Source organism: Lissotriton vulgaris, chromosome 4_2 (genome assembly GCF_964263255.1).
Source record: "Lissotriton vulgaris chromosome 4_2, aLisVul1.2, whole genome shotgun sequence".
In the NCBI taxonomy this organism is placed as follows: Eukaryota; Metazoa; Chordata; class Amphibia; order Caudata; family Salamandridae; genus Lissotriton; species Lissotriton vulgaris.
In genome coordinates this window covers 5082263-5154351 of record NC_141692.1, presented here as the reverse complement: position 1 = coordinate 5154351, position 72089 = coordinate 5082263, and the positions used below count along the sequence as shown (strand labels likewise).

General features: G+C 44.1%; 1 protein-coding gene across 1 annotated transcript; it reads left to right on the top strand.

The window, feature by feature from the left end:
* The first annotated feature begins 22833 nt into the window (after nucleotides 1-22833).
* Nucleotides 22834-68988, top strand: LOC147718105 (uncharacterized). The gene is made up of 5 exons (XM_086919189.1): nucleotides 22834-22885; nucleotides 28023-28142; nucleotides 37587-37742; nucleotides 53805-53954; nucleotides 68823-68988. Exons 1-5 carry the CDS (start codon nucleotides 22834-22836, stop codon nucleotides 68954-68956), a joined length of 612 nt encoding a protein of 203 aa, XP_086775315.1. The 3' UTR covers nucleotides 68957-68988.
* The last annotated feature ends 3101 nt before the right edge of the window (nucleotides 68989-72089 follow it).

Here is a 72089-nt window from a genome sequence, read left to right as displayed (position 1 = left end):
CTATTGTTCCTGCACATTACTCTGTACTGTTGTTCATGCAGAGCACATTGTACTGTTCCTCCACAGCACTCTGTATTGTTATAGCACTCTCTACTGTTCCTGCTCAGTAATCGTTATTGCGCATGCTGAGCACTCTGTACTGTTCCTATGCAGCACTCTGTACTGTACATGCAGTCTCTACTGTCCCTGTGCAGCGCTTTGTACTGTTCTTACGCAGCATTCTGTAATGTTCCTGCTCAGAACTGTGTACTGTTCCAGCACTCTGTGTTGTTCCCTCACAGCACTCTGTACTGTTCCTTCGGTCTGTATTGTCCCTGTGCAGCACTTTGTGCTATTCCTGCACATCACTGTTTCTGCAAAGCACTGTTCCTGCACAGGACTCTGTATTGTACCAGCACTCTCTACTGTTCCTGCTCAGTAATCGGTACTGCTCCAGCTGAGCTCTCTGTATTGTTCCTGCACAACACTCTCTACTGTTGATGAACGGCAATCTGTACTGTTTCTGCACAGCACTCTCTACAGCACTCTGTACGTTTCCTGCACAGTACTCTGTAATGTTCCAGCTCTGTGTACTGTTCTGACACGCCATTCTGTACTGTTCCAGCACTCTGTACTGTTCCTGCACAGAAATATGTACTGTTCCTGCACAGTCCTCCGTACTTTTGTTTTATAGCACTATATACTGCTCCCGTGCAGCACTCTCTACCATACTTCCAGAGCACTCTCTACTGTTCCTTCACAGTACTTTGTACTGTGCATCCACAGCCCTTTGCACTGCTCAAGTACAACGCTCTGTACTGTGCCTGCACAGTACTCTACTATTGCAGCACTCTGTACTGTTCTTCTGCAGCACTCTGTGCTGTTACTGTGCTGCATTGTTTCTGCACAGCACTCAATACTGTCTCAGCATTCTGTACTGTCGTGCACAACACTATATACTAATTCAGCAATCTGTACTGTTCCTGCACAGCATTCTACTGTTCCTGCACATGACTCTGTACTGTTCCTGTATGGCACTCTGCCCTGTTCTTGCACAGCACATTGTGCTGTACCTGCAGTCTGTACTTTTCCCTTGCCGCACATTATTGTTCTTATATAGCACTTTGTAATCTTCCTGCACAGAATTCTGTACTGTTCCAGCACTCTGTGTTGGTTACACACAGTGCTCTGTACTGTTAATGCAGTCTTTATTGTTCCTATGTAGCCCTTTGTGCTGTTCATGCACATCACTGTTCCTGCAAAGCACTGTTCCTGCACAGCACTGTTCTGCAAAGCACTCTGTACTGTTTCTACATAGCATTATGTACTGTTCCTGCACAGTACTCTGTACTGTTCCAGATCTGTGTGCTGTTCCTACACACCACTCTGTACTGTTCCAGGACTCTGTACTGATCCTGCACAGAAATCTTTACTTTTCCTGCACTTCCCTCTGTACTGTTCTTGCATAGCACTCTGTACTGCTCCTGTGCAGAACTCTCTATCACACTTCCATAACACCCTCTATTGTTCCTGCACATTTCTTTGTACTGTACCTGCACAGTCCTCTGTAAATTCTGAAATTGTCCCGTCGACCTCCTTTTCTGGCCTTCCAATTTATGCACCCTAGACTGTGCACCAAATATAAGTCCTGATGTCTGAAATTACACTGCCCAGAAATCATTATTGAATTTGAATTTTACTGTGTTAGGGGATTTTAATCTACACATGAATGACCCTAGCTATTCCCAGGAAGCTCAGTTTGTTTCATCCCTTTCTGGGGCCAATCTGATTCAACACATTACCCTTCCCACACACAAGGTGGGCCACACTCTTGACCTCTTGTTTTCCAACATCCTGTCCCTGATCACCGAAGTCCCTAGCCGATTGGCTTGGTCTGATCACTGTTTAGTTCCATTCTTTTTTAGTTTGGATAAACCTGGTCAGAGCAGGGCTAACCAGTATTTTGTTAAAAGAAGTTGGAAAAATTGACAGCTGCATCAGAAGGGTCAGCTCTATAGGCCGGTCAACCACCAGTGTCCAAAGATCCAAATGCAGATACTCTAGCTCTAAATAAGTGGATTGCTGCGGCTGTGGAGTCTATTGCCCCTGCTAGAGTTACAAGATCAATGAGGCATTCTCTCTCAGCCCCTTGGTTTTCTGAGAATCTTAAGGCATTCAAAAGCAGGTGTAAATGCTTGGAAGGGCAGTGGAGAGTGAATTACATTCAGATGGCTAAGGTCTCATATAAGATAGCTTTGAAAGAGTTGCATAAATTGATAAAATAAACTAGGAGGGACTATGTAGCAAGTTGTATTCACAAGGCAGAAAATTCTAGAAAATAAATATTTAACTCCTTTCTCAAACCAAGAGAATTGGAGATTGTTGTGCAACCTTCCCTCTCACTGTGTGAAAGAATTTCCGCTTTTTTTCATAATAAAATTCAAAAGGTCTAGAATTCCTTGGCATTGGAGACAGAGAAAACAGATGGGATGGGGTGTGGCGCCTCTGAGCCTTCCCTTACGAATTTTTTCCTCTCAGCAGGAAGCGCTGACAGAAATCCAGAGATGCAAGTCGGGGGCACCGGAAGAACCTTGCCCGCCTAAACTGTGGAAAGTGATGGCCCACTCTCTTACCCAGGTGTTGACCCACATATGGAATACATCCCTCACATTTGGCATCTTCCCAGACACTTGGAAACATGCCACACTACTTTGCCTGAGAAAAAACCCGAATATGGATCCAGGGGAATTGAGCAACTATAAGTATTGACTGATCTCTCTGCTTCCTGCGCCAGCAAAAATGTTAGAAAGACTGGTGCAGTGACAATCGACTGACTCTATCGAGAGTCAGAGCATTCTACATGATACCCAATCTGGATTCTGGTCTGGTTTCAGCACTGAGACAGCTTTATTAGAGGTGGTGGAGTCTGTAAGAATGTCCGTGGATTCAGGGGCGTCAGCAATGCTGGTGCTCCTCAATCTTTCTGCTGTATTCAATACAGTAGACACACCTTGCTTGCTCAGAGACCCCAGGAGGTGGGCATTGGGGACGTGGACCTTGCCTGGCTGAAGTCATTCCTTAACAATCGCTCACAGAAGATCGTTTTTCAACCCCATTAGTCTGAACCAGAATATCTTTTGTGTGGAGTTCCTCAGGGGTCAGAGTTGAGCCCACTGCTCTTTAATCTGTATCTGGCCCCATTGGTCTCACTGATAGCCAACAGGTGTGTGAAGGCGATATCGTACCCCGACGACACCCAGTTGTTTTTTGCCTCTAAAGAGCAGTTGGAGGTCTCCTTCATGAGTTTCAAGGGCTGTCTGAGAGACATTGCCCTGTGGATGAATAAGAATAAACTCAAGCACAATGCTGAAAAAACGGAAGTGATGTTCTTCGGCAAGGATTTGTCACCAGCACCAGACCTTTGGTGGCCAGTGAAAATGGGATCACCTCCTGCCCCTGCAAACACTATAAAATATCTAGGCATAAACTGGGAGGCTGATCTCTCTTTCTCGGCTCAAATCTGTCAGGTGACAGCCACCAGTTTCAGCAAATTGAGAAATCTACAAAAATTTCTACATTTGCTGCCGGAGGATTGTCAGCGAATCATAGTCCAATCCACAGTGACATCCAGGCTGGACTATGCTAATGGTGTCTAGTTGGGACTGCCAATGTACCTAATCAGAAGACTGCAGATGGTATAAAATGTGGCTGCGAGACTGATTAGACGTGTACCATTCCATCATCATATCTCTCCTCATTTAAAAGAGCTCCACTGGCTTCCGGTGGTCAAAAGAATTGAGTTTAAGGCTCAGACCTTGGTATTTCGAGCAAGGCACGGCATTTGTCCCAGTTATCTGAAACAACGGCTATACAGCTAGAAGCGGAATAGCTCTCTGAGGTCCAATTCGCAAAATCTGCACTTTACCCTTCGCTTTAGGAAAGCTCGCCTAGGCGGCAGATCTTTCACGGTCAGGGCTGTCAAAATATGGTACTCCTTGGCAAATCAACTTTCGCCATATCGAATCAGAGCCACTCTTTAGGAAAGCGGTCAAGACCTGCCTCTTTAGATCAGAGAATGGGGTATTAGGTCCCTGCTGTCGGTCTCCATCTGCGTGCTGCTTGCTGCTTTAGCTTTAGCTTGAGGTAGCTGTTCACGCTTTATAAACTTCGGTATTATTATTATCGTGTTTCCCCGGGTTACAAACCAATGCAAATCAGATCTGCGTTTGTTTGTGAATCGCAGCAGAAGCCTTTACATTCAGTTTCATCAAAAAAGTAGAGTAAACCTAATGCAAACTCTTTGCAACTCTGGGCCGTGAGTAAATCTAAGAATGTAAAACCATTTCTCATTGAGCTTGCCTCTTACCCTAAAGTAATAAATTAAGGACGTTGGGGGGGTTTGTGTTTTTGGTTTAAGGCTATGGGTACTTTCTTGTGCTTAAAAGCTTCAGTTAAGTCGAGATGTAGAAACAAACCATGTGATACAGCCAACTTAAGGAATCCTTCTGGACTGCAAACTAAAATTCTCAAAGTGGCATAAGCAACAAGCACTGGCAAAACAAACATGTCTGGCTATAATGTACTACCACATGAAAACAACAATTCTACATGCCCGTAGGTTTATGTGTCAGCACTGTAAAGTCAAACCTACTGGCTATAGCATTCTTTTTTACATTGGTTTATTCCATGCTTTAGTTTTCTGTGTAAGAGCCTTTGCTGTCCAGTTTTTTCCTGCTTTTATCTTTATGGATTTTTAGCTCATGACTTTCTCAGAACTTAAGCAATTTTTATCTCTGCTCTAAAAATATATTTTCCCAATAGTAAATGATGCAGAGCCATTTAAAGTATTCCTAAAGGAGTATGGATACAGTTTTCTTTTCAAATACACATATTCAATTGCACAGACATTTTCATGTTGCACACGTATACTTGTCAACCTGAATGTACACTTACACAATGGCAACATAACATTGCCATCCTGAGAATAAAGCAAACACCACAGTTATACTTTAAAGAAGGATAGAGCAGCCTGATGGTAGCAGACAACTCACTGATGCAGAACAAGGTCATTTAGGTTCCTAAGACAAACCGGTCAAAAATCTGCAGCAAAGCCAAGCCCTGATGTTTTGAACACCTACCCAGAATTTAGTGCATTAATTGGAGGTTTGTTTACAGACACTTGATGCACCTGCTTTTGATTTTAAAATTGACCAGGCCTACGTCTTGGTATGTATCGTTATTATAGGGTTTGGAATAGTTTGTGCTCTGTTATTGGTTGTTAATGTTTGTGTACGTTCTGGGAGATCATTCAAATAGTCAATTTCTATAATATAAAATCTTGTTTGTATATGCAACCAGAGTTTGGGAATGTATTTTGCTGTTGTCCGGGAGAAATGAGGCATTTGTTACTGAAGGTCAAGTTATTTGCTGTCTGGAGCTCAGGGGCCTGAGGTCAATGTGGTCAAAGAATGTCAGCACCAGCCACCCAGAGGTGGTTGATCCTGCCTGTAGCACGTGTTTGTCTGAAGGACTAAACCATTGTTAGAAATTGGGTTTCTGGTTAGCAGAGGTATGCACGCTGTCTAAGCAGGAACCACAAACCTAGACGGGGTAAATCAGATACACATCATAAACTGACCTATGCTCACCCTATGGTAGACTGTCACAGAGCAGACAGGCATAACTTAAGAGGCAATGTTTAAAGTATGCGTACTATACAAACACACAGTAGCACAATGAAAACCACCACAAAAACACTCCACACAGGTTTAGAAAAGTAGAGAATATTTTATAAGAAAATCAAGACCAAAATAACAAAAATTTCAATAAGCAGAACCAGAGGTATACATTTTTAAAGAATAAACCAAAAAGTAGAGCTTGGAGTCAAATAGTGCTTAACACCTTCGACGCTCATGACGAGCTCAGCTCGTCATGAGGTACAACCCCTTACACTCATGACGAGCTGAGCTCGTCATGAAACAATGGGAAAACCAAAAGCTCAGCACAGGAGGAAAATAACACTAGCATCGATGGTGTTAAGGGTGACTTGAGGTCCTGCTGGACCAGGGTAAATCCAAAGTTCAGGCCGATCACGATGGAGCTCAGGCCAGCTACAGGACCCACACAGGGCCCACTGAAAAAGTACTTTGGATGGAGCAAGCATCACAATCGAGGACTAGATGTGTCGGTTCTGATTCACGCAGTCGGGTAAGTGTCATCGTCGAGCCTCACAATCAGGTCCCACGTCGGACCCCTTATGACGGAGGTGCTGCGTCATCATTCAACCTTGCATTCGGGTCTCATGTTGTCATCACGCCATTCAGAAATGCCCTTGGATATTCACTGTATCTGCGTCAAAGAGCACTGCCATGTTGCCGACTGGCGCAAAGTCATCAAAGCATCGATTTTGAAGAACAACATCTGCAAAACTCACTTCTGAAGCCCAAAACTTTATTGGCATCTCAGGCAGGGAACAGTAGGGTTGCAGGACATCTGTGATGGTCCTGAGGCTTCAGAGCAGGGGGCAATCCATCAAGTCCTTGGATTCTCTCTTGGTTCAAGTGAGATGGGTCCAGTCCTTGTCCTCTGCCTAGATGAGATCAGCAGGCAGCAGTGCCACTTGGCAAAAGAGAGAACCAGTTCCTTCAGAACAGTCAATTAAGCGGAGTAGTGATCCTTGTAGCACAGCAGCCTCCTTCACAGGTTCAGAATTGTAATGTCTTGGTAGGGTCATAGCTCCAGTACTTATACCCAAACGTGCCTTTGAAGTGGAGATGACTTCAAAGCAAGTCCTTGAAGTGCACATGTCCCCTTTCCTCCCAGCCCTGGCTCCAGACTATGAGTATGACGTAATAAGTCATTTTTTGTGGGAAGAGGACACTGCCTATTCAGATGTAAATGTCACCTCCCTCTCCCTTTCCTTCATCCTCTTCCTGCCCAGGAAGAGCATCAGAATGAATATGAGTGCTCAGACACACCTAACCTTCCAGTGTTTATGGCTGTCTAGAGGGAATGCACAACAAACATTTAATGGAGATAGGCTGCAAGACACACAGAGCAATAAGTAAAGAAAATCTCCACTTTACAAAAGTGGGATTTCTAAAAGAGTAATCTTAAATTCAATGTTACGACTAAAGAGGATTCATCATTTCCAGTTGGATTTAAAATTACTAATTTAGAAATGCCACTATTGGAATGTGGACATTTCTCTGCTCTTACATATCTGTGTGCCTGCAGCCTCTCTCCAATACATGTCTGGGGTGGGCGACAGAAACACTTTGTGCCTGTCCATGTAGACAGCCACAAGTATAGAAAGGTTATGTGTGTCTGAGCACTCATCTTCATTCTCTTGGCTCTTCCTGTACAGGAAGATAGGGAGGGGCTGACACGTACACCTGAATAGGCAGTGCCCTGTTTCTACACAAAGAGATGGTTGCCTACTACTGATAATCTGGAGCCAGGGCTGGGAAGTCCCTCTTACTTCAAATGCACAACTGGGTATAAGTAGTTGGTCTATGACCCTAACAAAATCAGACTTCTGGACCTACAACTGAACTCTGTCATAAGAACTGCAGTGCTGCATCAAGGACTGACACTCTGCTGGAATGCTGATCTGGAAGGCATGTTTTTCTGCAGTGCTGCCCTGCTGTCTGCTGCTCTCTGACTCCAGGGAGAGCTGGACTTTTGCTTTGCGACTGAAGTGATCTCCAAGGGCGTGTTGGCTTGCCTCCTGTTGCTTAAGACTCATGGCCATCAATGTAACTCCCCCTGCTCCTGTGCCTGGTTCACTGAAAGTGGACCCTGATACTTGCACCAGAGAAAGAAATGCATCTCCAGTCTTCGTGTAGAAGAACCAGTACATCAACGCTGCTGCTGAAGTGGAGTCTGGTGCATCGCATTCTGAACTGCAGCATTGCGTCCTGAAACAACGCGTCACTGCCACTGTGTGGAGAATATCAATGCATTGTCTTTTCAGAGTGGAATAACCCAACACATTTTCGTCAGAAACGCCGCACTCGGAACCGCCACTTCGCTCAACTGACCCAACACATCGCTGCCACTGCATGAAGACAATCGACCTATCACCTTGACATCGGGGTCGACATCGACGCATTACTCGTCTGCAACCCGAATCTCACTTTTGCGACAAGGATCAAGGTACTCTGTTCACCTGGCCTGCATGGCTCTTGTCTCTGGAATGAGCACCATTGCAGTCAGGCTGAACTCTTGACTTCGCTCCGGTCCAGCATGACCAGAAAACTCCTTTAGGCACTTATTGCTTCTAAGCACTAGAATTCTTTTTATTCTTTAAAAATTCATAACTTAAATTTTACTTATTGGATTTCTACCGTTTTGGTCTTGATTTGTTCATACAATTTTTTTCTTTTTCTCTAAACCTGTGTGGAGTCTTTTTGCGGTATTTTCATTGTGGTACTGTGTGTATGTTACACACATGTTTTACATATTTCCTCTTTAGATAAGCCTGGCTCTGTGCCAAGTTACCAGATGGTGAGCAGGGGCTAACTTTTAGTGTGCATCTGATTTACCCTGACTAGAGTTGTGGTTCCTACTTAGACAGGGTGCATATATCTGCCAACTAGAGACACCATTTTTAACATTAGTGATCAGCGGTGAGGATAAGACTTGTGCTTGTGAAATACCACATTGTAACTCATTTTTCACTACAACTCTATACTATGACCAATTCCAGCCTTTTTCATTTCTTCACAAATGGCCTTTTTGATTTCACTGCTAAAGCATGTCTCAATCCAGAGAAGCAGCAGCACCTGCACCTTCACCAGCAATTGAAGTCATTAAGTTTGATCTGGCCTATTTAGAGTTTTATACCATTGTCCAGTTAAAGAGCTGTTGCAAGGAGTTTCAGGTTTCCTTGAGATGCTTCACCCGCAAGCTGGGGTTGCAGAAGGCTTTGAGAGCCTGGGCAGAGGCCCGTTATGCAGGGGCTGAGGCTCCAGAGAAAGAGGAGATCGAACTTGAGGAGACGGATGAGGAGCTGATCCTGAGATTTGCGATGGACTTAGAACTGCCTGTTGAAGAAGCCATCAAATTGCCAAGAGCAGTAGTGGTTCCCAGGACAGGGAACAGCACCTCTTGAATAAACCTGTCCCCAGAGGAGCTGGAAGACAGGAGAGAGGAGAGAAAGCTCATGCTGGAGTTTGCTAAATTAGAGCAGGAGCAGAAACTAGCCCAACTCGAGAAAGAGAAGGCTCTGGCTGAAAAGAAACAAGCTTTGGAACTAGAGAGGCCTGCCAAGGAGGAAGAGCCCTACAAGTGGAGTCCTGCAATAGCAATGGTGGCAGCATACCTACAGTGTGCACTAAAGGTTTAAGGACAGGATACCGTAGGATTTGGTGCCCAGTTTTGGAGTGAAGTGATGGCATAGAAAAGTGGTTTGCAGCCTATGAAGTGGCTTTGAGAGTTCACAAGGTCTCGGAGAAGTTCTGGGGTGGTATTTTATCGTGGTATGTGTCCACAGTAGGGAATGGCATCTTAGTCAGAAAGTTTGGGCTGACCCCTGAGAAGTATAGGCAATGGTTCAGGGCCAGCCAAAAAAACTCTCCACACAGACCTGGGTGGATTTCTGGATTATGCTACTAAGATACTCAGGTGCTGCGTGATGGGCAACAAGGAAAATGATTATTCTGGGCTGTACAACTTGTTTTTAAAGGAACACAAACTTGTTACTTGTGTTCCAGAGCTGTGCCAACATCTGGTTGATAGCAAGCTTACTGATCCCATGAAACCTGCTGAGAGGGCAGACATCTGGAGTTTCCAAGAAGGAATCTGGGTGACTCTCAAAAAGGTAGTCAGGGTTACCAGCAGAAGAGGGGGGTATAAAAAGAAGGAGTTCTCATCAGGCCTCCAAAACAGGACACTCTCAGCCCTTTCTGGGCTCCTAGCTCATGCCACTTTCTGCATTCTCTGGCCTCTCAGCTCATGACAATCTCTGGCCTCTCATTGCATGACAATCTCTGGCCTCTCAGCACATGACTCTCTCTGGCCTCTCAGCTCATGACACTCTCCGGACACTCAGTCTGTGACACTCTCTGGACTGTCTGCTCATGACCATCTCTGGCGTCTCAGCTCAAGACACTCTCTGGCCTTCCTGCTCATAACTCTCTCTGGCCTTTCAGATCATGACCCACTATCTCATCTCAGCTAATGACACTCTGGCCTCTCTGTCCTCTCACCTCCTTACACTCTTTGACTGCTCAGTTCATGACACTCTTTGTTCTCTCAGCTCATGACACTCTCAGCACTCTCCGGCGTCTCAGCTCATGATGCTCTCTGGCCTGTCAGTTCATGATACCCCATACCCTCTCTGGCCTCTCAGCTGAGGACACTCTCTGACCTCCAAGATCATGACACTCTCTGTCCCCTCAGCTCATGCTGCTCGCTGGCCTCTCAGCTCATGATGTGCTCTGGTCCATCAGCTCATCATACTCTCTATCCTCTCTGGTCTCTCAGCTCATGACTCTCTTGGCTCTCTCTAGCCTTTCAGATCATGACATTATCTGGCATCTCTGTACTCTCAGCTTATGACACTTTCTGGCCTCTCAGCTAATGGCACCATAGGGCCTCTCAGCTTATAACACTCTATGGCCTCTCAACCCATGAAACTCTCTGCCCTCTCGCATCATAATGCTCACTCGCCTCAAAGCTCTTGCCAATCTCTGGCCTCATAACACACGACCCTCTCTTGCCTCTCTGCTCCAATACTCTCTTTCCTCTCAGCTCATGACACTCTTTGGCCTCTCAGACCATGACACTCTCTGGCTGCTCAGCTCATGACACTTTCAGCGCTTTCTAGACCCTCAGCTCAAGATATGCTCTGCTCTCTCAGCTCGTTAACATTCTCTATCCTCTCTGGTCTCCCAGCTCATGACTGTCTCAGGCCTCTCAGCTCATGACCTCAACTAGACTCTCAGCTTGTGAAGCTTTCAACACTTTCTATCCTCTCAACACATTGGCGTATCTGGCCTCTCAGCGTATTACCCACTCTGGCTTCTCAGCTCATGACACTCTCTGGACTCTCAGCTCACCAACTCTCTGTCGTCTAAGCTCATGAGACTCTCAGGCCTCTCAGCCCATAGTACTCTCTGGCCTCTCAGCCCATGAAAATCTTTGGTTTCTTAACTCATGACACTCACTGTCCTCTCAGCTCATGACCCTCTCTGGCCTCTCTGCTCATGACGCTCTCTGGTATGTCTGTCCTCTCTGTTCATGACACTCTCAAGCCTCTCAGCCCATGACACTCTCTGGCCTCTCAGCTCATACTGCTTGTCAGCTCATGACTCTCCCAGGCCTCTCAGCTCATGACCCCAACTAGACTCTCAGCTTGTGAAGCTTTCAACACTTTCTATCCTCTCAACACATTGGCGTATCTGGCCTCTCAGAGTATTACCCACTCTGGCTTCTCAGCTCATGACACTCTCTGGCCTCTCAGCTCACTAACTCTCTGTCTTCTAAGCTCATGAGACTCTCAGGCCTCCCAGCCCATAGTACTCTCTGGCCTCTCAGCCCATGAAAATCTCTGGTTTCCTAACTCATGACACTCACTGTCCTCTCAGCTCATGACCCTCTCTGGCCTCTCTGCTCATGACGCTCTCTGGTATGTCTGTCCTCTCTGTTCATGACACTCTCAAGCCTCTCAGCCCATGACACTCTCTGGCCTCTCAGCTCATACTGCTTGTCAGCTCATGACTCTCTCAGCACTTTCTATTCTCTCAGCCACATGCTCTGCTCTCTCAGCTCATTACACTCTCTATCCTCTCCTGCCTCTCAGCTCATGATGTTGTGTAGTTCCTATAGAAAATATACCGGATCTGCGTGTTTAGACAACATACACAGTAGGATTGGTGTCAGAAGAACTCTGATCACTCCCACCGGGTATGTAAGCCTTTCAGTATCAGCTTGCTCACAGTACCACTATAATCTCCTCTTACCAGGAAGACAATACATTCTGGCAACCTCAGAACATGACAGCCGTGATCCCTCAGGACCGTGGAAACAATGTACTACCTTTCGCTCAGTCTCTCGTGCTTACTTAGTTTCCCTCAGAGAGATCCAACTAATAAAACAAGCTGGGAGTTTGCAATAATCATTTATTGAAGTTTTATTCTAATGTAGAATAGATGTGCTGCAACAATCATTAGACAGTATAGGATGTCAATTATTAACTGTACTATGAAAGTAAAAGGATGGTATAGTTCTGCCTTCTTAATAAAATCATTACTACGTTCAACTACATAAAACATATGATATAAAAGTGTGTACTCCTACGATGGCTCCCTATCTTGATCTACCTCGGTATACCTAGCATGGGTGTAGGTGTTAAGCCAAGTATCCCTCTAGGATCTATTCAACCCCATTACCTTAAGTGAGATTGTGGGACCCTGTCCTGGTCTTGAGCTGGACACCCCTCGAGGGTTGTTTAGATCACTGCAATCTAGAGTGTCTGCATGCAGGAACCTCAGTATCTCTGGTGAGTGTGCCAGCCAGAAAGTCTCGGTCTCCTCTAGATATCTTAGCAAGATGTGATGTACATATACACATAGGTCTCCCGAGGGGTCCTACCTTGCTGTGTTACTGTGTCGGCCTAAGGATGACATCAGGCCTGAACTTTGTACATAGGTTTTATTCAGCAGATGGTAGTCCTGCTTTGCTTCCAAGAACCCTCATGCATAATGTATGAGATTCCAAACTAAGGAAACCCGCATTCTTAATGCAGTGTAATATCTAGGTTAAAGGGCAGTCCCTGTAAACTGTGACAAATGTAATGTATTGAGAGATATAGGTGAAGGTTAACGAGTATACCGAGGCCTATATTATAGTACTGATATGGAATATATAACACCTACTCCTCTTACAAATGGACAACATCCTTTTAAATACTACACATACTATTAGGTGTTCTAGATATGGTTACATAAATAAACAAAACCTTAGTTTGTTATTGTGTTAAAAAAATTGTTTAAAAACATTTTCCTAAAAATCTAAAAAGTTTTGTTAGAAAAAAGGAAACTTTTAAAAATTGACAGATCGGCCATTGCTCTAAAATGTCCGTAGGTATAGTCCGAACTACTATAAACTATGAAAGCCATACATGTATGAAAGGAATGTCAATTTTCTCTTTTGCTTTTATAAAGCAAATTTCTTCAAAGCACACAATGGCTCAAATGAGTCAAATGTTTATGTGATGTAGTAATGCTAGTATCATCCTCTAGGGCATTGAAGAGTGTGAGACAGAAGGAATCTGTGAATTCTCCCAGTCAAGCTAGGGTTCTTGGTTCTTCAGGCCTCTCTGCACTGTCTGATCCTATTGGCCCAGAACCGGATAGATCAAGATTCTTTGAGATAGTTACATAGCCTACATGAAGTTACCTCTGTGTTCCAATGCAAAGCTGGGTTGAAGTCAGAGTTTGTCACAGTAATGAGCCTCATGTAGTGGATGTTTCTGTGTGCCTGGTCTGAAAGTGTGTGTTGAAAGTAGGGCTGGGCCTTCCCCAGGCTGTAGGATGCATAAAATGACTTGTGGTGGTGCTGCAGAATGGAATTTCAATTTCCTGTTTGAAGGAAGTTTGCATGACTTGCCTTTTCATGGCTCTTTCACAGACTGAGTATTTTTTCTTGGGGTGTGCAGGTTTATAGTTATGATTTTCAAACTGACGATTGCTAGCGCTAACTGGGTTTGCCATGAGTTGCCCTCTCCTTCAAAGATTGATTTGACATGATGTTTGAGGATTGAAGGTTGGGGGCCTGCAGGACCCTGAAGCAGTATTTTATTAGGTGCCCCTGGCACATAAAGTGAGGGCTCCTGAACCTTTACTCCAGACTCAGCCTTCTTCTGACCTGCAGGGGAGGGAGCAGGACTTTAATGTATGACATTCTTGTACACAGTGATCTGGTAATTTTAAGAAGCATGTTGAGGGCTCTGGTGTGGGCTAGGTGGCCGTAGTTAAGAGCTGGGATCAGATTTGTCCTTAGGACTGTCATCTTTGGATCAGCAGTTGAGCTTTGTCAGTGGTTGCTTCGGCGTTTCAGACTGTGACTAACTTGTGTCTGAGGTTCCTTAGGATATCTTCCTGTTTGCCCCCTTCCGCGAGCCAGACACCAAGGTAAATCTAAATGAATTGACATAATTTGTAGGTCTACGAGCTGCCAGCAAATTAGTTTTTTGTACATAAATTTAGCAAAGACCGCAACCTTGGATTTTATTCTAATGGTTGTAACTGTGACCAGCATTAAGGGCTCTCTGGTGTTGTTCATGATAGCAGTGTCATTTGCCTACTGCAAGATGGGAAGGCAAACACCACCCAGTATCTCTGGCACCTTCCAGGGCACTGCCAGAGAGTAGTCAGGGGCTTTTGTGGTCTTCTTACCCATTCCTCATGGTCGTGAGATTCTTAAGGATTTGAGCCAAACTGACTCAGTTTGAGAAGACATACCTTTCCTGTATGGTGTTTACGCACATTTATTTGTGCCCCTTAAGTTCACAGGACAAGAGCTCAAACCTTTGAATAAGTGTCAAAGCTCCCAGCTCCCTACATTTCAATCAACAGTCACTCAAAACTAAACACAAGGAAAGGGGCTTTACAGAGTTTAAAATGTGTCTCTTAAATAATGCGGTTCACAAAATTGGGTCCCCGTCTAAAAGTCGTTTGCAAGTTCACGCAGGAAACAGAGAGGTGCACAGAGGCATCACACATCTCTGCAGTCGTAAGGCAGTCCCCAAACCTCCTCCGAGCCCATTGAGAGGTTCCCAGATATATCCATGAGCCGCCTGTTGGACAAAGATTGACCGCTCGTTGTCTAGAACCAACATCAATAGGTTCAACAACAAGAGCCATAACGGTCCTATGTTACTCTTCTATGGGGTTACACTTAGGGCCTGATTCCGATCCTGGATTTTTTTTTCCATACAAATAGGATTTGTAGTTTTTTTCCATACAAATTGTACAAGTCTCTTCCAAACCGTGTAGTACGATTCGTACGGGAAAAGTACATACAGATCGGCCCACTCCTTACAAATCGGATCGGGAAAAGCTGTACGACACGGACTTGTAAAAAAGACCATACAAATTGTAAAAAGGCTGTCCAACCCATCAAGTACGATTCGTAACAGTTTGTCAGCATACGATTTGTATGGAAAATGGCCTATATATGGGGAATGACTCGTACCGGGCAACGAAGCGAACCCCTATACGCCTCATACCCTGGTATGATTCGTTCTGGGGGTACGACTCATACCGGGGTACGGGTTGTATAGAGGTATGAGGCGTACAGGGGTCCCCCCACATGCGAGGCATGTGTATGGTGCGTACACCAAAATCGCCCGTGTAAGCACTGTACCCCAAAATCACCTATGTACGCACCATACCCCAAAACCGCCCATGTACGTACCATACCCCAAAATCGCCCGTGTACGCACTGTACCCCAAAATCACGTATGTACGCACCGTACCCCAAAATCGCCCATGTACGCACCGTACCCCAAAATCGCCCATGTACGCACCGTACCCCAAAATCGCGTATGTGCGCACCGTACCCCAAAATCGCGTATGTATGCACCGTACCCCAAAATCGCCCATGTATGTACCATACCCCAAAATCGCCTATGTACACATCGTACCCCAAAATCACCTGTGTACGCACTGTACCCCAACATCGCGCATTTACACACCGTACATACGTGATTTTGGGGTACGGTGCGTACACGGGCAATTTTGGGGTACGGTGCGTACATACACGATTTTGGGGTACGGTTCGTACACAGCCGATTTTGGGGTACGGTGCGTACATACGCGATTTTGGGGTACGGTGCGTACACGGCCGATTTTTGGGTACGGTGCGTACATACGAGATTTTGGGGTATGGTTCGTACACAGGTGATTTGGGGTATGGTGCTTTTACGGTGCGTACACGACCAGTACCCCTTGATCACGTATGTACGCACCGTACCCCACTTTCCGCATCATCCGTACGCACTGTGCATACGCACCGTACCCCTGTATTCATGGGGTGTACGACGCGTACATGGGGGGGTCTGTCTCGTACTGTTTTAGGGGCGTTCAAGGCTTTTCCCGCACTTTTTGGCTCTTGTAAAAAAAGAGCCGTACCGCATGCTGTTTGTACGAATCGTACTTGCCGAGTTGTAAACTGCTGCCGGGAATACATGGGAACGTCGCGTACAGAGCAATCCGAATCGGAATCGCTTGTATATACGAGTTGAATGGTCTTTTTTACAATTTGTATGGAGTGCGTCTATTTGTACGGATCGTACTTCCTAGGTTGTAGGGGCCTCCTTACAAGTACGAGTTGTATGGAGAAAACGCTCCATACCACGGTTTGTACAGCGTTTTTCCAGGATCGGAATCAGCCCCTTAGTGCCTCAAACACTTTAGAGCTTTTTGGGTGAAAGGATGCCACAGAAGACTCATGTGCAGATTCATCCTCCAAGAGACTTGGAGAGTGTGATCTCATTACTTCATGACCCACATCTTCATAATTGCCTAATGCTAATAGCCAATAATTATACAATTCCATTGCTTCTTGTCCTACATCTTCACCATTGTCTAATGCAGGCAGCCACTCATAAGAGAGTCCACCACTTCATGACCTACATCTTCACCATTGCATAACGCTGTCAGCCAATAATTATATGAGTCTACCACTTTATGTCGTACTTCTTCATAATTGTCCAATGCAGGCAGCAGCTCTCAGAGAGTCCACTTCTTCATGTCCTACATCTTCACCATTGCCTAATGCTGGCATCCAATGATCAGGAGAGTCCCCCACTTCATTTCCTACTTGTTTACTGTTGCCGAATGCTGGCAGACAATAATCAGACGAGTCCATCACTTCTTGTCCTACATCTTCACTATTGTCAATTGCTAGCAGCCAATAATTAGGAAAGTCCTAATAATACATCTCCACCATTGGCTAACGCTGTCAAGGAATAATCAGCTTGCCTAATGCTGACAGGCAATAATCAGGAGAGTTCATATGTTTTGTTCACAAACATGAATAAAATGTCATGACATTATTCAAATGTATACTTTTAGGCCTCATTATTACTTTGATGGAACCTCTTCTGGCAAATACATTTTTTTTTTAAGTTTGAGTTTATTGAAACATCAGAGAAAATACAAAAAGAGAACTGGAACTGGAGGGAAGAAGAAACAATCAAAAAGATAAAACATCAAAAATATACAGTAGCAAGGGAGAGGATGGTAAAAATTACATAACCATATCAAGAGATAAACGTACAATTACATCAGAAATGTAGCATTCAAAATAAACAAAGCAAGCATAATAAGTTAAGAGAAGCAATGGACTACAACATTGAAATGAAGGTGGTTTGCGTACCTTAAGAGAGTGAACATCGTGAGTGACGGATGAAGGGGCAGAGAGGGAAAGATAATTCACTAAAGAGAGCCATAGTAGGTCACGTTTGATTGCTAAGGAGACAGGGGAAACAAAATTAGTGTCTAACCTATGATTGAAACAGATAGCATTCCACCAGGAGCGGAAGGAGACATAATTGGCTTGTTTCCAATGAGAGGTAATATGATGGAAAGCAATAGCGATGAAAAGGACAAGAAGGAGATAGTGTCGATGTGACTGGGGGAGTGTAGAGGAGAGGGAGCCCAAGAAGATGTTAGTAGGGGAAAATGGAGTACGAAATTGGAAAATTTTCTGGAGTTGTAACCAGACCAAGTTCTAAAACAGTGGGATGGGAGGACATTCAAAGAGCATATGTTTCAGATCTGTAGAAAGACAGGGATAGGACCAGCATGTAGAGAGGGCATCCAGGGAGAAAGAGGACAAAACGGAGGGGGTCAGTAGAGAGCAGTTATAGATAAAATATAGGGTCTGAGTTGTATTGGCAGCCCTAGAGGTTTTATGGAGTTTAGATCAAATCTTTTCCCAGAAAGTAATTGACCAGTCTACAGCGAAGTCTCTCTCCGAGGCTAATTCGACTTTCGATTTGGGTCTAGCATCAGAGAAGTGAGCCGAATTATAAAGAGAGGAAGCAGAGGGAGAGGAATTCAACGCTAAAGCTATAGAACGATAAGCAGGAGGGACGGGGTTAGAGCTTGGCAAAGAAGTGGGATAAGACTGAAGAACAGGAAGTAATGCGTCATAAAGTTTTCCAAAAGAAAGTACGGTTTCAAATTAAAAGGTGCTTGTTATGCCAGATGGGCTGTTCATGAGTCGAGGAAATGGAGGGGTAGGAGGAAGATAAGTGGGGAGAGAGAAGTTTGCGGGAGTGAGAAATATTAGGAATACGGAGACGGGTCAGAGGGGAGGTGAAGAATAAAAGTTCACAAAAATCAAAGGGAGAAATAAAGGAAGATTCAATTGTTAATCATAGGGGCGGATAAAAAGGAAGATCCGAAGAAAGCCAGCGAGCCGATTGTTTAAGCAAAAAAAGCACGATGATAAGCTTTGAAATCCGGGAATCGAACTCCCGATTGGGATTTATCCTTCCGCACAGAAGTAAGTGCAATACGGGGTTTTTTACCCTTCCACAGAAATTTTAACAAAATAGAGTCTATTTTCTTAAAATAATTATCAGGAACATGGATTGGTATCATGGAAATAGTGTATAAAAGAAGAGGTGAAAGCATCATCTTGATCGGATTTAGACGGCCCCACCAGGACAAGAAAAGTGGATTCCAACGGGAGATGGAAGATTCAAATTTTTGGGAAATATAGTCAAAATTAAATTTCAAAGTGTCCGACATGAGGGGGGCAAACCGAATACCTAAGTATTTAATTTTAATTGGTTGCCACGAGAAACCAGAGGTATCAAAAAGATGCTTCTGACAAGAAGAATTAAAAAGAAGAATTTTGCACTTATCTACATTGAGACGGTAACCTGAAACGGCTGAGAAGGAGGAGACCAGTTGTAAGAACGAGGGAAGAGAAGCTATTGGATCCGAACAATAGAAAAGAATATCATCCGCATATACCGAGAGCTTAACTTCCTGAGAAGCAAAGTGAAAACTAGAAACAGACTCCTCCTGGCGAATTTTGGTAAGAAAGGGTTCTAAGGCCAAAACAAACAATAAGGGAGAAAGGGGACCGCCCTGTCTACCTCCTCTTCGGAGATTAAAATAATCAGAAGCTGTACCACTAACAAAGACCAACGCTTGGGGACAAAAATAAAGTAAAGAAATAAGAGAAATGAATTTGGGGGGAATGCCCATCCAAGAGATAGCCTGAAACATAAAATCCCAAACAATTTGATCGAAAGCTTTCTCCGCATCGAGCGAGATAGCTGCCAATGGAGTGTCTAAGGAAGAAGCTTTACTCAGGATATTGAAAAAGACCCTAGAATTATCCGAAGATAAACGACCTTTTACGAAACCGGATTGTTCAGGGCCAATTAAAGCGGGCAAAATGGGGACCAGGGGAAGAACCAAAATTTTAGCCAAGATCTTATAGTCTGTATTTACCAAAGAGATGGGGCGATAATTTTTACATAAAGAGTGATCCTTATCTTTTTTAGGTATTAAGGAAATTAAGGCTTGTTGAAAAGACCCACTTGAAAGACCAGAATTCTGGAAAGATTGAAATAGAAGTAAGAGTTTAGACAAGAGAAGAGAAGCGAAATGACTGTAAAATTTAATGGTAAACCCGTCCGGGTCAGGTGCTTTACCATGACGCAATTTGGAGATAGCGTGAGAAATTTCAGAAAGTGAAATATCAGCTTCCAAAGGTTTGAAGTCTACATGAGTTGAGGGGGGAGGGGAGATAGAGTGAAAATAAGAGAGAACATCCTCCGAGGAAGGAACAACCTCTGGAGTATATAGGTTTTTATAAAAAAGCAAGAATTCATTAAGAATGTCTTTATCTTTAAATAAGGAATCCTCAGTGGATGACTTAATTAGCTCAATCCTCTTTCGTTCCTTACAACTTTTTAAATAATTGGCAAGTAATTTCCCCATTTTTTTCTGACCACCATAATATCGTACAATGCATTTATAAGTTCGAAGCGGCATCTGTGGTAAATTTATTGAAAGAGATTTTAGCCTCAATCAGTTCCTTAAGGGAGGATTCGGTGTTCGAGGAATGGTAGGCAAGTTCAAGTTTTTTAATTTTAGCAAGGAAGAGAGAACAGTAGGGTAAATGTTGAATAGCGTAGGGGTAACAATTACTATTCCCACTCCAGAGAGTGCAACAGTAGGGAAAGTGTTGGATAGCGTAGAGGTAAAAATAACATACTTATAAATAAAATAAAAAAAAAATAATAAAAAATGTAACTATTAAATAAATATAAACCATTTACAAATACCAATACATAATTATTAAAAACATGATTATCAATAAATATTTAACTATTTTTTATAATAAAAAATACTATTTTATAATATTTAATTACCAATTAATTAATAATTAACAATTATTTAATTATCAACATAAATAATTAAAAATCATTATTACTTAATTACATTTAAATTACTTCCCACCCTATTCTCCTATAAACCCACAACCCGTTACAGAACATATTTATCAATTAATAAAAATTAATTACCAATTATTAAAAATTAATTACCAAGTAATTAAAATTATTTTATATTTCCTAATAATTAATAATTATTTAGTATCATTAAATTACTTCCCACCCTATTCCCCTATAAACCCACAACCCGCTATAGAACATAATTATCAATTAATCAATTAATAAAAATGAATTACCATTAATTAAAATTAATTACCAACTAATTAAAATCAATGTATAATTCCTAATAAATACTAATTAATTTAGTATAAATACATTACTTCCCACCCTATTCCCCGATTAACCCACATCCCGCTACAGAACATAATTATCAATTAATGAATTCATAAAAATTAAACACCAATTAATTAAAACGAATTACCAAACGAATTACCAAATAATTAAAATTAATTTATAATTCCTAATAATTAATATAATATAATTACATTACTTCCCACCCTATTCCCTTAAAAACCCACCACCTGCTACAGTACTAAAATAAAACATCTAATTAAATTATATTAAAAAAAATTAAAAACATAATAAACACATAATAATGTACAAAACAATAATATAAAAATCGATATTATTAACATGAAAATTATTAACATCGATATTACTAAAATCGAATTTTAAACCATCAATATTACTAATATCGATATTAAAATCTATCGATATAACTTACCTTCTATATTATGTCCCTTCAATATTTAAACATCGATAAAATTGTAGATCGATATTTAAATTTCAATATTTTGTCTGCATACCCAGAATAGCATGGTACCAGTGCTGCATTTCCACGCAGTAACATTGATTTCACATGCATATTTACCACTGAGCCAGTACCATGCATCTTGTATTCAATCCCTAAAAAGTAATAAGTACATGACCCACATATGTGTCAGATGTATCTCAAGAGAAATCGGCAAAACAGCTGTAGGATGTTGGGCTGTTCTGTGGAAACAAATTACTAATGCAAATAATACCAGTTGCACATTAGAAAGGAAATTATATGGGACAGGAGGCTAGCAGCCAATGTACATGAAGAAAGGGCAGAGAGGACACAGCTTGGCATGCACTGAAGTTTCTTAGCTGCAAAGGAATCTTTATGAGTATTGTTGAAGAGAGAAGTAATCATGAACTGTGATGAAGCTAGTGTGTCTCCAGGTGTAGCCCCTATTGTAAGAGAAAGGAGACATAGGGGTGGAGGAGGATTATGCAGTATCATTAACAGACAAGAGGTTCCAGGGATGACCTGGAGTACTAGGAGAAGGCTCCATGAGGAAAAGAAGGAAACATGATGGAAAAGAAATTGCACAACCACAATGTACCCAGATTGACCAGGAGAGCATAGACAAGCAGGTTTAAGAGTGAAACAGCACTACTGAGAGGAGTGATGGAATGGTCATGATGAAGGATCTAACAAATATTAAAACAACCGAAACGTTAAAAGCAAAGTATTCTCAGGTGAGAGTGAATTGAACTTTGATTTAGGACTGGTGTATGTGCTGGACCAAACTCCTCTTATAACAACAGTCTACTTGCCACACAAGCAATTACGATGGTGCATTCACATTGTAGGTTTACCCTACTACAACAGAACAAATAACAGTGCTGTAGTACTCAAATAGGACAGGAGCGACATCAGCAAAGAGGGCAGAGATGCAGATCAATCACCAAGCATATTGGAAAAAGCACAAACAAGACTTTAATTACTTCTAACAAAATTGATTATATAAAGAAAACCTATATTGTCATCTAAACATGTCTAAGGAGGGTCATCAGATAGCAACTTTAGATGTAAAAACAGTAATTGGTGACATTTTTTTTTTTAAAAAGAAGAAAAGACACAAATCTATCTCCCTAACAAATACTTTTAATGAAACACATTTTGTTCCTGCTTAGTAACCAGAAAGAAACGCTCTCTAGGTATTTTAGCAGTCTGCTTCTTGGGTGGAAATGTCTTAGTTTTTTTTTTATGGTTTACCTATGAAATATATCAGGGCATTAATGAGGTAACTTATAACAACAATAAAAGGTCACAATGCTGCTAGAAGCCCTCAGCTGAGAAGAGCTTTTAGGATGTATTTACTCAAGATGTGTGCATTACATAAGTTCACAAACTCTGTTTTGCAGAAGGGCTGTCTCAGGAGCACACCAATCACAGTAAGGGTCATCAATTTTTTTACCTTGTGGGCGGCTCAGGTAGCCTTGACCCCACCCCTTCTGCAGTATAAAAATCCATGCCCTCAGCAGTGGATGTGTAGAAGACAAGCTCAGCTGCTCCAGCCCACACTCTGCCACCCAACCTACTCCAGTGCACCATGAGGACTCTCCTCACAGCCGCGATCCTGCTCTGTGCACTCATTGCTGGAGGTAAGAGGGGTCATTCATCCATTCATTCATGTCCCCCACAGTCGTCCAGGAGCTCCACAGGGATAACGTGATGATTCAGTGATGTCTGAGAAGCTCTTGAGACAGCCAGACAGGTTAGTGCTTTCCTTTCACCGCCTTAGGGAAACTTTCAACATGTACCTCTCTATACCCCACTTCAAGGTAATGGTGAGTCATACCTTTGGCATCCAAAAGGCTCTTTTCAAATTTAAAGCCCCATCCTTTATTCAGGGGTCTCCAAACCAGTCCTGGAGGGCCGGATCCATGCCAGATTTTTTGGATATCCCCATTGAGATACATGTAGTGATTTTAAAAATCTGGCATGGATCCGGCCCTCCAGGACCAGTTTGGAGACCCCTGCTTATATTATGTGAGGGAGAGTCTTTACTCTTGATATGTGCTCTGGCTGAGCTCCCACAGAGTCAAATTAATCTTGCTCCAAGCGGTGAACTGGCGTCAGTGAGGAGCCCAAGCTTACTCTTGGTACTCTGGCTTTATAAAGCCCCTTAGGATCACACACATTGACCATGCATGGCTTGATAAATCACATTTCAGGGGGTATGTTGCTTTTGTACCATGCAAAGTAAATATGTGCCCTGACTCTTAATGCCAGGAGACCGTCGCTGGAGACCCCCCAGCACTGCATAGACTTGCATGTCCCTTCCTTGTCCACCAGGAAGGGTTCTTCCTGGATGGCACCTGATACTGTTCTGAGCCAGGGTCAGTGGTGTCTAGTAAACATTAAGTTTCCCGCTTGGAGTAGTTCCCCCTTCATGTGTGCGCCTCAGAGTTTGCCTGATTTGCAGGTGTTGCCGTTTGTCTTGTTGATGATTTGTGGTTGGTGGGAGCTTAGATCACCTATTAAAAGTTAATTGTCAACATATCTCAGTGTAGGATCTATTAGGACTCTCTGTCTTATGCTAGGTGACTGGTCATGTATATTGTTCGATACCCATGGATAGCATTTGTAGACTGCTGACCAGTTATTCACCCCCCACCCTCTTTTCTCTGCCACTCAGACACAATATTTCCCACCGGCCTCTATGCTATATCTTCCATGCTGCCCAACTCTATTCTCACCTGTGAGGCTGGGTTGGTAGAATCAATATTTAAAGTGCAAACATCTGCACGGCTTGAAATATTTTCAGACTTCTCTTCCCCATACATATTTGGGCAGGCCTAACCTGCCAGAATCTATCTGGGGAAATAGTGGGGGTGCAGTAATTATCTCCCAACTCGTAATTCAAATATAAAATGTACAACCCTGTTTGTAATTAGTGCCACAGGCAGCGTGCTATTTATCACTCCTTAAATAATTCAAGGCTCCAAAGGTCTAATCTAGAGCACTTTCAAAAATCTGTTTAAAAAATGCAGAATAATGCATCATGCACCTAAATCCCTATATCCGGTGTTTCTCATTAATTTTCCACCTGTCATATTTCGGCAGGTTTGAGGTGCTGGATTACAGTGGAGTGGGTGGGCTTTGAAAGTCAGGGCCAGCTCTAGGACGGTGCGACTGATGCCACCGCACCTGTCGCTGATTTCAGGTAGAGGCACTGTGGGCAACATTTACTAATTATTGGCATAGCGCAGCGCCGCAAGCCTTCCTGCACCACTCCCCTATGTCTAAAGAAAAGGGCAGGAATGCACTGCATCAATGAGAAATGGTCCATTTGTGTTCACTTTTACTCCGCGGGTGCAGAAATGGCTGTTGAGCAGCAATGCAGGCCCCCTTGCAGAATAGTGCATGGGTGTCTGCTATGGAATCAGGTTGATTTTGGGCAGAAAGGGACACCTTCCTTCACAAAGACAACTGTTGTGCTACCCCTGGAGAGGCATAGGCTTTTAATGCAGTCCCAGGTTTACAGCATGCTATGAATCTGGGAATATGTCAAAAGCCATGGGTGCTATGTGGAAGCACCCCTGAAAACTTCCATGACATCACTCCCTATCGCTGTGTGAGGTAATGCAGCAACTTACGCCGGGTTCCCTCACACAATATCTATGAGGCCTTGAAAGGCCATGCAGTGTGGTTTTCGGTGGCTTCGTAGATATGGCTCTGCATGTGCGCTGCCGTAATGTCATTGAAATTGACGTTCCAGTGGCACGCGGGGCTCGTAAACAAGCCCCCGTGTCTTTCAATATCCTAATGTTGGGAAAAGGGTTCATTTGGGTAGACATCATTTCTTTTTATAATAGGGAACCCCCAACCATGACGTTGATTTTTAAAATCTGAGTCTGTGCTTCTCCAGACCAAGCACTCTTAAACTTTACTGTCTGCTTTGTAGTCCTCTGAATCATGTAACATTTCCTATAGACTGAGTGAAACACAATGGATTCATTGTCTGTGTGTAGTGTGTGTGTGTGAGATGTATAGTGCTCTGAAACCCTTCACTGGTATGAACCTTCACTATAATACTAACACAATTAATCTGAGAGTGATTATGGAGACTTGAGGGGCTCTGTTAAAGGGTGGTAGTGAGTGAATCTGTGGCAGTGGTGGTTACTGGGGGGCGTCAACAAACATTGGCACACTGGGGGCCACTGGCGCTAAAGCCCAACTTGTTGAAAGTCTGGGACTGGTAACTTTACTACACCTGTTGTACTTGTGTACCCATTTTCTTAATTTATCTTGGCATCCGCTAAGCCAAGAAGGGCATATGACTATCTTTCTTTACCTAGGGAGAGATGAGGACTGGCTCTACCAAGTATAAGACTCGCTTATTGGGCCATTTTACTTCTATACAATTTAGTTCTAATACAAGAGAAGGAGGGGTGGATGGAATTCGCCTAATCTCGTTCCACAAATCTCCGCGAAATGGTAAACAATCTCACCGAACATGCAGAAATTCTGCTAACACGCGGAATTGCATGTTCCCAATGTTTTTTTATTGTTCGCAACTGCTGTTTGCGTCCTCAAGGGGAAATGTTTCGCAAACACACATTTGAGAACACAAACAAGCAAAAAAGTTTGCGAAGTCGCGGAACGTACACTTTTGGGCAATTTACCCAAATTCCGCAAATTCCACGAATGGAACAAAATTTACTGCCCAGGCCTAAAGAGAAGCCAAAAGTTAGCGAGTTTGAAGAATTACCGACCCCCTTATGATAATAATAATCCACATTTGTAAAGCGAAACAATCACCCGTAACAGTCTCTAGGCGCTGGGGGCGGTCGGGAAGATTAAGCAACCTATTGCCCAGACTCACATGCTGGGCTAATCTGCCACCGGGGATCGAACCGTGATCCCCAGATTCCAGCGTCAGTTGGCCTGGCCGCGGTGCCACACCTCCCCCCTTGAATTTATAATGGGGTGGAAGCGTGGGGCTGGGCTTGGAGATTCCTAAATGACAGCCACTATAAGAAAGTTAGCTGTAAAACTCTAAAAGGGGACTTAGAATCTGGAAGTCAGTTGGAAATCTAATCAGTGGGGGTTGGCTCAATTACTATACACCACTCTGCAATTATCCCAATTTACCAGACATTTTTAAAGGCCCATTCAAAGATGGTGCGACGCATGGCGGACCAAGCTTGGAGCTTTTTTCTCTCCAATAGGTCTGGCCTCTTTCGATAATCCCAAAGACTGGTTTGAGCTGGATCGGAGGGATTTTTACAAATACCTCCAAATTGGAGATTTTTTATATAAGAAAGGTGGGGGCCAATAGGATTTGCTAATAATTATATAATTGATAAATTGAGAAGGAATGGAGACCTATCTATACAAGTAGTTTATAATCTTTTTAACTCACGAATGAAAGATGATATGGGTGAGTTAAAACTGAAGTCTCAGAAAACCAAGGGGCATATTAACAAGGGTTTTATCTCAGCTTTTTTGGCTTTAAAAGCCAAAGAAGGGGAGATTAAAATATCGCCCTATCAACAACAGGGTGCTAACATGCAAAATTGCATGTTAGCACTCTTTTTCACTACGCTTCCCTTTGCATCTCTAATGAGATAAAAAGTGGGCGTTCCAGAGCTATCCTAGAGTTATCAAGCTTCACGCTAACCCTGTTAGAGACAAAAAAAGCAGTGCAACCACGGTTAACGCTGCTTTTTACGTCTGCTAATTTTCAGACTTAGCCATGTAATCCAAAGGGAGGTGGATGACATGGCTGAGTCCACCATGGGCTATCAACTAGGATATCCCCATCCTTGTAGTTTTATCGCTGCATTACCAGCAATAACCTCCCAAAATGCCGCTATTGCTGGACTTTTTTATCGCCTAGGCGGTTAGCGTTGTTAATAAAGCGGTAACCAGGCGATATTATCCAGCAATAGTGGGTGCTAAAAAAATTAACGCTAAGCGCCCTTAGCATTATTTTTCCCTGTTCCTTGTTAATATTCCCCCTATTTTTTCGCTCAACCGAATTAGCACGGAATATTTTAATCCCGGCCGGACTCCAGGCTCTATACTACAAAACATGCTTCTTGCTTACATAAACTTCTAAAAGAATTGCCAAATGGCGGACGGGGAGAGGAACCTTTTGCCCCTGGTGTGCCTTATTTCAGGCAGCTCTGATTCACATCTTTGCCCCCTGCGATGCCCTTAGTAAACTCAAATTAGAGATTACCAACTTCTTTAAGGAGTCGACTGGGTCCTCTCTCCAACCTTGATATGACTTGGGGTAGCCCAGAACACTCAGGGGAAGCTTGGACAAAAACTAGTGTTCATCGGCTTGGCAATCCTCCATTTATGTCTTGCATACCAAGCAATGTCTCTATCTCTTTTATTACCAAACTATAATCAGGAAAAAGCCAAGAAGGGGACTATGCTCCCGAACAAAGGGACTAAACATCTGGGCACCATTGACAAGATTGATTGAGAAGAATGGGCCAATTATTAAGCAGAAAACAAGCAAGAATCCAAACTAACGATAACAGATCAAGGCCAACTCCCTCAGGGGTGGGTAGGGTCGGGGTTGGGTGGGTGGGTTTTTGTGAGGCAAGACTCAACCAGGAAGGGTTAAAAAGGGGGAGTAATGCATTATTGTGATTTTCCTTGTTCTTTTTCTTTTCGCCTTCCCTCTGACTATGAATCTTAATTGTTCTGTATATTATCATTTACATTTCATTCTTAAGAAAAAAAAATCTAGATAATGAGGACTATATTTTATTTCAGTGAATTGCCTACTTTGTGAGAAGTGTTTCTCTGTGGGAACCTCCACCTGCTCCGGCATTTACAGTCTTTGCCCCGCTGACGTCACTCACTGCGTTCAAGGTCTTGAGAACTTTACAATAGGTAAGTGCCAAGAGCCAAAGAGTGGGTTTGTGAAATCTAGATGCTGGTGCACCCGTAATGCCGTGCACGGCTCTGCCACAAGCTCCTGTTTGATCTTCAGCATGCTCTGCTGCTTATCCGTGTCACCCCTGATGGATTATTGGTTAATATGCACTCTGTTGCTGAAATCTATCCTTTACTGCCCACAGTTCTCGCATTACCTCAGAGTGAGGTATTTACCGCAAATGGTAAATCCCTCCTATGTCGAGTTTTCAACAAGAAAATGAGTCATACCATCAGTAGTCCTCAATAAGCCACCATCTCTGTGATGGCCGCCATTCCTAAGGGGTCTTGAATTGTGACCTACCTCATTAATATTCATGCAAAAGGTCTCTTTGTGACCCATTAGGTATCGCTAAATATAAAATACATGGTTCATACATTAGGAAACGCGATTACCCAATATCCATTTGGGAAAAAATACCATTTGGAAAATATTGTTTTTAATGTTCCTACATTTGGCCCTTAAGAGTCTTTCCTTGCTGCTGTTCCACTAGTCCACTACTAGGCCGCACACAGCTCTGTTCATGCATCACATCCCTTCCCTACAGCTGCAGCTCTGCTGCTCCACCACCGGGACACATGCAGCTCTGCCAATGCATCTCATCCCTTCCTTACAGCACCTGCTCTGTTCCACCACTGGGACACACACAGCTCTTTCAATGCATCTCATCCCTTCTCTACAGCTGCAGCCCTGCTACTCCTCCACCAGGACACACACAGCTCTGCCAATGCATCTCATCCCTTCCTTACAGCGCCTGCTCTGTTCCACCACTGGGACACACACAGCTCTGCCAATGCATCTCATCCCATCCTTACAGCGCCTGCTCTGTTCCACCACTGGGAAACATACAGCTCTGTCAACGCATCTCATCCCTTGCCTACAGCAGCAGCTCTGCTGCTCCACCACTGGGACACACGTAGCAACATCCATGCATCTCATTCCTTCCTTACAGCACCTGCGCTATTCCACCAATGGGACACATGCAGCTCTGCCAATGCATCTCATCCCTTCCCAAAAGCTGCATCTCTGCTGCTCCACCACTGGGACACAGAGAACTCTGTCCATGACCCTCATCCCTTCCTTACAGCACCTGCACTATTCCACAACTGGGACACACGCAGCTCTGTCAATGCTTCTCATCCCTTCCTTACAACACCTGCGCTATTCCACCAATGGGACACATGCACCTCTGTCCATGCATCTCATCCCTTCCCCACAGCATCTCATCCAACCCCAAAATCTGTAGCTCTTCTGCTTCACCACTGAAACACAGACAGCTCTGTCCATGCATCTCATCCCTTCCCTGCAGCAGTAGCTCTGCTACTCCTCCACCACCAGGACACGCACAGCTCCGCCCATGCATCTCATCCCTGCCATGCAACTGCAGCTCTGCTACTCCACCACCAGGACACATACAGCTCTGTCCATGCATCCCATCCCTGCCTTGAAGCTGCAACTCTGCTGCTCCACCAGGACACATACAGCTCTGTCCATGCATCTCATCCCTGCCATGCAACTACAGCTCTGCGACTCCACCACCAGGACACATACAGCTCTGTCCATGCATCCCATCCCTGCCTTGAAGCTGCAGCTCTGCTGCTCCACCAGGACACATACAGCTCTGCTGCTCCACCACTGGGACACACACAGCTCTGTCCATGCATCTCATCCCTGCCTTGCAGCTGAAACTCTGCTGCTACACCACCAGGACACACACAGCTCTGTCCATCCATCTCATCCCTTCCCTACAGCTGCAGCTCTGCTCCTCCACCACCAGGACACGCACAGCTCCGCCCATGTATCTCATCCCTGCCATGCAACTACAGCTCTGCTACTCCACCACCAGGACACACACAGCTCTGTCCATGCATCTCATCCTTTCCTAGCAGCAGCTCTACTACTCCTCCAACGGGACACACGCAGCTCTGTCCATGCATCTCAACCCTGCCTTGCATCTGCAGCTCTGCTGCTCCTCCACCAGGACACCCACAGCTCTGTCCATACATCTCAGCCCTGCTTTGCACCTGCACATCTGTTACTCCACCACCAGGACGCATACAGCTCTGCCCATGCATCTCATCCCTGCCTTGAAGCTGCAACTCTGCTGCTCCACCACCGGGACACACGCAGCTCTGTCCATGCATCTCAACCCTGCCTTGCATCTGCAGCTCTGCTGCTCCTCCACCAGGACACACACAGCTCTGTCCATGCATCTCAGCCCTGCCTTGCACCTGCACATCTGTTATTCCACCACCAGGACACATACAGCTCTGCCCATGCATCTCATCCCTGCCTTACAGCTGCAGCTTTGCTACTCCACCACCAGGACACATACAGCTCTGTCCATGCATCTCATCCCTGCCTTGCAGCTGCAGCTCTGCTGCTCCACCACCAGGACACACACAGCTCTGTCCACACATCTCATCCCTGCCTTGCAGCTGCAACTCTGCTTCTCCACCACCAGGACACACATAGCTCTGCCAATACATCTCATCCCTGCCTTGCAGCTGCAGCTCTGCTCCTCCACCACTGGGACATACGCAGCTCTGTCAATGCATCTCATCAATTCCCCACAGCTGCAGCTCTGCTACTACTCCACCCGGACACACACAGCTCTATCCATGCATCTCATCCCTTACCTGCTGCAGCAGCTGTGCTACTCGTACACGGAGACACCTGCAGCTCTGCCAATGCATCTCTTCTCTGCCATGCAGCTCTTCCAATCCACCACTGGGAAACACACAGCTCTCTCTATGCATCTCTTCCCTGCCTTGCAGCTGCAGCTCTGCTGCTCCACCACCAGGACACATACAGCTCTGTCCATGCATCTCTTCCCTGCCTTGCAGCTGCAGCTCTGCTGCTCCATCACTAGGACACATGCAGCTCTGCTGATGCATATCAATGCAGTGCCCCAACTGGAACACACTCTCCTTGTACCCAATGACAACAGAATCCTAACTTGCACTGTCCCTATTATTCCAAGGATTGGAAACATGCAGGTCCCCTCTTACAGAGCATCTGTCCCCTGTGCTGCCTGGAACCCCTCCTATCCCAGTAGTGGGGCATGTGAACACACTGAGCTGTTGGTGCACATATTGGGCACTATTTCAGGAAAGACTCAAATGTTCTGTATGCTAGCCCCCATATTAACAAAGGAATAGGCAGATTAGGTTGTCGGGTACACAGTGGTCCTGAGTCCTCAAGATGGGTCAGGGCAAGAACTGATGCTGCAGTGTAACCTAAATCCATTTCAAAGAGTCCGTTTAAAGCATTGCAATATAATGTTTATGAGGGTCGTTTGATTCATTTTGAAATTGAAATTTGTCCAAACATTGAGAGGTGGTTTGTCATGAGTGTAGTTACTCCTCATCTCTCTCTTCCTCTCCTAGTCATAACCTCATGAGGCAGCTGTGACTCCTGACAGAGAGATGTTTCTCCTTTAAGGTGTTTTGTGTGAATCCTGCACAGGTTTGCAGTGGGTTAGCAGCCTCTGTGCTGGGCTGGGGCAGGGATAGTTATCACATGGATCTAGGGCTGCATGTCTGTGTCAGCATCTGGGATTGGTCCCAATGTGCATCGGTGGATATATGGAGCAGGGGACAGCTGGGTAAATGTTGTGTCCGAGATCCCATGTGTAGCGAGGTCAAGTCTCTTAGCAGCATTTATAAGCAGGAAAAATGCTGCTTTAGTGCTTCTGCTAGCTGAGTTTCTACTGTGGACTGTCCTAGGGCCACAGAGAAGCAGCATCATCAGTCTGAGCTGTGGAAAGTGAAGAAAGTGAGGAGCTCCTGCACATCTCAAGGCCTGATTGACAAATCCTGGCCTAGGAGGCTGTAGACTCTGTGTTGTCAGAGACTAGACACAAGTGCCTGAAAGAGGCAGAGGATGAACCTGAGAAAGTTCAAAGGGGAAAATATGTCCAGGGGTCACAGTTCATGACCATATCATAGACTGCCTTGGTTTTGTGCACAAAACCCAGCAAAAAGAGGGACTGTGTTCCCAATATTGTTTTTTAAATGGAGACGAGTTTCCCCACCATCCTATTATCAAGGGTATATTAAAGAAAGAATGGGAGTCCAGATTCATCAACCATTCCCCATTTTCCCAACAAGAGATGCCTCTTCCCAGAATTTGATTTGAAATTTCCTTCTACTCCAAAGTTTAATACCATCCTACCTTCTGTGACATCTACCTCAAACCTTGCATTTGAAGAGGCAATACTTTATGGATGTAGCAGATGTGTCTCAATTGTGAAAATGGGACACATCAGAAAATAAGAAAATGCATGTGCTGCTTATGCCACGCTAGTCTTTCTGAAGTATTTCCAACTCTGGTGATTGTAATCAAAATGGTGGCAAATATGGAATTTTGTCTAAATTCCTTTCAGATGTATCTTTTGATAGTCTCTGGGTTTCAAAAGGTTCAGCAGGAGCTGCATTTTCAAGGACATCCACTCCTGTAGTTTCATTTCCTCATTTATCTGGTGTTTCTCTGTTGCCTTATCTTGGTGACTGGTTGTTGCCTGCTTCCTTTTTCAGTAAGGCTCGGGAGGATGTTCATCTGTTTTTGAAGGTCCTTCAAGAACAAGACTTATTGGTGAATTCCCAAAAGACCAAGCTTCAGCAATCAAAAGAGAACAACTTAATCAGAGTCTTCTTCAATACCCAATGTGCTTGTGCTTTTTTACCTCCATAGACGATTGTTGATCCTCAGGACTTACTCAAGAATCTCTTTGCTCAGCCGATGTTTTCAGCAAGAACATAGCTCAGAGTGCACACAGTGCAAGGACTGATGGCGGCTCTAATGGCAGTGGTTCTTTGGGCATGTTTCCACCTCAAGCTGGTGATGAATCATGTCCACAATTGTTGATTGTCTGGAAATTGGATGCATATGTGGTTGTGCATAAACCTAGACGTGTACCCCTCACTAAGAGAGAAAAAGTGAGACAGGAGTAGCATTCTTTTTGTGAATAGAGTATTATCGAGCCCATTGAGGGTTCGGAATGGCTATTGCCAGTGATGTTAACTAGGAAAAGCAATGAGATTCTGAGGATGTGTATAGATGTAAGGGGTCTAAATGAGTGAATATGGGTGGATAGACAATCCCTTCCCAATATCACTGAGATGTTGAGTTCCTTGAATGGAGCTAAGATTTTTTAGTTAAATTTGTCTTCGGCATATCACCAGAATACATAGTGAGAGTGGCCATTCGACATCTTTTGTTAACCGTGGGGGAGCAGATAGATTTAAACATTTGGTTTGGCATCTGCAATTTTCCAGAGAGCTTAGAGCTGATGGTCAAGAGTGTTTCCCATATAAAGTGTTTTTAGGACTATATTTTGGTCTATTGGAGAGTTGAAGAGTTGCATGTCAAAACGTTGGGAGTAGTTTTGACAATTTTGAAACAGAGAGGGGTTACTCTGAGAGCTAGTAAGTGTAGGTAACCAAAGTAATCAGTGAATTATCTCAGGTATAAGCTGTCGACCCAAGGTATGGAATCAAAGGAGAATCTTGTTATAGCAATCAATTGCATTCGTTATTTAGAATTCTATATTTCTATGCATATTTCATCCCCAATTGTAGTGAGAAAAAATATCTTATAAGGTCTTGTTGAGTGGCAACTTGAGTTTGGAATTTGATTCCATCAAAAAGGAGTTGGTGAATGCGATTTCCCTGAAACAGTTTAAAACACATGAACTGTCAGGTGTGTTGACCAATACCAGTTAGCATGGTTTGGAGGTTGCTTTGTTGCAGGTAAGGAAAGAAAGAGAACAGGGGATAGCTTTTGCTTTGCATGCCATCTGAGGTTATGAGTTAACATAGTCTGTAGTAGAAGGTGAGGCATTGGCTAGCTGGTGGGGATTTGAACATTTTTGAAAGTACTTGTAAGGAACAGATTTTACCTTTATCATGGTTCATAATCTGTTGCTTAGCTAGTTTACATTTAAGGGGGCCAGCAAAGCAACTTCCTGCATTGCCAAATGGCATTATAGTTCCATTTGGAGTACATACCAGGTGTGAAGAATATTTCCACAGGTTGTCAATTGAGGGGGATGGGAAGGTGAAGGATATGCTGCCCCTTAACCCGTTACACATACAGGGGTCGCAGAGAGCAATGATATTGAAGAAATTTCCTCAAAACATTTTTTTATCCATATGCATGGATTTGCAGATCCACTGCGGCGCTCATCACAGCCCCCTTGGGATTCAGCAATGGATTTTATATCCTGCCTTAATGAAAAAAAACACCCAGTCACACTCCCACTCACAGACCCACACAGACTTCGCCAACACACTACCAATGTATTGCCAGTGGACTATATCCTGCGCCTGGACTGACCTTTCCTCCACCTGACAGTACACTGCCAAGGATATCCTGGGCCTGGACCCCGGACATTGAAACAGTTGTATCTCCTCCTCCCCATGATTAACCAAAGGACCATTCAACTGCCGATACTGCAACTTCTCCTGTGACAAATAGCCCTCCGGCCCACAAGATCAACACCACCCTGTAACCGCTCCACTGTATCCTGCTAAACTCTTGCTCACTTTGCAAACACTCCACAGAAATCTGGAACACTATCATCACTCTCTCCATGGTTGTTGCCTTCATCACTGAAACACGGCTCAACCCCTCCTCGAAACCTGACATCACCACTGCCACTTCCGAAGGCTACAGGATGATACACGATGACTGCACCAACAAAAGAGGCGGAGTCATCTTCACGTTCAGCAACAGAATTGAATTAAGCCACACCACGGAACTCACCTGAAATGACCGCACCTTCGTACACTTCAACCACTCCGATGCCTAATCACCTGTAAACCTGACACCTCAACAGACTTTGACCTGGTTGTGCAGAACATTGTCGCCTGGCTCATCGACTGCATCGGCAGAGTCACCCTGCTGAAACCTACAAAAACCAATAAGAGCTCCAAACATGACAGCAGGTTCACTTTAAAACCCAGGACCTCGCTGACAGAGCTGCTCACTAAACAACCCCCAGCAACTATCACTGGCATATCAATAAAGCCAAGAAAACAGCCATCACCACCCACATCAACTCTGCTTACAACCATACAAAGTAACTCTTCAAAATAGCCAAATAATTCTCCAACCTGACAGCCATGGAAAACTCCATCCACCCTTCCCAAGAACTCTGTGACACCCTCTCAGACTACTTCCACAGCAAGATCACCAACATTTACAACAATTTCAACATCCAACCGACCATCATCAACCCAGATGAGCTCATCCAACCAGCAAAGATCAGCCAAACCATCACCAACTGGTCACCGCTCACCGCACTGACCACTTCCGCCATCATGTTTTTCCAGCCACTCCAGGATGCCCACCAACCCCTGCACCCACCACCTCTACAGCCCCACAACGAACCCAATCAACACAAAACTCAACAGCATCCTCAACACCTCCATCTCCACAGCAACCACCCTGGTCAGACGGAAGCATGCAGACGTCAGATGCCTCTGAAAGAAAGCCTCCAGTGACCCCAACGATCTCAAAAATGATCTTCTGATCTCCCTGATTCCCTTTCAGGCCAAAGTTTTTGAGAAAGCCATCAACCAGCATCTCACAAAATTCCTGGATCAAAACCACCTACTAGATGAGTCCAAATCAGGATATAGTGATAACCACAGCACTAAGAATGAACTGATTGCTGCCTCAGACGACAGCAGAACATTTCTCAGCGGTAGAGCAATGGTGGACCTGACCCTCATTGACCTCTTCGCTGCATTCAACATAGACTCTCCCAGAATCATCAACAACAAATTCTAAAACATAGGCATACACCAAGACTCCCTCAAGTGGATCACCTCCTTCCTCCCAGGTCGCACACTGAGTATCAGAGTGCCTCCCTTAACGTCCGCACTCAAAAACATCATATGTGGCATACCACAAGGATCATCCCACAGCCCCACCCTGTTGAACATCTACAGGACCACCTTGCCGATGTCGTCAGATCCGACTGACCCAATATAATCTCCTAAGCAGACAACACTCAACTGAACCTCTCGCCCACAGAGGATGCCATCAACACCAAAACCAACTCACGCAAAACGCCAAGACCAACAAAGCCTAATGGATGAGAGCCAAGTGCCTCCAACTTAACTCCCACAAAACTGAAGTTCTGATCTTCGAGAAGGACTCTTCTACATTTGACCACAGCCAGTGGAGTACAGAACTTGGACCCACACCGATGACTACGCATGCAACCTATGCATCATCCACGACAGCCAACTGACTATGAAATGACAAGTTAGCGCAGTTGGCTCCTCCTGCTACCACCCTCTTAGCATGCTCTGCAAAAGCTCCAGATGGAACCCAACCAACACCAAAAAGACTGTCACTCATGCCTTGTCATCAGCCATAACGGCTACGGCAATGCCCTCTACACCAGCATCTCTAACAAACTCCTCAGAAAACGTCAGACCACACAGGCCACTGTGACTAGAGTTATCCAGGACCTCCCCAAATTAGCCCACATTGTCCCCCAATTGAGAGACATGCACTGGCTCCCCACCCAGAAAATTTAATAGTTTAAGATCCACATGCACACCTACAAAGCCCTCCACGTCCTTGGACCAGCCATCGATTAAACTTTCAGCAACCCACCAGACACCTACGCTTCTCTTCACTCACCCTCACAGTCAAACAACCTCTCCATCTGCCACATCCACAGTGATGGCTTTTTCTTCTCCTACATCACAGCCAAGACCTGGAACAACCTTCCCCTCCAGATCCGTATGCTCCCCTTTGTTGACAGACTTCCGAAAAAGACTCCAGAACCTGGTTCTTCGACTGAGGTACAGAGCCCAGATACCCCGGGGGTGACAGTGTTGCGCTTTATAAATGCTGACTGATTGAATGATTGATTTATTTTGATTCTATGTGTTGCATAATGTTTGTGTGCCTTAAAATGCTTTTGAAAATATAACTTTAAACATAAAAAACAATGAGTAGATAAATATTTAGTTTTATTCTGTGTATTATTGGGTTTTGAGTTTCCGACCCATGTTACCTTCTAGAACGAGCCTTGGACTGTTCTCAGAGTGAGGAAGGGCAGTGCTTGCTTTTTTATTTGGGGCAAGAATAGCACAAGGAACTCTCCAAGGACCTCTTGAAGCCACTGGTTTAATATCCTAAGGCCAAAGAGATACTCCCATAACATTCTGAGAGAATAAACAAATGTTTTACCCACAAAATTAGATAAATTTAAAATATTAATAATGTGCATCAGTGTTTGTACTTTGAAAATAAGCATATAAGAGACTTACATGAAACTCTAAAATACTGGTAACATCAGATCATCCATGCATGTCCAGATCACATCCGGCAGATTAAATCTTTTTGCTAATTGAAAAATATATGTTTTCTAACAGGGAGCAAGAACACTCTAACTGCATTTAAGGATTGCGGTACTCCAGCCAGCAAAACTGCATGTGGTAAAACCCTCTCCTTCAGGTCATCCATGACTGTGGTTCGGATAAGTAGAACATGCTGCAACACTGACTACTGCAATGGTGGAGATATACAAGGTACGTACAGGCTGAGGTTTCGACTACCATAACACTGCAGATATACAGGGTACGTACAGCTTGAGACTCCGACTACCATAACACTGTGGGCATACAGGGTATGTACAGGCTGAGACTCCGACTACCATAACACTACAAACATACAGGGTACGTATAGGCCGAGACTCCAACTATCACAATGCTGCATATATACAGGGTACGTACAGGCTGAGACCCCAACTACAATAACACTGTGGACATACATGGTACATACAGGCTGAGACTCCGACTAACATAACACTACAAACATACAGGGTATGTTCCTGGAGAATCTTTGAGACTGTGTGACTGTGTGCAAACCCTGGGCTTCACCTGCTATCGACTTTTGTGTCCACACTGCCCCCGAAGCTCGCCTCCCGCCGCGCCACATTATACCATCCAGTTGCGGCTGCTGAGCGGAGTGCGGGCCTGCGGGACTACATTTCCCAGCAGTCCAAGCACCCGGAAACCGCGCCAGGAGGCGCACAAATAGCAGCGCCTTCCCCCGCGACACAGGACCGCGCGCGGGATGAGCCGGACGAAGCCCGGGCAAAGGGTGGGCCCTCTGTGGGCCTCAGAGGCAGGAAGAGACTGGACTGGGCCATTCCCCCAAAGCCTGTCTATACGTATTCTGGTAAGAAGTCAGTGAGACAAACTGAACGTCTGTCACTGTGTGTCTTGTATACCGGACCCCCTTGGGCCTAAAGTAGAATGGCCCAAAAAAAAGGAAGGGGAAAACAATTGACTCTATGGCACCCAGTGGTAACACTACATGGCCTTTGGATAGATTTTTTACCAAAGCTGCCGTAATATGGAGAAGGAAATTGCACGCGCTGAAAAACGGCTGTCCCTGGACTTTGCTGGTGCTAAAAGGTCATCCCTAGGTAAAATAAGAAATGCTGTTACGCCTGAACATGCTGATAGAGAAAGCCACCCTGAAATTAACTTAATATCCCCGGGTGAAGATCCAGATTTAGATGTGACTGATTCTACCACTGTTGATAGCTTGTCATCATGTGATAGTATTTTGTCTGAGGAATTTCGTCTGATCAAATTAAAGTGTAAAACAGTGCCAAATGAGATTAGCAGTTTGCCCCAAACAAACGGGAAAAAGTAGGAGGGGAGGGAGGCGGCAAGTGGGCAGGAAGCCGAAGATTCCTAGAACTTCCAACAAACTGGTAAAAACTCTCCTGAAGAAAGCGTTGGAAAAACCTTACACACCCCCTACGCTTACATCTTCGCCTGTAATTCCTAAATTTCCGGTCAAGACTGCTCACCAACCATCAAAAACGGCGGTAAGCGGCGGGGCTGGCACAATAATTCATTTAGAGCATTTGTTACGATCATTTACACTGCCTATCATTGAGAGGTTGAAGGCCTTAAATGAAAGGTAGATAATCTTGTCAAGGTAGTCGCTGATAATAAATATGGGGCAGTGAATGTAGCTTCTAAAAATCAAAGAGGGGGTTTGGCTATACACCTTAGTAAGCAGGGGACAACCAGTAAACCTCCCTCATGTCCGACACCAATTTGTATAGTGAAGGAACCAAGACCGAATAAAACAAAGTGTGAGCCAGCTAAAGAAGAGGGTATAGAACAGAGTAATAATACCACAGAACAGAGCAATCCTAGGACAAATCCCTCAAATCTACCGGTGGAGGGGGTAAATCCTGCTGATAAGCCTGACAGCTCCCGGACTAAACTACGGACACTCAATTTACCACCACAATCAGCATCCCTGGTCCTAGTTTTAGGATATGTACCACCTCTTAAGGAGGGAGTGACAGAGGACTACAGTGAGCTAAAAAATAAAATCATGCACTGGCTGTCTAGCAACACCTTAGAAGGGAGGTTGGCAGGGCAACATATCATAATGGCCCGACGGTTGTTCTGGGTAGGTAGATCAAGGAAGCCAAACAAGGGGGAATGCATCGTGATTAATTTTAACAGTAAAGTGCCAGTTGATAGGATTATGAGGGAATTCGGGATCAGGGGGGGTCCCAGGGGACTAGGCATTGAGATCCTACCACTTGCCTTCTTCTATAGCCCCACGAATCAAGTAAGAACAGATAACTGGAATACATGGCAGCAAGCAAGGAATGCACCCAATAATCAGGCTAGACATTGGGAAGGGAGCGGAGAAAAACAGATATGGGGATGGCAGGGGAATACCATGCCAACAGGGCAAAACAGATTCGCAGTACTGTCCGGTCTAAATGACTGTGACTGGCGGTCTGGGATGAGTAAGGTTGATAGGAAGTATAGGGAAAACGCACGGTGTATCCCAAAGCATGGTACGGGACAAAAAGTAATACCCCCTAGAATGGAAGAGATAGGGAACGCACCAATGGGAATAGTGAACGCATTAGATCTAGTAGGGGTAACCGAGATAAAAGGAGTGACTAGATATAAAAAATGTGTGACCATGACCTGACTTACATGAATAGTGTTCAGGCAATAACTAGTACTACTGACAATAACCCTATGAGGAATAAAGGGGGTGTAGTGACAATAGACACATTGGAAGCACCGATGCCACCAAACGATAATGTTAAATCTCCGTCAATAAAGGTAGGAAATCCACGAGGACTGGTAAGGGTAATGTTCTGGAACATAAATGGTCTAAAGGACAAGATCTCCAACACTGAGCGGTCGGAGTTTATACATGACTTTGATATCCTCTGTATACAGGAAACATGGTTAATTGGGGAAACACACATAGATGGATATAAGACCTTCAACATCCCAGCAGTGCTCTCTATGCATGGCCGACATAAAGGGGGTATCTGTGTCTATGTTCCCAACTTGATGAATGTACGGGGGATAAAAATGATGAAATATACATCCTATTATCAAATAGTCTCTATCCAGCTATTGGCGGGCTGGACGATGGTGGTGGTAAACTTCTATAATAACACCAGTAAAGGTAACTTTATGGAGGTAATGAGCAATCTTACTGAAGACCTAATCCATGCAATCTTTGTCAATAGCAGAGATGTAATTGTGGAATGGGGAAGGGATTTTAACATTAGTATTGAGAAAGGAGAGAAAATGAACGACATCATGGCTACCCTGGACTTTGGGTTTGCAAACTTGATGTGCTCCCCAATGGTGGAGTTTAGTTCAACTTTTTTATCAAATTCAATTCAAATTCAAATGATCTTTATTCGGATTTAGTACATCCATAAAAGTACATACAGAAAGTTTTAAAAACATTTTAAAAACTAGTTTAAAAACAAATTATCCAATTAGATTAAGCAGCATACATGGCATAGAGTGCATAAAGTATACAGTGCAAAAAAGCATACCACATAATACGAGAGGAACATTAGTCCTTTAGTGTCCTTAAATTCCAGATATACTTGTGTTCTCCCACGAGAATTGGTTCAAAACAAACACATATACAGTGGAGTCACTATTCGGTAGCTAGTATAATAATAAAGTGCACAGATACATAGGATGGCATAATACTATAGTCCATTAGCCATGTTCCATGCTAGCCCTTGATTTTACGCAGGCTTTTATGAAACAACTGACAGAGTAAATGACATCGTCTTTATGTAACATTTGTAAAAATTGCAGAGCAGGAATAGAGTCTCGTAAATTATACTTGCGGAGGATTGGTTTTAAATATTGGCAAGTGTACAATTTATAATGGCCACAAAAAAAGAAATAATGTAATAAATTTTGTTTTCCACCGTGTAAACAGGGACAATCCAACTCTTCAAGTTTTTTGTTGTAGCCAATAGGGAAGCTAAGCAAATAGACTATGCTTCCCTCCCGAAACCTAAATAAGAGACTCCGATTCCATCTTCCTATAGGCATTGACAAATATCTTATGGGATTATGTGAGTTGTCAACACCTAAGTCAATGTTACATAGATATCTACTGACCACTGGTTTAATAGATTCTGAACTCATCCTTTCCTCAGTATATAAATCCATTAATGCCCGTTTAATAATATTCTTGTGGGCGGGTATAATGGAATCAGGGGAGCTAAATAAAATTCCTTGTCCCACACGCTGCAAACTGTTTTTAACAGCATTAAGCCAGGGTATGTAATGTGATCTATCACTAGACAAGCAGTCAGTTATAATACTGCGCGTTAGTGTTGCCGCTGAGTTTAGCCATATTTTAATCCAAAAAATGGCAGGCCTCGACTTAATAAAATCAGCAATATATGGCAACCTTAATTCATTGTGACAGATCAGAGTGGGAGCACAATGGACTCCCCCTAACACCCTCCTACAAAATCTGTTTTCCTCCACCTGGAGGGCCGAGCTGTTACAATACCCCCATACTTCAGCTCCATAAGTCCCAGTTGGTCGACATTGGGTACTATAGATAGTAAGAAGGGGGGTAACGACGTCAGCCAATTTTGGTTGGCGAAGGGATAGGATCGAGTTAATTGATTTGCCAATTTTATTACTCGCGAGGGCAGCGTGTTGATGCCATAAACCTGAGTTGGAGAATAACAACCCTAAATAGGGGAAAGTGCTAGTGCATTTTAACATATCGTTGCCGGATTTAATTGATGTGATGTTATACTTCTTTGGTCCGCAATTCATTATAAAAGATTTTTTAAAATTGGTGTTTAGACCAAGATCGGACATGAAGGTAACAAACCCAGAAATTAAAGTGCGTAAAGCTTTCGGTGTACGCCCCAACTTTTTTATCAAGGGGTTTCCAGTCGGTGATTGATTTTATACTAGTTCCTAATAAACATGCCAATAGGGTAGAGAAGTATGAGATGCATATGAATGGCCTTAGTGACCATTTGCCAATTAGCCTATATTTATCCTTACCGGAATGGAATAAATCTACGACTATCGCGTCGTTGGCATGGACACAAAGTATATCATTGGCATGCAACAATGGGTTTGCATTGAAGTGGAGCACATTAGATCCTGTAAAAACAAATGAGGGAATAATTTCTAAGGCATTGCCTTATATCCAGGTCTGCCTGGATGAAGATTCCACACACAAAGAAATTCTGGATGCCTATGGAAATATTACCACGGTAATACAGGAATCTCTCACTAAAACTAATAATAATATTTGTGATAAGACCACTGGATGGTTTGATACCCACTGCACAAAGGCTCATAACAAGCTTAAAACTGCTCTTAGCATTAAACCCAGAGATAACGAATTAATAAGAGACTGCCGAAGGGCATACAATCATGTGAGGTCCCGTAGAAAAAAGGAAGTTAAAGAATTGGCATGGCATAACCGAGTAAAAGCGTCGGAAAGTAAAAATCCCAATCTGTTTTGGCAAGCAGTGAAAGCCCCATACTTTAAAAAGGAAGACATCGCACGAATAGAGATTGCCATTGATGAATCCACTTGGATTGATTTCTTTTCTAGTGTATATAAAAAGGAGGGGGAAATGATAGCCCCGCTAAAGTGATACCTGAGGTAGATGTACCTATAATGGAACAAGCACCAATAGATATAGAAATTCAACATACTAAAGTCGTGATGGCAATAAATAAGAGCAAAGGAAGTAAGGCCCCGGGCACAGACGGAATACCAAATGATATGTTTAAATTGACTACCGATCTGTGGGCTCCGATTTGTATGCGTGTCCTGCAGGCTTGTTGTGCAATGGGTTTCATCAAAACCTGGTCCGAATCGGTAATAATACCGATCTACAAAAAGGGAGACAGAGAAAGTCCGGTAAATTATAGACCAATCTCCCTACTAGACTCCCTTATGAAGATTGCAGGGAGGGTGATCTTAGAGAAACTTCAAATATGGACAAGTGACAAAAATATTTTAAGTCCTGTCCAATATGGTTTTAGAGAGGGGATGGGAACGGTGGAGCAGGTTCCCAATTTTTTAATCATTCAACGGAAATATACCCAAGCTAAGAAAGAATCCTTATATGCCATTTTCGTTGATCTCACAGCCGCGTTTGACTGTGTGGACCATGCGAAGTTATGGCAAACCCTGGAAGAAAAAGGAGTGGAACCGGCCATAATACAATTCCTACGCCAGCTGTATACCGGGGCTATGGCTAGCGTAAGACACGGAAAAAAGGGAGAATGCACAGGGCCCTTTCACATTGAGAAGGGGGTGAGACAGGGCTGCGTGCTGGCCCCTTTCCTATTCTCCATCTATACGAACGCTTTGGAGGGGGAGTTGGCGGCCAGCACAATTGATTCTCCCAGATATGGTAAGAAGCAGGCCATCTCACTCCTTTATGCGGATGACGCAGTGCTTATGGCCCGCACGTTGATAGGCACAAGGAGGGCATTAGCAATATACAATCAATTTATGGGAAAAAGAGGGTTAAAAGTCCATGCCAAAAAGTCTTTCATGAGGAAATGCGGGAAAGATCGTGCCAAATGTAAGACAATCCAGACGGATGGCCTCTCAATTGAGTGTACCTAAACCGTCTCCTACCTGGGGGTGTTACTCGATCGTTCAGGTTCATGGGTCGCAGCCATAAAATCTAGGACTTTATTATTCAAACGATCTATAGCGGCCCTAATGAATTTTGCAAAACAATTAGGAAAAAGACCACCCGAAATCCTGCTAAAAATATATACGGCCAAATGTAGGAGCATAGCCCTATATGGGGCCGGAATCTGGGGAATCCGGGACGCATCCTCCATTCAAATAACCGAAAATGGGTTTTTAAGATATTTGTTATCGCTTCCCCAGGGTGCGCCTGTATTTAACTGTGATACAGAATTAGGGATGGAACATATTTCCGACCTAATAAAATTACAGCCAATTCTACTTTGGCACAGGGCATGGACTGTGGAAGCCCTGGGTCTCAACAGGGACATTATAAAGGACTCGATGGCCCTGGACAAAGCTAAAAGTATCCCGTGGTTAGCTTATGTCAAGAATACATTTACTGACCTGCAAAGACCCGAATTGTATAGTAACCCTGAATCAAATAGCGGAATTTCAAGGAAGGGCTTAAAAAGATTATGCATGACCCATTTAATACGTTGAGAGTAACAAGTGAACTTACAAAAAGCACAGTAATCCCGCATCAAATGACATTGATTAGCCAGACAATTCAACCTTATTTATCAATCTGTGCTGTGGGCTTTGACCGCTTTATATTGACCAGGTTCAGATTTGAACTATTTTTCCGCTTAGTAACTTTTCCAGAAAGAAATGACTGGTCAAGAACCCTGGTACCATGCCCATGTGATAACCAGTCTATACAATCCACCTTCCATTTGATTTTATTCTGTAAATATTATGATTATGAACGTAGAAGGTGGATTAAACAATATCTGAGACAGGGTTACTGGCGACAATGTAGACCAGCGTATTTAAGTCTATTACAATTAGGAAACGATAAATGTATTATGGTCATGGCTTGTTTTTGTTAAAAAGCATCCTGAGGAAGCGGAGATTATTCGAAACTGTTTAATTAATTAATTCTGATGTTGTAATGCTTTATTCTGACAAATACACTAATTTAATGACTTTTTTAATGGTTTTTAATGGATGATGGCTATGTATCTTTGTCTTTAAAGAAATTATGATGTGTATATATATATGTAGCTTTTATGATTTTATATTTTACAAAAATCGAATAAAGCTTTACTGAACTGAACTGAACAGGGTACTTACAGGCTGAGACTCCGATTATCAATATGGTGCAGACATACAGGGTATGTACAGGCTGAGGCTCCGATTACTATAACATTGCAAATATACAGGGTACGTACAGACTGAGACTCCGACTACCATAACACTGTAGATATACAGAGTACATACAGGCTGAGACTCCTACTATCATAATGCTGCAGACATATAGGGTACCTGCAGTCTGAGACTCTACCTACCATAATGCTGCTGACATCATGGTATGTACAGGCTGAGACTCCAACTACCATAACACTGCAGATATACAGGGTACGTACAGGCTGAGACTCCAACTATCACAATGCTGCATAAATACAGGGTACATACAGGCTGAGACTCTGACTACCACAGCATTGCATATATACAGGGTATTTAAAGCCTGAGACTCCAACTACCATAAAACTGCAGACATACAGGGTAGTTACTGGATAAAAAGCATATAATAGGAGTAAAACCAAGGAAACAGATAGTTTTTACAGATCTAATTTTTAAACTTCAATTAAGTGTAAAATGAACTATTGTATTTTGGACTTTTAAATGAAATTGAATATTGGAAATCAGTTTTTCTATATGTACTTTTATGAACGATTTGAATTTGATCGAATAAAGGATTTTGACTATGACTATGACTACAGGGTATGTGCAGGCTGAGGCTCCTACTACAATAACATTGCAGATATACAGGGTAGGTACAGACTGATACTCCGACTACCATAAAACTGCAGGTATACAGGGTGAGAATAGGCAGAGATTGTAGCTATCACAACGCTGCAGATATACAGGGTACGTAGAGGCTGAGACTCTCACTATCATAACACTGCAGATATACAGGGTACGTAGAGGCTGAGACTCTCACTATTATAACACTGCAGATATACAGGGGACGTAGAAGCTGAGACTCTGACAATCATAATGCTGCAGACATCATAGTATGCACATTTGAGACTCCAAATATCATAATGCTGCAGACAACATCATATGTACAGGCTGAGACTCCGACTACCATAAAATTGTGGACATACAGGGTATGTACAGGCTGAGGGGCTGACTGGTTTGGATCAGTAGCACATGCTTTGACTACTGCAATGGTGGAGATATACAGGATATGTACAGGCTGAGGCTCTGACTACCATAACACTCCAGATATACAGGGTGAGTATAGGCAGAGACTCTAGCTATCACAACGCTGCAGACATACATGGTATGTACAGGCTGAGGCTCCGACTATCATAATGCTGCAGATATACAGGGTATGTACAGGCTGAGGCTCCACTACTTTAACATTGCAGATATACAGGGTATGTACAGGCAGATACTCCAACTACCATAACACTGCAGATAAACAGGGTACATACAAGCTGAGACTCCACCTATCATAACGCTGCAGATATACAGGGTATGTACAGGCTGAGGCTCCACTACTATAACATTCAAGATATACAGGGTACGTACACACTAAGACTCCAACTACCACAACACTGCAGACATACAGGGTATGTACAGGTTGAGGCTCCTACTGCTATGAAATTGCATATATACAGGGAATGTATAGACTGAGACTCCGACTACCATACTACTGCAGATATACAGGGTGAGTATAGGCAAAGACTCTAGCTATCACAACGCTGGAGACATACAAGTTACGTAGAGGCTGAGGCTCCAACTATCATAACACTGCAGATATACAAGGGACGTCGAGGCTGAGACTCTGATTATCATAACACTGCAGATATACAGGGTACGTACAGGCTGAGACTCCGACTACGATAACACTGCAGATATACAGGGTACGTACAGGCTGAGACTCTGACTATCACAAGGCTGCAGATATACAGGGTACGTACAGGTTGAGACTCTAGCTATCACAACGCTGCAGACAACATCATATGTACAGGCTGAGACACTGACTGGTTTGGATCAGTAGCACATGCTGCAACTTTTACTACTGCCATGTTGGAGATATACAGGAAATGTACAGGCTGAGGCTCCGACTACCATAATGCTGCGGAAATACAGGGTATGTATAGGTAAAGATTCCAACTATCACAACGCTGCATATATACAGGGTGCATAGAGGCTTAGAATCTGACTACCATAACGCAGCAGTCACAACATCATGGACATTCAGAATATGTGAAAGAAAAGACTCCAACTCCTATAACGCTGCGGATATACAGGGTATGTACAGTCTCAGACTCCGACCACCATAAAGCTGCAGACATGACATACAGGGTTCATGCAGGCTGAAACTCCAACTACCAGAATGCAGCTGATATACAGGTAATGTACAGACTGAGAGTCTGACTGCCACAACACTGTGAATATACAGTGTGCTTTCAGAATGAGACTCTGACTACTACAATGCCGCAGACATGCAAGATATGTACGGACTGAGGATCGGACTACCTTAATTCTGAAGACATACAGGGTATGTACAGGCTGGGACACCGACTACCATAATGTTGCGGACATACAGGGTATGTGCGGGATGAGAATCTGACTGTCACAACGCTGTGGACATACAGGGTACGTACTGGCTGAGACTCCGACTACCCTAAAACTGCATATATATAGGGTATGTACTGCCTGAGGCTCTGAATACCATAATGCTGCAGACTTACAGGGTATGCACAGGCTGAGACGCCGACTAACATAACACTGCAGATGTACATGGTACGTACAGGCTGAGACTCCGACTACCATAACACTGCAGATATACCGGGTACGCATAGGCCGAGACTCTGACTAACATAATGCTGCGGACATACAGGGTATGTACAGGCTGATACGCCGACTACCATGAAGCTGCAGACATGACATACAGGGTTGGTACAGGCTGAGATTCTGACTACCATAATCTGCGGACATACAGGGTATATACGGGGATGAGAATCTGACTGTCAAAATGCTGCGGACATACAGGGTATGCACCGCCTGGGACTCCAACCTCCATAACACTCAACTTTACTGGGTGCATACAGACTGAGACACTGTCTAGCATAACACTGCAACTTTACAGGGTGCGTACAGGCTGAGACTCTGACTACAAAAACACTGCAGACTAGAGGATATGTACAGGCTGCGACTATAATTACCACAACACTGCAGACATACAGGGTAGGGGCAAGCTGAGACTCTGACTACCACAACATCATAGACCTGCAGGGTACTTACAGGGTAATGTAGTGATAATACATGGTGCGTACTGTCTGCAACTTTGACTGCTACTACTTTAATGTAAGAATGATACATGGTTCATACAGTCTACAACTTTGACTACTACTAATTTAATGTAGGGATTATACAAGGTACGTTCAGCCTACCACTCTGATTACCACTACTTTAACGTCAGGACAATACATGTTACGTGCAGTCCTCGACTCTGACTACAAGTACTTTAATGTAGGGATAATACATGGTACGTACAGCCTGTAACATTGACTACAACAACATTAATGCTTGGATTATACATGTTATGTGCAGTTTATGACTGACTACTACTACATTAATGTACAGATTATTCATGGTACCTACAGTCTACAACTCTGACAACTACTACACTAATGCACTGATGATACATGATGCATACAGTCTATGACTGACTACTACTACATTAATGTAGGGATGAACATGGTACGTACAGTCTACAACTCTGTATGTTACTACTTTTAATGTAGGGATGATACATGGTACATACAGTTTACAACTCTGACTACTATTACAATAATGTAGTGATGAAACATGGTACGAACAGTCTACGACTCAGACTACTACCTTAATGTAGGGATGACACAAGGTACGTACATTCTTCGACTCTGACTACTAGTACATTAATGAAGGAATGATACATGGCACGTACAGTCTGCAACTGATTACTGTAATGGCGGGGATGCAGCAAATGATTACTTTGTAATAGTGGGTTGCACAGGGTATTTATAGTCTGTGCGTGAGACTAGTCTCAAGAAGGGGGTGCACAAGTGATGTTTGTAGTTATCGAGTAGCAGACAGTAGATGCAGTCGACGTCTCTGACTATCGCAGCAGTGAGATTATGCAGTGTTCGTACTATATGCGACTCTAGCTGCTGTACTGGATGCACTGTGCAAGATACCTTTAGTATGCATCTGATGTTTGTAATTGTGGTTTTAAGTAGGATCTACAGTATGCGACTCTAACTACTGTGACAGCGGAGTTAGGCAGGGTAGGTACTGTCTGTGACTCCGTCTTAGAAGACGGAGATCTCACTGCGATGTCAGTTGTTACTTCATAGGTCATTACATTGGGAACCATTTCATTGCAGTTGTTACATCAGCAGTATTTGTACACTGCATAATTTATGGTGGAAAGGATTTGAAAGGTTTCCAAACTTTCTTCTACTGCCCAAACACCAGAGGAGTACACTTCTGAGCCCCTAGGACCTCAGAGGAGTCCCCTAGAGACTCTCAAGGTCTCAGACAGGCGGCCATCTCCATGGTCCTTTCTGGGTCCAGTTGCTACAGATCTTCAGGAAAATTGTCTCTACTGCTTGTAGTGTCTCAGTAGCAACAAAGGAGGCCATCCAGCTAACGCTGCCAGCCTACTGCCTTGCCAAAGGTACAAGTGGGGGTCCCCACCCTGGTCCCAAACAACAGACACAGTCTTTCTTCTGTCCTGTTATTCTGTTGGCACTAGCTAGTGGAGTGGGTGAGGTGATTCTTGCGTCCACCCTAACCAATGGGATAAAAGTTCCCAAGGACAAACCCACCAGCTTTTGCCTTACTGCAACTAGGCCCAAAGAGGCATGTGCCAAGGCAACTCCAAGATGGGCAAAGTCATCAACCGCACTAAACTTGGACTCTGGGAGCTAGCGGTGCATGTGTAAGGACTCTATGGAAATCACCAATGTCCTCCGACACTGATATTTTAAAGTAGGCCCTGGACCCACAACAAAACATAAGACAAATGTCTGATAGGACAAAAGCATAGCTCTTCAGCAATCAGGCAGGGGACCCACAAGAGTTGTTTTCTGGTCCTGTTTGTTGCCTTTCAAGGGCGCAGACATTTTACTTGTGTCTCAGATAAAGCTGTCAGGCAGAATTTGATACTGGTGTGCCAAGTGGAAGGGCAGTACTGACCACCCTGAAGGGCCATCTGCTGTCAGTGGAGTCATCCCTGCACATTCAGATCAACCTGTCAATCAAAGTGATCTATTGTGTAGATCCTGGGAGCAATATCACAACTCATTAAGGTAATTAAGGTCAAGCCTTTGATTGACAGCTGCTGGAGGGTTCAGTCTGGGAAAAGGTAACATTCTAAAAGTTCATAAATATGTTGCTAAGATCCAACTTCATCATTGAATTGGGTGTTTAATAATTGTTTATAAAGAGGTATGTTATGTTAATATTACTTGTTATAGCTCACGTTTCACCTGGTGGCATCTCGGCTCTGTTGCAGATCCTGACAAGAAATGTGTACCAGGAAGATTAGAATGGGTAGGCTTTTAGTAATTTCCTAAATTTACAGTATGTAGGAGTCTCTCACAGAGTTAAAGGGAGTTTGTTCCACTATCCTGGGGCGAGATAGGAGAAGGCCTTTCCCCCAGTGCGTATTGACGGATTCAGGGCACAAAGAGTAGGGCTTGGCTGCTGCACCTGAGATTTTGGCTGGGGACTGAAGCTGTTAGCTTATTTGGAGATACAGCAGCCTTTGCCTTGTAAGGCATCGTACGTGAGGCAACAGATTTTGAAGCAGGGGCACTTCCTCACTGGTACCCAGTGCAGTACTTTCACCAAAGGTGCTGAGGGAGTTCCTGCAGGACGGTTCATTAAAAGTCCGGCCGCAGTCTTCTGGACCACCTTGATCTTGGAGAGCAGTATTTCACTAGCTTCTGCCAAGAGAGCATTTCCATAATCCAGGCTACTTAACACCAAGGCCTGTACCAGTGTTTTACGGACATTCGTGGCGAGAATTGGGACAATTTTGAGCAGAAGATGCAGATTGTAGTAGCATGCGCTCGTAGTTGCTGCAATCCGATCTTTCATCATTAAGGCTTGATCTAACTTTAATCCCAGATTGCTTACAGTTTGTTTGGGCACGGGGGTGGCACCCACTCTGTGGGGCCACCAATCATCTGACCAGATGGCTGGGGCTTTTCCAAGCAGCAAAATCTCCATCTTTTCTGGGTTTAACTAGAGACAGTTCTCCATCATCCAGTTGGAGATTGCTAACATTCCAGAAGCAAAACCTTTTTTTTCTATTCCAGGTCTTGGCCTATAGCAAACATCAGCTGGGTGTCATCAGCGTATAATATGATCCCAAAGCCAAAGTGCTCCGCGATCTTTGCTAACAGGGCCAAATAAATATTGAACAAGGTGGGACTCAAGCATGAGCCCTGTGGTACACCCTTGTCCAAGCGCATTTTGCATGAAGAATATGGGCCCAGGATGACCGTCTATATGACAGGAAATGCTGAAGCCAGTTTAGTGCCATCCCCTGCACACTGATTGCCTGCAGCCTTTTCAAGAGCCTTGAATGAGAGATGGTATCAAAGGCTGCCAACAGATCTCATAGTGTCAGTGCCACAGGGCTTCCTGCATCCACCACCTGTCTCAGCGAATCTGTCACCGCCAGGAGTGCAGTCTCTGTACTGTACCCAGGAGGGAAAACCGATTGTGAGGGATCAAGCATGTGATTGAGTTCAAGGTAGGATCCCAACTGCTTATTTATTAGGCCTTTCGTTGTTTACCCAGAAGTGGTAGCAGGGATATTGGGTGGAAGTTGCTGAGAGATTGTTGGTCTAGAGTGTTTTTTTTATTATGGGCCGTACGCATGCTTCCTTCCATTCTATCGAGATCATGCTTGTTTTTGTTGAGCAGTTAAAGATCTCTTGAATCACAGGGGCACAACATGTGGCCAGAAGAGATAATATCTTGGGTGGACAAAGATGCAGCCAGTGAGTTGTGTATTTCCTCTAACGTGAAAGGCAGGAAGCTGTCTAGTGTGCAGGGAATTACTTTTTTTGCTGCTCTTCTGTTAAGATGGTGGTCTCTATGTCCTGCAGAGGAGCAGCAGGAAGTTTTGAGTAGATGTGCGATATCTTTTCCTGAAATAAATTAGCCAGAGAGTCACAGAGCTCCTTGGATTCCACAGGAGATCGGATGCATGCTTGAGGGGAGATAAAATCATGTACTGTATTGAAAAAGGCTTTTGGGTAAATGTCAGTTTGTCCGATTTGGTTGATGATAAAACTCCACCTGGCAGATTTAATATTGTGATGGTATCGGGGCAGAGCTTGTTTGTACAGTTCTTTATAATGGGGCTCTTTCCTTTTCTGCCAGAGTCTCTCTAGTTCTGGCGTGAACCATAGGGCTGAAGGTCGTCGATATGTGCAGCGTTGATTTTTAAAGGGAATTGTTGCTTCCAGGAGAAATATTTCTCCAGCTGGTCCCAAACTCAAGTTAAAAGAATAAGCGGCATATTAACAAGCCCCGATCGTGGCTAGAACGTCAGTTTTTTTGACGTTGTGATGGCGATTCTGACTTTGCTGTGTTTATTTGTGCTGCATTGTGCAACACACATAATAACAGCAAAACACCAATGATTGTTTATGTGCAGGTAGCTACCTGATGTCCTGTGCTTCCTGCTGTCCCTGTGGTACCTGCTGTCCCTGCTCTAGCCAGTACAGGTTCCTGCCGGGCACCCGGGACCACTAGAACCACCGACCAGGGCCACTAATGGAGGCCGCTACATGAACATGCAGTGGATGCTCACAGAGAGCGTGCCGCCAATGCACCACTGGTCAGACAACACCCAGTGCCGGGACCCCTGGCCCACCCGCCACCTGATGGTACACCACCAAGGAACACTGAGACCCCAGATGCTGAAACAACAGCTGCATCTCCCCCTCCCCACGATCCACCCAAAAACCCTACAGCTGCTGAAACTTCCACTTATCCTGCAACACAACTTATGAAAGATCCCGCACCACTCCTGCCCACAAGACAAATACCCTGCAACTGCTCAACTCCTGTTCACTCTGCAAACACACCACACATACAAAGCCCTCCACAACATATTACCGGTCTACCTCAACCATCGCCTGAACTTCCACCAACCCTCTAGACACCGGTGCTCCTCTTCGCTTGCCTTCGCTAGCCTTCTGTATCCATCGCAGCAACAGCTACATTGCTTCCAAGACTTGGAACGATCTTAACCCCCCTCCCCACCCTAGCTCTATACAGTCCCCTCACTGGCGGACTTCAGAAAGAGGCTCAAGATCTGGCACTTCAACAGAGACACAGAGCCCAGATAACACTAAGGGTGACAGTGATGCGCTTTACAAATGAAGTTTAGCTGATTGATTGTTTGACTGATTGCTTTTATTGATTTTTCTGAGGTATGAAGTGCACAGTGTTTGTCTTCTCATTTGTTCCACTCTCTGTTGTTTTAGCACCCGCTGTCGACGAAAGCCCCAATGGATATAAATGTAGAGACTGCTCCAATGACAAGTCCGCAGATGCCTGCACAACCAAAAAGGAGATTCTGTGCACCGGGCAGGAGAAAGCATGTGCCTTCCAATCTGGAAAAGGGACCATTCCAGGTGACTTATACAGTTTTTTGTAATTTTGAGTTTTCAAAGCCACTAAACGTCCAAACCAAGTAGCATTTTGTAAAATTGAAAGGCTTGTCCAGTTTTCATAAATATGGATAATAGCTGGTTTTCAAGAAAAATCCATTCCTTCTGGAAGACTGGATAGCTAGGTTTTCATTCTCATGAATACTGGTTGAACATTGCAAAATAGGTAAGGATGGCCCCAACTGGCGTAGTTCAATGTAGCGTAATCATGCAGAAAATACGAGAGAATTATACAAGATTAATAATTACTGGTGAGAAGTGTAATTCTACGATTATCACTATTTCTTAGCACAAATATGCTCCCTTATGGCCAAACTTGGTGTGAGATTGGTGTGAGATTTTGGTGTAAGAGATAGTGTGTAATGTAACAGAATACAAATAGCGAGTGCAATCTGCGGCTCATGCTCACTAAATGTGCTCTTGCGGTAGGATGGCTCTTTAGCTTAATTCTGGATTTTACAGTAATCTTCTTAGTCAATATGTCCCACTAGCATTGAAAAAGAGGATGCATTTTGGGCTAAGAAATGGCACTAAATGTGCTCTTGTGGTTGGATTTCCCCAACTTACTCCGGCCATTTGGCTCTCTTTGCTTAGTGCTAAATGCACCCTGTTGGACTTGGCCCTTTTTGGCGGGTTCTCCCCTGAACTTTTTGCCTTCAGTTCTGACATGGTGGTAGTGGTTTTAGGCCTTTGGGCACTTTAGCACTGTGGCCCAGTCTAAAGTGCGTGCGCTCTCTGAGTGCCTGCGGTGAGGCCAGGGTCTGTGGTGTGCGCTCAGGCCAGGGTCTGTGGTTCTTTAGCGCCGGGACGCCTCATTGCTGGGGCAGCTGTTTTGCGCTCTACCATAACTATAGAATAGAATAAAATAGAATAGAGATTGGCCTGCCCTCCTATAGGAATGCATGGGAAATATGTGTGTCCATGTTAATTCCTGGTGTGAGAGGAGTGCAGGGTCGAGTTTAGTATGTGCGCAGATTTATGGTGACAGGTGGAGAAATGGCACTTTTAGAAGTTGGCATTTCTGTGTGCTTTGTGTCTGACTGCCTGATGTGAATTGCATGACTTGTGTTTGACACGACCTGAGAGTTGTGGGTGGCTCCAGGAGGGGCAGTATGAGTCAGAGCGACGCTGAATTGGACATCTGATCTGAGAGTGGTGGGAGGAGAAACCCCCTGACTCTGAATAGGATGGTGCTTTCCTAGTAAAATGCTGGCTCTGCCCCCTGTGGTGTGTCTGATCACTGAGCCCCTACCTGACAAAGGGGAAGAGGAGCTTCGAAAACAAAGTGCTCCAAAGCCCCCCTAAACCAGTCCTGACTGGTATCCCCAGGCCCTGCACTTTTACACAAAGGGAAATGCAGTATAAATATAGGAGCTGGGACCCCATGAAGATGTTCTGAACCTGGTCCTAAACCTGTGGGGCGTGCTGCTGCTGGGGCCCAAGAGGACCTGCCAGGAAGGCTGCCCCCCTAGGCCCAGCTATGCCCCTTGGACCTTTTGCTTTATTTTGTTATCCTTAAGGACTTTGTGCTTTTAGCACTAGCGCCTGGGAGTGCTTTATCTTCATTTGCCCTACCAAAGAAAAGGAACCTGGGGGCTGCGTAGCACGGAGCTGCATGGTGAGAGAATCCCCATCACAGGGATTCCACCGTTATGCTTTTTATTTCTTGTGGTACCCACCCTGCTTATACTTTGATTCAAATGCAGGTGCCCATCCGCTTCATATTTTAATTTAGGAGGGAGCCTACCCCTCATTGTCCGCCTTATATTTTATTAATGAAGCGGAAGCCCACACCGCGTTTCACAGCCGCAGCCCGAGCCATTGTTGAAGTCTTCTCCGGGCCGCTCTCAGCGCGATCCGGAAGTCAGGCAACCTTGTCTGTGACATGGGCCCGGGCTGCTTAGGAAGCAGAAGAGCAGGGTGGCCGGAAGACCCAGGCGGGAGCCCACCCTGTGCTGGGTGGTGCAGAGAGGAAGTCTGGAGCCTAGAAAGCTCCATGGTCGTCCCAGGAGGGGGCCAGGGTAAAGAGGGACCAGGGTAAAGAGAGAGACACCATAGGCAGACACAAACCCAACCCGTATGCGTGGATGCGGCTAGATGCAACGCAGGGCTCCTCTGAGCACGAGGGAGCCTCAGGCACTGCAGCATTGAACCCTTTCCCCATAGCCCAGTGAGTAGGTGCTTCTCCGTGATATGCGCCTTTTCGGGGCACACGCACCAGTGAGTTCCATCGGGGGCATGATTTGTTTAAAGCTCCTGGGTACTCCAAGAGGAGCTATTCTTGGTAAGGGCCCCAGTGGGGGTCCCAAGGTTAAGAAGGGTCCGTGCCTCTACATGCTGGTTATTTTTACAGCTGCCCACCTGCTAGGGGGCAGCTGCACCTATGGGGGCAAGTTTTGGCTAAAGAGTCCTGGAGTGGGGCCTTAGAGGGCATGTGTACCGCCAGTTCCATGCCTCCAACATTTGGGGGAAATTGTATTTAGAGAAAATCCCAGTGGGGGCCTGGAAGGCACAGTGATGTCAGGCCCCTGTACTTTGGTTATTTACAGCTGCCCCGCACTAGCGCGGGGAGCTGCACCGTTTTGTCCAAATTTGTCAGCGGGCATATTGTGTGCCCAGGCCCACGTTCAGATTTAAAGCTGCGCAGCACTTGGTGCCAGCTGCTACATTTAGGTTTGCGAAGTGCGCACCCTTGACATCCGCTGCATTGGCAGCACACCCTGAGTTTTGAAGATAGAACATTTGACCCACTATTGAGATGGCTAGTTGGCCAGGGGGACTGTTAGGTTTGTAGTGCGCCAGGCCCTAATGTGATTTCTACGGTGCTAGGAAATGTGATTCATGTAGTAGGATGTACGCACCCTGTTTGATGCCTCTAAATGTGGGTTTTATGATTAGGAAGTTGTTTGAGTATTATGGTTTATGCTAGTGAGATTGTGTTCCACTGAGATTATTTCCTAATGTGAGTTATGTTTAGGAGGTTAGGGTCTAATGCGTTTAGACTTCTGAGATTATTGCATAATGTGTTTATGCTAGTGGGGTTGGCGCAGAATGTAATTTGCGCCTAATTTGATATTGTGCATAATGTAGTTTATGATACAGGCTGATGCGTAGTAAAGTGGTTACCAGTGATTACTGGTTGTACGTTTATGATCTGCTTTACTTTTACGAACTTTGCTCTGTGATGGTTCTGACAGTGGTCCAGAGGGCCCTGTCAGCCGTATATAATCCCTTGTAGATATGACCTAGTGACAGGTGGCACAATGTATATTATGTGAGTACTATTCTATTGTGTTATGAGAATACAAAGGTTATTTTTGATATAACCTCGTGGGGAGTTCCTTTTGTGGTGTGCCTGGGATGTTATTGCTGTGTGAGTGTGCAAATGATTTACACATGGCCTCCGGGATAAGCCTGGCTGCTCTTGCCAAGCTACCAAGGGGGTGAGCAGGGGTTATCTTTGGCGTGTAACTCCCTTGCACTGACTAGAGTGGCGGTCTCTGCCTGTCTTTGGCACAAGCCTTAGCCAACCAGAGATCCCATTTCTAACACACCCTCACATCCAAAATGGGCACAAGAATGCATTTTACACTAAGAAATAGCATAAAATGCAGTAGAAAACTAGTAGGAAGTGAGAGCGGATGCTTGAGCTGGCTTAATGTGCTCTAGCGATAGGATTCCCCTTCACCCCTATTACTCATAATAACATGAGAAGGAGTAATCATCAAAACACCCAAGATGATGGGTGGAATGTTGCACAATGGCTAAACATTCACCCCAGTCACAGATCTGGGTTTACTCCATCGTTAGTTTGCTTACCCAGCCACACCAGTTCAGACATGGCCATATGTAAATCAGTCTTGACCCTGTGCCTCATGGGAACAGTCCAGCCCGAACTGGCAAGCCATGTCTTCCCTGGACCGTAATCAAGAATCCTAGGACCGGTTTCTGTCTATCAGCCATCTTCAGCCAGGATAGTTTGACTCCAGTGGCTTAGTGAGCACGGGACCCACGTCTGGGCATACCCTTCCCACATTGGGTGAACAGCAAAACACACAAGACAATGGACGGAATGTTGCACAATAATAAAACACTCACCCCCAATCACAGATCTGGGGTTAATCCATCGTTATTTTGCACACAAAGTCACCCCAGTTCAGATATGGCCATATGCAAATAAGTCTTGACCCTGTGCCTCATGGGAACAGTCCAGCCCAAACTGCCAATCCATGTCTTCCCTGGACCGGAATGAAGAATCCTAGGACCGGTTTCTAACTATCAGCCGTCTTCAGCCAGGATAGCTTGACTCCAGTGGCTTAGTGAGCACGGGACCCACGTCTGGGCATACCCCTTACCACATAGGGTAAACAGCAAAACACACAAGATGATGGACAGAATGTTGCACAATGGCAAAACATTTACCCCCAGTCACAGATCTGCATTTAATCCGTCGTTGTTTTGCTCACCAAGCCACACCCTGTTCAGATATGGCCATATGCAAATCGGTCTTGACCCTGTGTGTCATGGAAGCAGTTCCCCCCTATTACTCATAATAACATGAGCAGAAGTAATCACAACATTTTTGTTAATTCGATATCAAAAGATTATGTGGAAATTTCTAAATTACTCTAATTACTCCAAAGTAGTTGAAATTCCTCGACGGCCTAAAAATACGGCACAGGCAGGCAATCGAAAAAATAATAACGCCATGCCAAAATATTTTGTCAAAAATATCATGATATGGAATTATCGTCAGTAAGGATATCATTGTCATAAATATTGATTTTAAGGTAAGTAACAAAGATTTTTAAAATATCAAACTCATTATTATCGTTTGCAAACATTTAGAGGCCTATTACGACAGAGTTAGGAAAGCTTTCCGAGCCCATCTTTGCTTTCATTTCAGACCAGATAATTATGTATCAACCGTTGGAATTGAAACCAGCCAGCTTCCAATGGGCTCAAGGAGTTTGTCGGCAATTCGGAATCTGCTAGTAATCCCAAAGGATGAAGCACAGTTTCTGGCATGGTTTGCTGTCTAGCCTGTCCGACCTTGAAACCATGAAGGAAAGCATGTTTTGGGGCCCACAGCAGGATCCCCTTGTGTGTGTGGCCTCCGGTTGGGGCCTAAAGAGGCACCTGCGGTGCCCCCCTTTTGATCCCTGCTCCCCATGGCAGGCAGCTTGAGGTGCCTGCCACAGGGTGCAGGGATGAACCACACCTCCCATTTCCCTATGGAAGCATGTATTACTGCCGGTTTACTACTGTAATGCATGCTCCTATAGGGAAATTTCAGAATGCGACTGAACAGTGTTCAGACACTTCCTAATAAGGCGGTTGGAACCGTCAACCCGAGGCCGGTCAGACCTGTTTACGAGTTGGTGTCGGGCTGACGCAAGTCCGACCGACATTGTAATCTTCCCCATAGTAGTTTAAAATATAATTTTTGTTATGTATTTTTGAAAATATTTTAGATGTATATGATGTGAAATTTTAGTATAATTTTTACTTTTGTTTTTCAAAATGTTTGTTACATTCTTAGGGCCCAATTCACATGTTGTTCGAAAAGCCTCTGAATCGGATTTGTTTTTTCCAGATCTAATTCGTAGCCCATGTTCACGACCGAATCGTACACAGGTCTGAATGACTAAGTACGATGCAAAGATTGCGTATGAGCCAAGCGAATCGTTTCCAGACCCGAACTGCCCCGTACGTCTCATTCGTAGCCGAATCGTGCAGCACAATGGATCAAATTACTGACCGACCGAGTACGATCCATGATAGTAACAGCCACTCCGCCTCGGTCTCAGCGAGATGAAGCTGCTTTCGTAAGCGTACTTCCGGGGGCAGTAGCAGGTCTCCATTCATCCGGGGCCATCCAAATCTGTCACGGGGGGTGCCCATTGGTCGGTCCGAATAGAGGCATGTACCGTGTGGCGGTCACCAAGGGGTGTCTGCCAAAGGGTGACCGCTTTTCACCTCCCACCCCTTTTTTGCTATGTGAGGCTGTGTATGCGTGTGTAAGCAGCCTTCCGTGGAGTTCAATGGAAGTCTGAGCGAACCGAGTCCGTACGCTTACGGACGCATCAATCTCGCTTGTTGGGACACCCAGAGCACGTTTCGTCCCGCTAGCCCTCCGGATCTGAGCCGTACGATCCAAATGAAATGGCAATCGGGCCCTTCAGTAGGTATTAAATTAAATGTAATTATTTTTGTGATTTTTACTGCCGTAGCGTGTTGTTTGTTTATAGGGGAACAGGCTGGAAAGTAATTTAATTATACTACATTAATGATTATTTTTATCTAATAATATATATTTAATTGAAATGTAATAATGTAAATAGTGCTATTAAGTTTTTTAATGCAAATTTAATGTGCAGGTTGTGGGGCTACGGTTGGTAAGTAATATGTTTCTAATTAAATAATAATTTGTTGTTAAATATTATAACATAATTAAATGATAATGAATTTGGCTTGTTATGTGTGGTTTTTTATAGTAGCCAAATGTGAGAAGTAATGTTTTTTTCGTTTATTAATAATTAGTAGCTAAGAGCTCTTTGTCAGCTTTTAGGAGTAAATGTTGTGAGATAATTTATTTGTAATTAATCCATAATGAGTTGTTAATTTATATTAATGAATTGAAAATTAACTATGTTAATTGTGTAGTTGATAATTTTTTTAGGTGTGTGTTGTGGGGTTTGTTGGGGTAAAGGGATGGGAGTAAATTCATTTAAATTAGTTAATAATATTTTGGTAAATACTATTAATTATTTAATTGGCAATTAATTGTTATAATCGTGTAATTCAGTGTCTTAAAGTTTAATTTTAGGTGTAGTTTTTGGGTTTCATTAGGGTAAAGGATGGGAAGTTAATTTTAATGAATTAATATTTAGTTTTTGATTAATAATATTTGTCTAATTGATAATTATGTTAATTGTGCAATTAAACTTTTTTTGTACGGGTATAGGGTGGGTAATAAATTAATTTTCGTGTATTTTATATATTACCTACTGGCGGTCGCAAGTAGGTAGTTATAATTAGGACCTAGTAACAGTAGGAAAATGGCAACATTCTATTCCCAATACCTTTGACGCCGATTGACAAATCTTCGCAACATTTTTTAAACGTATGGCCCGCTCAGGTCAGCTCCTATCTTAAACGTTTTGGGGTGATTCGTCAAGGGGGGGCAAGAAAAAAGGGGGGTCCCAAAATGTGTTTTCCTCATGCAATTTTCCATGAAAAACTTTGGACACAGCTACATCCCGAACCTTTGAATGGAATTACTTCAAATTTGGCAAAAAGGTAGCCCTTGGCTCAGAAATATCCCTTTTTGTTAATCCGTTCAGTAGTTTTTTTTAAATATTAATGGAAAAAGAAATATATATATCTGGGCAGAGCCTAACCACACATCTCATCGTGAGATATGATTGGCTGTCAGCACTTCATCCAAGAAGTGTTATCAGCCATCTTGGAACCAATATACATGATAGCACCTCATTAACCCTTTCCATGCTCATGACGAGCTCAGCTCGTCATGAGGCATACTGGAGCAGTGCTTATGACGAGCTGACCTTGTCATGAACAATGGGAAATGTCCATCTTCAGCACAGGAGAAGAAATGTCTTAGCAGCCAAGGTGTTAAAAAGCTTTGCAGTAAATAGAAGATTTTAAGACTTTAGTTACATTATAAATCATTTGTTGATGGTACCATACTCATTTTAGGAATTGTGGTGTTTTCTTAGGTGATTTTACCATGTGAAAAAGCCTTCTTCTGGGATATCATGAATCATGTTTGAGAGAAAACTATTTTCTCCAGGTTTTTCCCACAGAGGTTTGGAAGGTGATCTATAAGCTAAACTGAGAGCATATTTTCTGTAAATTCACATTATCTTTCTCAGTCATGTGAGATTGAGGTCTGACATTCTCAGTAAAACATGTATATCCAACAAGGGCAGAGACTGTCAGTGTATTCGTTTGTGTTCTACTGCAGCTTCTAAGGACATCATCCACTTGATCATCTGATGCACCTCCTCATACCCGAAAATACAGACTACCATTTTCGAAACCATAGACACCAATACTAGTACAACTACAATATTCTGTGCACTATGCATGCAGACCTCTGATCAGCTATATTGCATTGATACTGTCTTTTAAATACTCAGTTATTACCTATGCAGTCTAGGAATCCTTCTCTCTGTCCCATGCACTTGCCTATTCACCCATCTAGCACTATGTACATTTCCTATCATTCAGCCAATACCTAAGCACTCATAAATTTAGCGTGTACTCTCTTTGCAGCACTGAAATTACTACAGTTATTAGTCATATACTTAAGGAATGGCCTAGCTACAAACCCAAGTACAGGTACAATGATTTGTACGCTATGCATACAGATCTCTAACTATTAATACACTTTTCAAAATTCCCAGTCAATACCTATGCAGTGTTGGAATCCCTCTGTCTGTGCCATGTATTTCTCCAAATACCCATCCAACACTATCTATGTATCAATCAATCAATCAATCAATCAATCATTCAGAGTACTTGTAAAGTGTGCTACTCACCCATGAGGTTCCCAAGGCTCTGAGGGGAGGGGGGGAGCTGCTACTGCTGGAAGAGCCAGGTCTTGCGGAGTCTTCTAAAGGCGAGTAGGTCTTGGGTCTGCGTATGTGGGTAGGGAGGGTGTTCCAGGTCTTGGTGGCAAGGTAGGAGAAGGGTCTGCCACCGTAGGTCGTTCGTTGGATGCAGGAGACAGTGGTGAGGGCGAGGCTGGCGGAGGGGAGCTGGCGGGTGAGGGTGTGGAAGCCGAGTCTGCTGTTCAGGTAGGCTGGTCCGGCGTTATGGAGTGCTTTGTGTGCGTAGGTGAGGAGCTTGAAGGTGATCCTCTTGTTGACAGGGAGCCAGTGTAGGTCTCTCAGGTGGGGGGTGATGTGGCTGCGGCGGGAACGTTGACGATCAGTCGGGCTGAGGCGTTTTGAATGCGTTGTAGTATTCATAGGTGCTTGGCTGGGATTCCTGCATGGAGTGCATTGTCGTAGTCCAGTCTGCTGCTGACGAGGGCCTGTGTCACTGTTCTTCTTGTTTCGGCCGGGATCCACTTGTAGATACTGCGGAGCATGCAGAGGGTGTTGTAGCAGGAGGAGGAGATGGCGTTGACCTGCTTAGACATGTAGAGGGAGGAGTCGAGGATGAATCCTTGATTGCGTGCATGGTCGGTGCGTGTTGGCGATGTTCCCAGTGTGGTCGGCCACCAGGAGTCGTCCCAGGTTGAGGGGGTGGGTCCGAGGATGAGGACCTCCATCTTGTCCAAGTTCAGCTTCAGATGGCTGCTCCTCATCCAATCGGCGACGGCCTTTATTACCTCGTGGAGGTTGGTTTTGGCGGTGTGTGGGTCCTTGGTGAGGGAGAGGATGAGCTGGGTGTCGTCAGCGTAGGAGATGATGTTGAGGTCGTGATGGCGGGCCACTTGTGCGAGGGGGGCCATGTAGACGTTGAACAGCATTTGGCTGAGGAATGTGCCCTGGGGACGCTGCAGATGATGGCGGTGGCTTCGGATCGGAAGGGTGGGAGGCGGACACTCTGGGTTCTGCCGGAGAGGAAGGACGTAGTCCAGTCAAGAGCCTTCTCTTGGATTCCGGTTTCTAGGAGGCGTGACTTTAGAGTGTGATGGCAGACTGTGTTGAAGGCGGCTGACAGGTCCATGAGGATGAGGGCTGATGTTTCGCCGTTGTCTAGTTGGAGCCTGATGTCATCTGTGGCGGCGATGAGGGATGTCTCGGTGCTGTGGTTTCGTCTGAATCCGGACTGGGACAGGACCAAGATTTTGTTGTCTTCGAGGTGGCGAGCCAGTTGCATCTTGACAATTTTCTCGATGACCTTTGCTGGGAACGGGAGCAGGGAGATGGGCCGGAAGTTCTTGAGGTCCTTGAGGGTCCGCTTTGGGCTTAGGTATCCCCCCAATACCTAAGCACTTCAACAACGACTCTCTTTGCATCACTGAAATTATTCCAGTTGCTAGTCATGTACCTAAGGAATGACCTAGCAAGAAAAACTAGTACAGCTACAATATTCTGTGCACTCTGCGTGCAGACCTCTAATCATCTACATAGCATTGATACAGTCTTTTAAATTCTCAGTTAATACCTATACAGTCTAGGAATCCCTCTGTCTGTCCCATGCACTTTTTAATTCACCCATCCAACACTATCTATATATCCTATCACTTCACCAATACCTAACAACTTATAAATTGAGCATGCACTCTCTTTGCAGCACTGTATTTACATCAGTTATTAGTCATATACTTAAAGAATGGCCTAGCCACTAGTACAAGTGCAGGTACAATATTTTGTACACTATACATGCAGACCTCTAACCAGCTACATAATATTGATATGTTCTTCTAAATACCCAGTTAATCCCTTTGCAGGGTAGGAATCCCCCTGTCTGTCCCATGCATTTCTCCAATCACCCATCCATCACTATCTACACATCCTATTACTCCACCAATACCTAAGCACTTATAAATTCACCTCTGGGGTCGGCTCCACATCCTGTAATTCCCCACAAATCACTTAGGACCTGATTTAGATCTTGGCGGATGGGTTACTCCCTCACAACAGTGACAGATATCCTGTCCAATAAACTATAAATCCCAAAGATTATAATGGGATTTATATTTCGGCGACAGAATTTCTGTCACCATTAAGACGGGGTTACCCGTTCGTCGCGATCTAAATAAAGCCCTTAATCTTCCAGTGATGGATTTACTAACTTTTTACACCAGGTTTGGGTTAGAAAAGTGACAAAAACAGCGCAATTTTTTTTTTTTAAATGTACTTTCTTATGCAAAATTTGTTTTGTGCTGGAAAGTTACCTGAAAGTAACACAAAGCAGCACTTTCCAAAGTCTTGCATCACTTTGCATCAAGAGGATCCATTGGTGGTACATAAGAGTTCGCAATTTCGGATTACCAAAGCAGGCACCAGCATATGTGCCCCATTCCTTTTAGAAGCCCACGACAAAGGATCAAAATAATATTGACTTGATCTTGAGAAACAATTACAATCAAGCTTTGTTGAATATTGTTTCCAAAAGATAGAAAAAACTGAACCAACTGAAAGAAAACAAAACTCTACATAAAAGACTCTGTAGAGAAAATACTGTACTAATCTAATGTACCTATTAACAACTTAAAGTACATAAACCAGGGACATTAGATTCACATACCAGGTGTCTCTTAAAAGATCATTTTCTGTCAGCTGTCAGTTTGTAAACAAATCCAGTGCATTGGGTATAAGGAGATCTTTTCCGAGGGGATCCAGGACATTTCAACCTCCTAGCAGCCTCCACAGGGTTTAATCTAGAAATGAGAGTTTCTATGCAACCACGCATGGTTTCTGTCATAAAGACCTACGTCTTAACAACAGTTGACAAGGCTTTGTGCTAAAAAGTACACCATATGAAGCTGCCATTAAAAAGGAGAGTTGGTTTTATTTCCACTAACGTTGAACTCTTTGCATGAATGTGCCACTGTACAGCACACATCCAAAGTGGGAAATAGTTAGTGTTAGCAATATATTTAGTACTAAAAGGGTATCCTTCCTGTACAAAACCAATGCTAGACATGACGTAGATACGTTTGCACTATGGTGTGAAGGTTTGTGCTAGGCAAGGATTTTTGCCCATTGCTAGTGAGAGAGCAGGACAGTGTCATATCTTAGTAGATATGGTGCTTTTTCTGCCCGTTCCCTCTAAAGCAGCTCATTGCAGCAACTTTCTTTGCTGCTGGGCATTCCAAGACATGTTCGTAAATGTTGACCCCTTTGGGTCACGTGATCTCGAGCTCTCTAATGCCCTTTGGCCATGTTAGAACTAAATAAATATTGAAAAAAGTATTTGAGTTAATGTGTGATAATCATCATTTAAGATCACTCAGGACACTGGTGTGAGTTGACACAAGGTCCAGCTGTCTGCAGTCTTTGGGCCCGAATGATAAGACAAAGGGAACTGCAGGGATCAGAGTGGGAAGGGGTCTAGGATAATGGAGAGACCTGTGGGAACAAGAGTCGCTTCTAGGATTTCTATTCCAGGTTAAATGAATCAAGGACTTTACAATCCTAAAGGGAGTCAAAGCACAAAATGGACATGCTATGAAGATGGTAGGGATGCTGCTGACAAACTATAAGTTGTGGGAAGCCCCCCAAGGGAGGTTAATATATGGGGTGAGATAGCATACAGGGCACCATCGACACATTGTTTGGGGGCGCCCTGCCAAGGTCACAGGGGTCTGCTTTCCAAACCCCTAGTTAGAAGGACTTGGTAAATGCATCAATCTGAATTAGGATCTAGATTGGGTTTCAACCTATACACAAGCCATTGAGCAATGCAGCGTTGAAAGTGATTACTGGAAATGATCACTCTCACAGGATGAATTCATGGACACAGTGGAGCTCCAACCCCTATTTTGATAATGACTAACACACTCAAAGTACCAATTCGAAACAGGATATGTATTTTAAACCTTTTATTTTCAAATCTTAACCTAGTGCATGGAATTCAAATGGAAACCATACACAATATAGAAATTAATGCAGAAAAGCATTTTTCTCTCCAGCAAGAACAACAAGAAAATCCACACCACTGTTTTCGAGCTCTAGAAACCTATCACCCGTTTGCTATTCCTACGCGATATGCGAAAGGTCAGAGATGGTCCACACAGCGTACTTGTGTTTTTGTTATGAAATAGCAAGTTAGTCATTCCTTATTGCAGCTTGGGAGAGGCCGGCATATGAACAGCAATCAGCTGAAGGCCACTTCTCCCTGCTGTTTCCTCAGACTGAGGATGGTGCTGCAAACAAGGGGTGACGTCTGGCCCAACAGCCCCGGTACAAACTCCCTCTCTCACATATGGTCTGTTTTTATAGAATCTGACTGCTGATGTTATCTTATAATTTGGAAACAATAAGGGCACTACGTGAGGAAGGTGACTTGGATGATCTACTCGAGCAGCAGAAAGAAGCAGCCCCCTGTGGTGCACTGTCTGGTGCTTTGGCGTTGATTTTGCAGCACAGGAGAAGCTTCTGGCACTAACTAATTAGCACAAGCAGCTTGGTGTACAAAAACCGTGCTGCTCGCGGAACTCCAGAAAACCTCACATAGTTTATGGTTGATTCCACAGAACTCCACAGAGAGAAATGCTGCAAAGTTCACTCAACCCTACAAACAAGATAACAACAGATGCTTGTATCCAATGAGTCTAGTGATCTCAGGTCTTGATTCTGGGATGAAGGAGGTGTTTAGGGTTTGTTCCAGGTAGCTCAGAGAGTGTATGAAGAGCTTAGGGCTTCCAGCCAGAGTGCCTGAGGACATCAGAGGTGGCATATGGTGAGTCTAATGATTTTAGGTCTTGTTCCTAGACTCACCTGATAAAAACTCTCATATCCTCATGCACTCCAGCTGGAAACCCTAAGCTCCTCAGACACTCGCTGAGCTACCGGGGACAAGCCTTAAGCACCTCTTGTATCCCAGAAACAAGGCCTGTTCTCCCTAGACTAACCTTATACAATCTCTCTGGTCCTCCTGCACTCAGGCTGGAAATCCTAAACTTCTCAGACACTCTCTGGGCTACCTGGAACAAACCCTAAGCTCTTCCTGCATTTCAGCAACAATGTCTCTGTTCTGTCATTGCCCAAAGAGGACTCTCTCAGCTTCCCAGGCTCCATATATAAGCCAAGAACGCCCCATGAAGATGAAGAACATGTTGGTTCACCCCAAAAGTACCCCTCAGCTCCTAAGTCATCTCAGAAAGACACTTAGGACTTCAGTTGTCCTAGGAGAGGGTTTGCATGTCTGGGTGCAGTGTTTTCCAGATTTACACTGTGGTTCCACAAGTTTTGGTTGCTGTAGGAATTTCTACTATGCAAAGTATAATGCTTTGCTTGGAAGAAAGTATAATCTTGGTGATGTATTACAGCTTGCATCAACAGTTTAAGACATTGAGCTTACGTGTCCTGTAAAGAGCTACATCCTTGTCCATTCTTTATGTGTTCATCTTTATCACAGCATTAGCCAATCACTAGATACATAATCTAACATGAATTGAACATGCTTTTCAGTATGGTTCTTTGTTTTGTTAAATTCATGAGCAAAAAGGGAATGTGGGAGTCAAAATCTGGGCTTAAAACCAAGAATTCTGCTCTCCGTCACACGTTGCTTCTCTCTATTGGCCCTTGCAGTGATTACCTCTTCTCTGGTTATTTTATGTGCATTTGTCAAGCACACTCTCAATCGCGAGTCTACTCCATTGATTCCCTGCATCTTCTTTCCTCTTCTTTGCACCCCCCAGCGGACTTAAAATCCAACCCCATTTGATGATGTTACTTTTTTGTCCTGCTCGTTTACCGCTCCCCCATGTGCTCGCCCACATATGTTGTCAGACTCCCTCCTATTCAGTGTCATTGGTGACTCCATCACCCGCTTCTAGGCGCCCCTCCTTTTGTCCTTGGCACCAGACAGGATTGTGTAGAGGAGAAGGAGCTGCTGTAGGTCTTTACCCCAAGGGTGCCCTTGTACTCACTGGCTGGAATCTGGAGCCTCTTTTAGAGGTAGTCATTAACCATGGAAAACCAGATGTCCAGGATGAGCGGACCCAGGGCTGGACCAGGGTCTGGCCAGGTTCCTCCTACTGGCATTATGGATTATCCTGCATAATAATTATCTGGACCCCAAAAAGGGGCATGAGAGATGGCAACATATACCTCAATTATTAAACACCTGTATCTAACAGTGTTGTTTCCTTCTGACTGTGTCTTATTTTTTCTTCTGCAGGTGAAGCTGTTGTGAAAGAGTACAGCGTATCAGGATGCATGACCAGAAATTTCTGCAGGAAAGGCGCTTTTAATCTTCGAGGTCTACAGCTGCAGAATTATGATTTTAAGTGCTCACCTGCCATCAAAGTTTGAGACTACCTTTTGCACCATCAACATGCCCATGTGCCAGCTGAGTGTATCTTATTACATCCGGTACACAAGTATATGTATGTGCATGGCTCGTAACATGCCACCACAGGCTTAGACATTTCCAGATTATAGTGCTACAGACCTCCTTAAGCAACATCCCTGCCCTTTTCTCCTCTGTGTCTTCTCAGAGCAGCTCCTACTGATCCAGACCAGTTCCAGAACCATCTGAGTTGTGTCAGGGCCTTAGAAGCAAGCTGTCCTTGATATAACACTGAAAGGACATGACATGATCTGGTTCCTCCTCCCATCCCACAGGCATGACGTCATCTGCTGCCTCCTCCCATTCCACAGGGATGGCCATTCAGTGACGGCTCCAAGTGGTCTTCCCATGAACTGTTGTTTCTTAGGCGACCTCCATGCTGCTTCTGTGAGTTAGACCTTACCAGACTGTACTGGTGCCTGCGGACTCGATCAGGAGTCGTCCACCACACTTGTGTTGACAAAATCCAAACATAAGGAGAAGGGTTCAACTGTTCATATCAAGTTTGCCCCAGTAGTGAGCTGGCATTCTCTGTCATAAATACTTTAAATGACAATGTGTAGATTTGCATGACACTGTAAATGAATCAAAATTAATAAATATTCATTTGAACTAATGGAACTTCGACTCGGTATTTGTGGTCATTTAATAACATTTTAAAAGGGTAAGCCAGTTAAAAATAAATAACTTAGACCAGTGGTTGCTTATTGCCTGAAGATGCTAATGTCTAAGATACAACATCGAGAGAGTGGACGCCCTGCTATTGAGTGCTACATGAAGGCTGCAAGTTTTTGAATAAATGAAGAATTTGAAGACACAACTCTGAACACAGAACTGATAATTTGATGTGTGTTTACTTACCTTTTAGCGGTGCACCTTTTGTACTTACTAGAAGTTGTTAATTCCAGTATTGGATTTCACCTTGACAGTGGGTGGGCTAACTGCGGGCACACACTTCCTCGGGTACTTCCCAATATACGCATAATAAATAGGGATAGCAGGTCAGGTGCTAGTTCTGTGTAGGGTTCCACTGTCTAAGGTTGTATTCTTCAGTATTGTGTACAGTATAGGAAATGTTGCCCAATGCTGTGCATGAACAGTTGGGAGTGCTGCTGTTCTGGAAAGTACAGAGAGCTTTCAACAGCACAGAGTGCAGGGCAGTAACAATCTAGAATGCTGTGCGGGAACAGTACAGAGTGCTTTGAAGGAACAGTATACATCCAAATGCCGGTCAGAAACGGCAGAAATTAAAGATTTTCGGCCGTTTCCGACAGGTATTTGGTTAGTGAGATGTAGGGGTATGTTAAATTACAGAATCAGTAATTTTACCGAATTTGTAATTTTTCCAATTCAGTAAAATACCGAATTAGTAAAATTACTGATTCTGTAATTCAACATGTAGGTAGCACTGTAATCAGTGTTATAAGGGTTTAAGAATTCGTTATTTACCACCAACTAGAAGTTGGTGGTAAACAATGAAAACCCTTCAAAAAGTTTTTTTTTTTGCTTTAAAAAATGTGCCATGTTGCAGACATACATGCCCTAAGGGCATGTATGTCAGCAACATGTGCACCCATGCACAATTGAGGGGTGCAACAGGGTGTCAAAGTGACACCCTGTCCCCCTTGCAAATTCAGTAATTTTACCGAATCAGTATTTACCGATTCGGTAATTGGCATTGATTCCTATGGGCCTCAAGCCTCAAGGCCCATAGGAATCAATGGCAATTACCGAATCGGTAAATACCGATTCAGTAATTACCGAATCATTCCGATTCGGTAATTTCAAAAGTGAAATTACCTACATCCCATTTACCTACTCTTAAATACTGAATCGGTATTATTCGGTATTTAAGAGTAGGTAAATCGAGATTACCTACATCTGGCCCTGAGTGTTGAGCAGTAAAAGTACAGAGTGCGGAAACAGTACAGAGTGTTGTGCAGGAACAGTACAGAGTGCTGGAACTGTATAGAGTGCTGTGCAGGAACAGTACAGAATGCGGAAACAGTGTTGAGTGCTGCACAGAAAGAGTACAGTGCAAGAACAGCAGAGAGTGCTGCACAAGAACAGTACTGAGTGATGTAAGAGTAGAGTGCTTTGCAGGAACAATGCAGAGTGCTGGAACCGTACAGAGTGCTGTGTAAGAAAAGTATGGAGTGGTGCACAGGGACAGCACAGACTGCAGGTACAGCACAGAGTGCTACACAGGAACAATACAGAGTGTTGTTCAGGAACAGTGCAGAGTGCAATACAGGAACAGTGCAGAGTCCTGTGCAGGAACAGTAGAGTGCTGTGCTGGAACAGTACGGAGTGCTGCACAGGAACAGTACATAATGCTAGAACAGTACAGAGTCCTGCGCAGGAACAGTACAGAATGCTGAAACAGTATTGAGTGCTGCCCAGAAACAGTACTGTGCAGGAGCAGCACAGAATGCTGCACAGAACAGTACAGAGTGCTGGAATAGTAGAGTGTTGTGGAGGAACCGTACAGAGTGCTGTGCAGGAACAGTACAGAGTGCTGTGTAGGAATAGCACAGAGTGCTGGAACAGTCGAGAGTTCTGTGCAGGAATGGCACAGAGTACTGGGACAGTATTGAGTACTGTGCAGGAACTGTACAGAGTGCTGTGCATGAACAGTTCAGAGTGATGTGCTGGAACAGTACAAATTATTGTATAGGAACAGTACAGATTCCTGAGCAGGAACAGTTCAGAGTGTTGTGCAGGAACAGTACAAAGTATTGTATAGGAACAGTACAAATTCTTGAGCAGGAACAGTACAGAGTGTTGTGTAGGAACAGTATACACTGCTGCACAGGACCAGTACAGAGTACCGTGCAGGAACAGTACAGAGTGCTAGAACAGTAGAGCGTGCTGTGCAGGAACAATTCAGAGTGCTAGAACAGTATTGAGTACTGTGCTGGAACAGTACACAGTGTTGTGCAGGAACAGTACAGAGCGCTGGGAAGAAACAGTATACAGAGTGCTACAGAGGAACAGAACAGAGTGCAGGAACAGTACAGAGTGTTGTGTAGTAACAGTACAGAGTGCTGCTCAGGAGCACTACATAGTTCTGGAACAGTTGAGTGCAGTGCAGGA

Coding starts and splice junctions, on each gene's coding strand:
- LOC147718105 (XM_086919189.1), top strand. CDS start 22,834: ATGAGGACTCTCCTCACAGCCGCGATCCTGCTCTGTGCACTCATTGCT. Junction 28,143..37,586: donor TCTTGAGAACTTTACAATAG/GTAAGTGCCAAG, acceptor GTTTTCTAACAG/GGAGCAAGAACACTCTAACT. Junction 53,955..68,822: donor TGGAAAAGGGACCATTCCAG/GTGACTTATACA, acceptor TTTCTTCTGCAG/GTGAAGCTGTTGTGAAAGAG.